Source organism: Sander vitreus, chromosome 22 (assembly GCF_031162955.1).
Source record: "Sander vitreus isolate 19-12246 chromosome 22, sanVit1, whole genome shotgun sequence".
Lineage (NCBI taxonomy): Eukaryota > Metazoa > Chordata > Actinopteri > Perciformes > Percidae > Sander > Sander vitreus.
The window spans coordinates 1,160,732-1,232,820 of NC_135876.1; the positions used below are offsets into that span (position 1 = coordinate 1,160,732).

Consider the following 72,089-nt stretch of genomic DNA (forward strand, 5'->3'; position numbering starts at 1 on the left):
CCGATATCAATTCTAAGCAAAAAAAATTATTCATATTCGGTTCGGTCGTTTTGGTCTTAGTCGACTAAGATTTTTATAGTTTATTTGTAATTTGTTATGCTTTTTCATGCTGAATGACTTATTACCAAGAAACGTATGGCCTCATTTAAAGATTTAAAGTGGTGCTTTTGCATGAATCTTTGTGGAGAAACTCAGTTTTACGGATACGTTGATCAACTAGTTGAGTTGTCGACAAAATCGTACGCGTTAGGGCAGCTACACACCGGGCCGATAATCGGCCGTTGAACAGTCTGGCGAGGTCAGTGACTCGAGTCTGGTCGGTGTGCTCCGTGCCGTCGTCCGTCCGAGGGGCCGTCAGACTTCATTTGGCCGACCTGACATGCTCAGTCGGAGACAGGGCAGTCGGGACTCACCTGGAAATGGCGAGCAGGATGAGTCTCTCAAAATCTGACAAAAATCTGTTAAACTGACCTTTGTTGATCTGAAATGAAGACAGATTCAGCAACTGCACGGCCTATTTCTCTCTTAAAATGTTTTCAGAAACACGTTTTGGTGAACTATTTTAGTAAATTATGAGATCGTATTCTGATCGTATTAATGGCCGGTTGAAAAATCCAAAATCCGGAAGCAGCAGCCAGACACACATGATGCGTTCGTCCAATCAGCTGCCGGTTTTCATTTTTTGGGCGACAATACAGATTAGCGCCGCCTGCTGTTACGGAGACGTATTACGTCTTGTGTCTTTGGTGTGTTCTGAGGAACTTTTTGACCAACTCGGGGAGACTGATCAGTCACACTGCCTTTTCTGCTAAAGGTCGGCCCGGTGTGTAGCTGCCTTTAGTCGACTAAAGTGCAAAACACACCGACGGCCTACGGCGCGTGTCAAAACTGCACCACGGCGTTTCCTATTGGTGCTTGAATCGACGACAGCCCTAGAACTAGGTTTTTTTATTTACAGCAACTGTTTTACTGCAATATTTGACATTTTGTTAATTTTTTCAACTGTAAAATTTTACAATTCCTTAATAACTTAATTTAAGGGATCTTAATCATTACAATTTTTATCTGTTATGAAGACAACCAAAAAGTCAGATTTTCTTAACTCAAACATCAGCATCCGCCTCACCAAATCTAGTATTGGTCAGGCTCTCGTGAGCCCTAACAACTCTCCAAAATCAATACAATACTGCATTGTCACAGAACGATCCCCTCTTTTCTCTCTCCCAAAGGCACAGCTTGCCTGCCCCGGAGCAATGACAGGAAGCAGTGGAAGTAGGGGAGTTAGAAGAACTGGGGTTTTTTGCAGGGTCATTCGCTTGCCTGGCAACGGGCCAAACAGGACAAACTAACACAACATCACAAAAGGCACAAAGAGCGAGGGAGTGGGTTCCACCTGCCCCGGCGACTACAGAGCTTCACAGGGAGTTTTGGCTGAAACCTGTCTGCTGTCTGTTTCTTAACCGCCCCTCCAGCACTACTGTAGCCTGACAAAAAAAAACTCCAAAAAAAGCTGCCCATTCAAATGTAAATGGCCAACATATAATATGTGTTTATTTTTGCCCCGTGTGATTGTACAAGCGTGAAATTAATTCAAAAAGGGTGGGTGAAGGCAGGCAGCAACACAGAAAACAACCCCTTTTCTCACCTTGATAGGGGCTTTTGAGGTGTGTCAATTCTGACCCACAAACCATTTAGCCATCCTAAATGTGGGGCTCTGAAGTTGTAAAACGTGTAAGTGTGCTTCCATTCTCACTTTCATTTCCTACACATGGCCCATCACACATGGCATTCACACTCACACAGTAGTCCCCACGGCGGGGCGACTGGGGGGTACAGACTGATCCTCCGCTGATATGACCTAGTTTCTATTCAAGCCCGTCTCTCTTTGTTCACTCCATGGTGGAGGAGGCTGCAGCAGCCTGTGGAACAAAGAACACAAGCAGCACTTGGAGCCTTCAAACAGGCTGACCCTGCCTAGAAACAGCCAGCCCAAAAATGGCTCACCCAGAGCAGTGCCGCTTGTGCTCCCACTGTCTGGAAATCTCCTCCGTTTTCTACTTTGATCTACCTCCGCTGTAGACGAGGGAGGATAGGCCCCAGTTCCTGTAGCCTTCCACCCATTCTCCCGGCTCAGGGTGAAGCGACATGTATTCTGGAGGTGGGAGGAGTTATCAACCTAGGGACTGCAGGAACAGGGGGAGGGAGAGAATATATTTTATGTTTGTGGAGGGGGGCATCAGGAAGTTTGGATCCTTGCATCTGGAATGGAACCCTACATAGGGCTACCCCGCTACCAGAATCCTTGCATAGATTATCTGCCTCAAAGTATTAGTTTTGGGTGCGATAATAATACCTTTGCACACATTCCTGTAGTACAAGGACAATCAGCAGGTTTAAGAAGCACAAATGACAGCAGCGCTACAAAACTACACATCCAAGTAGTTTGCTTGTATTAAATGTACCTGAAGACTCTCGATTACATGACCCTCCATTGAACAGTGAAGCTGTGAACAGATCGTTTAGTCTAATGAGCCAAATGCAACAGCCCGCCCCCAAAAAAACAGCTGTACAAGCCAGACAAATTATGCTTCAAGGGCAAACAGGAAAGGAAACAGAAGGCACAACTGAGAGTACAAAGAAGAATAAAAGCAATGGTGCTCAAGAGAGTCAGCACTCCAAATGTCCTGTCTGGAAGCCAGCAGAGACAGAACTAAGGAAGCTACCATGCATCGTGTTCAGTGCCCCTACAAACTCTGACATGGTGACTGATTTTTTTGAGTATATTATTCTACACTACCAATAAACTACTAAAGACCATCTAGCAAAGAATGCACAAAGGAAAACTCCCAAATGCTTTAAATGAATCAGATCCCCGGAAGGACCCCATTTCTAAAAAAAAACAGTAAAGTAGCAACTTACCTGCATGTGTTCTGTTGAGCTGCTGCTCAGCTCATCCCCAGACTCCGAGTCGTTGTGGAGCTTGTTCAGTCGATCTCCCGGCAGGTCGCTTGGTGGGGACGTCTTGTCACTGTCTGGACTTTTGTTGTGATTGTTCCCCACTTTGAGCGGAGGCGAGTCTGCCCGTGTCCTTGGCAACGTGGAATTGTTGGCGTGGTGATGGTTGTTGTTGTTGTGAAGAAGTACTAGCTCAGCTACCACCTTGCAGTGATGGGGACTCCCCAGGTTCTGGTTGGCATCCTTGGACAGAACCGGCGGTGTGACGCGATCAGAGGACGGCGACGGGGTGGAGGAAGGCGACGGCCGCCCAAAGCTGGACATTTCCGGCTGGGGTCTGTTGAGGTTTTCATTGGACGCCCGGCAGATATCCAAAACGGTGGGCTTGGCCCTCAAGGTGGGCTTCTGGGGGGGCATGAGCGCCCGGCGCACCTCCCTGACGTACTGCGCCGGCACGTAAAAGGCCTTCGTGCCCTCCTCCTTCCTGACCTGCCACCAGTCCTCATTGGTCTTCTTCACCAGCACGTAGCATTCTCCCTGGCGGATGATCACCGTCTTGTCCTTTGCCTTGTACTCGTAGTCGTACTCCACCTCGATGTACATCTGGCCTGGGGCGATGGGCAGCCCCTCCCTGTCAGCCATGACTGCTGGAACACTTGAAGTCTGACCTCAGCTGCTCAGCGACCCAGGCCTGGGGGGCTCCTCATGTCCGACTGGGGGGGGAACTTTTGGCTGCAGGAGATAAGAAAGACAGGGGACAGACTTTCTTTCAGTTAAATGTCACAAGCTACATTTACAAGGCACAAGACCTTTAGCAAGCTCAGAGACATGAACATACACCCATCAAATCACACACAAACATGCTCCTACCTAATCGTATAAACCTCCCAGCCCGTCACGCCCCGCATTATTACTCACCTGATTACCACAACCACAAAGTGTTACTGCTGTAACACACTCACATTATATTACAATTTGATTTATTACCATCAGGCAGACATACTCAGTTAGCGAGTCGAGAAAAGAACACCACATGACAACTCCTCCCTCTGATCATCGAAAACCACAGTCACACTGATTGCTCTGCTAACCGATACCACTGCTAAGGATATCCAGCCTGGTAACCTGATCACCCTCTGCGGCGCTAAAGGTGATGACAACATGACCCCCACACGCTCATGCGGGCCAATGACTACAATGACTCCCTGGAGCTTACATTTCCTCAGAGTCCGCATCCAGAAATAAAGTGTGTGTCGTTTCATAGAGATTGGCTCTGCAGTTTGGCATCATTACTCATTAATGCAGCTACAAGACACGGTCAGAAACCTTTAAAAAGCTTGGGGGTGATCTTCTCGATATACACAGTGTGTGAGTCAGAGGACAGCTGGGCTCTCACCATTCCTGTAGGGTTTGTTTTGGGATGAGGCCTGTCATTGATCCGTCTGTCAGAGAGTCTCCCTTCGTCGGTTAACCTAAATAACTAACAGGGTGCTCCCATAGCAGAGGAGCAGCTACCGAGCCGCGGCACCCCTCATATCAAATTCTCCCTCTTCCTCCCTGAAATAGAAGCCAATGTGGACCGACATCCTGGAAGTGAAGGCGGTAAAAGCAGGGGCTTTTAGTGAGGCGTGAGAACACGCCAGTGAATCTATAAGGGGCCCATCCGTATGTAAAGCAATATGTACACACACACACTCTGAGGCTCAGAATGACAGCTACGCACCCAGAATAGATTTACAGTGGTGAGAGAGCCGTCTGGGCCGGAGTGGGAGCCCATGAGGGATGTGTTCATAATGGGCTTAAATAGTTTCTGTTTCAACACCACGAAACAAACACACACACACACACACACACACACACGCATCATGCCAGGGCGTTTAGTGTGTGCCTGACAGCAGCCCAGTCTGGGTCTGACCCAATACAAGCTTCAGCCATGATGTCAACACGCACATGTCCAAGCCTTTATGAATGACTGTCTCTGAAGGAACAGTCAATGTCTGTTTTAATTGGTGTGTGTATTAGAAGTCCCAAATCCCAATGTAACCCCACCTCTAACACCGCACAGACACAATCTACAATTGACACCATCACCAGAGGTGCCAGAAATGTAGACAGGCATCTGTCAGAGCTTCGAGTCACGCACAAGATAACAGCGCTATCACTGATGTTGCATGACAGCCACTGTCCCGACCTCCTCACACTGGCTCACACTGGCTCCACTGTGCTGCTGCACTGACGCAAATACGGATTGTGTTACTGGTGTGTACTGTGTCCTAAGATAAAAGATAAAAACCTGCAATAAGTGACATGACGGTGCCGGAGAGTGAGAATGTTGTGCTGTTGGTTTGTCCAAAGATAACTTTATCTGTTGGATTAGCAGCAACCTCTTCATACCATTAGCATCTGAAGTTGGAGACACTTATCCAAAGGATTAAGGCTCCCAAATATACACCAACAGAACCAAGCCACTTCGCCACACAGGGTCAAAGAGCCAGAAGAAGCAAACATATGAAATAAGTTGTGGAGTAACTTCAATTGTCTTTCTGGAGGCTGGTCCAGACCCAGAGAAACCTTAAAAAGCAGACAGAAGCTGGCTACAGATCAAGCATGACATCACTCACCTTTGCAGTGCCCCCCAATTGAGTCACTATGACAAAAACTTATCGTTAACAATAAATGAAAACTGGCTTCATGGGCACGATACAGCAGAAATGTCCCGTCTCTCTCTCTCTCTCTCTCTCTCTCTTGCTCAACTGCTGCGGTGTCTCAGAGTTTTGGCAGAGGACCCGAGAGAGTCAATTTTGCTGCAATAGAATCCCCGTCCCCCGCATGGTGTCAGAGTAAAGTGAAGTCTCAGAGGAGTGCACTAGCAAACGTGTTGCTCTGTGGAGACTTAATGGAAATTGTCCCTGTTTAGAAACAGGTTGGCACAGCTCAGCACAGCAATGACTGAAAGATTATTGTCCATCTGTCTATATGGAACAAAGCCCCACTGTCGGTTTTGTTGTACCGTTTAGGAATCGATCGGTAGTTTTCAAAGTGGGGCCCAATAACAATAACAGTATGTCTTATGACTTATAACTATTATTTCACCCTCCAACATAGCCTAACTATTAGATCACCTTAAATGAATTAACCAACTTTTTAAAACTTAAAAACTTTACCTGATGTTTCCTGACATATTTCTTGTAAATTCTATTGTACTGTTACACTGTATACTTAACAGTATTTTTTTTTATATTTCTTACTGTCCTTTCTGTTTTTATTCTTTATATGTTAAGTGAGTGTTGTACTTTGAGAGCAAAGATTAACCAGAGTCAAATTCCTTGTTTGTTTACGCAAACCTGGCCAATAAAGCTGATTCTGATTTTGATTATGTAGATTTTGTTGCTGACCAGACGTCCCAGGATCTGATTCTATTTTATCTGTAGACAGATATGCAATGCTATAGAAAATCTTAACCAATAGCAGAAATCTGATGGCAGATTTGAAGTGGTTGATGTGGTTTACTTGGGAATAATCGTAATGTTGACTACTCTGGTAGAAAAAAAATTAATAATCTACAATAATGTTGAGCCCCTACTGAAATGGGTTTTTTTTGTAACAAATTTATATTGGTTTTCAACAGAAACACAGGTTATACATGTTGCCATCATGTCAGTAACAGAGATAGATAAAATAAAAAAAAATATATATATATATATATATATATATATATATATATATATATATATATATATATATATATATCCATCCATCTATTCTTAGCAGGAAAATGTCCCAATCTACTACCCCCCGTCATCTTCACAGTACATATTAGAGCCTACTACTACTCTCCATATTGCTCTGCATACACACACATTGTCCATTCGAGTAGCCATAATCACAACGGCGCCCATATTCTACAAAAGTAAGCAGACATACATCAAGCGGAGTTAAAACATAAAAACAGTACAAGAGAAGGCACTTATGGATTTATCCCAGGTGGGCGTGGCCATTTTAGGGAAAACTGGCCCCTCATCACTAGCTGAGTCAAATCCTCAGGTACTGAAATGTTTTTTTGTTGTATGACAGGAACAGCTAGAAATCAGTGTCATTTAGATAACACTTGAATGAATGGCATTATGGCAAAGCACTGGAACACAGCACTCAACACTAGCATTCAATCAGGAGTGTAGCTGGCAGAAAATGAAGGTTTGCATATCAACACAGAGATCACGACCTGTGCTTTTGTCTGCATACATCTGCAGACCAGCCACTGTAGCAGCAAAACACCCTGAGACTCGGACTGCCTTTGTCCCTGGGCTTCATTCAAAACAGATGCGGCCGAGCAGCATCCACTCCAACATGTGCTGCTGCATTTTACTCCATCTATGCGGGTCATTTGCTGAATATGTATGCATTGCACGAAAACGCTGTTCTTTTGTAATTATGCACTGTAAAAGCCCTGACAACAAGCACTGTGGGTCTATAAATCGTTGGGGGCTGAGCGGCCAGAGCATGCCTGGGCGGGTGGCGGTGGTTAGGGGGGGGGGGACCATAGGTGGGGGGCAGGGTCCCTTCCAGCCCCATAGACTGCAGAAATACCACACAAAGGAGTTTAATCCATGTGCATTCGTAACAAAGGAATCTGACTCGACATCACCAGTGATTCCCATGACCATGGGAAGGGCAGGGACGTGGCTGCCGGAGAAAGCTCCCCCTTAAACGGGGACAAACAGCCAAACACACTGCGAGAAAATAAGCTCACCAAATCGGTAGGTGCGTGCCACACAGACTGATGCTATCACGTGGAATGTATAATTACCCAGCCGTTTAAATATCTAAAACAAAGCCGAACAAAAACAATGTTCGTATTTTAGGTTATTTTACCGGTGGGAGACATTTTACTGACAATTTCCAGAGGCTTCGTGCTTGGACTAAAGCACTGCAGGTTCACTCGGATACTGATCTGCAACAGCGTGCATAGCAACAAAGTAACTCCGACAGAAGCCAATAGCCTCTCGCTGACCAGGCGACAGAAAAGCCCCACACTAAAATGAAACATAGCCTACTAACCTTTAAAAACTCCAGTGGCGTCTCTCTGTGTTCTGCGTAGACCGAAAAAGGTAGTTAGGAGCAACTTTTCCCACCTATTTCAGCGTCGGCTGCTCAGACCTATTCCGCTGCAGACCTCCAGTCAGTCGGAGTGTGTTCGCAATCCCCCGCCTCACTGCACGCTGTCAAGCGCGCTGCGGCAACAAACGGCATATCCGGTCATAACCATCAAAGTAAAGGCTTTATTTGACAAACCTGGCTTGCATGTTTCATTATTCAATGCATAATTAAAGCAGAGCAGCTGAAAATAATGAATGAAATACAAAAATAAATGCTGTGTAATACATTAAAATGTACTTATTTTCAATGATGTTGTTTTGGAAGGCCTTTTTTAGTTAACCATTTTCCCTATGTCTTTTTAAAGTGTGGCTAAGGGGAAACGGGAAACTTTTGTTGGTGTGGTGAGGTCTGTTGCTAGTAATGGTGATACTTTTTCAATTCAATGTAAACATTAATAAGTCTTAAAATGTCACAGAATCTACATCCAAACAATCACAACTGATTATGTTTATACTTTTCTGTTATTTTATACACTGTAATGTCCCGAAATCATAAGTAAGCTTTTCGAAAATGTTCAGATTCACTACAAGAATTATAGTTTTATTTACAAGTCAAAACCTATTTTGTACAGTCTAGTGCCAAAACACACATGCATGTTGATTTAAAAGGTGTCTACAACTTCATAATACATATAAAATAAAGCTTCATTCAGTAGCCTATTATAAATTTTGCTATAATACATTTTTTAAAGTTATTGTCTCCATATCTGATCATCACTATTGAATACACGGTGTCCATGCATCCATAGGTCTTTATTGTGTTTTTGTCAGACTACACCTTATTTTGACAAAAGTTTATTTTGAAGGCAAACTGCGCTAAACCCCGGTTCTTATCTGTGTGGTTCCGTTCATCTTGATGCAATTGGGGTCTTTAACCCCAGAGACGCTGGTTTGTTGCTCCCACCCCACCCGAGTGTCAGCGCTGATCCCCGCGGCAGGCCGGCCCCCTCCAGGTCCAACACCTCCCTGGCCTGTCCGGTTCTTAGGCTCCGCGGACACTTACTTTAAGTCCATAAATAAAAAACACTGGAAGTATAATGAATATTTCAAAAAGCTCGCAGGCTTTACCCTCTACCCTTTACCTAATAATAATAATAATAATAATATAAATAATAATAATAGGCCTATTTTCATTGTCCTATTCTTTTTTTAAGATAATTTTTTGGGCATTTCAAGCCTTTGTTATATAGGACAGCTGAAGACATGAAAGGGGGAGAGGGGGGGGAATGACACGCAGCAAAGGGCCGCAGGTCAGAGTTGAACCTGCGGCCGCTGCGACAAGGACTAGCCTTTGTACATGGGGCGCACGCTCCACCAGGTGAGCTGCCCAGGCGCCCCTTTGTCCTATTCTTAAAACCATATACTATAATTACAATGTGTAGGATCTTTTTCAAACTGCCAAGATGGACAAGTGCGAGTCATGTGTGTGACTAGTCACGTTCCCACCTTTCATGCTGTGTTGAGAAATTGTACGTACAAATTCATGTCCTTCAAAAAAATGTAATTATAATGGCTTTAACTGACCCCACACAGAGTGACACAAGGTACACGTCTTGCTTTTGGAAACATTGGAAAAAAATGTCTGCATGTGTTTTAATCACTTTGATCTTATGAACTTCAATTTCTGTAACTTTTCGGTCTTGTCTGTGTTGTGTTTTACATATTTTATACCAGTATGGACCTTTGTGTCTGAAATAAAGTTGAAAAGAATAGTCATAGGCAATTAAACTCAAAGTTGACATTATTTCAGAATAATATATATATATATATGAACGCCTGCACTGTAATTTAACCACATCACTTCTCATTGTGTATTAGCATATTTGTGTAAAAGCACACCCTGTTGGTGTAAGGAGGGAAATGACAGACACCAGCATTGTGGATTTCAGTATTGTTTTGGGATGTAAGGACTGATAATGTGAATGTTTTGGGGTATGTAAATGATCATAATTAAACACCACACTGAGCTCAACCCAATATTAACTTTTTTTAGCTTTCCATGTATTTTCAAAAACATTATTTCATTTCCACAAGTTAGCAATCTTAAAACAAACAGTGCTTACTGTACAAACTCAAACTTGTGTTTAGCATGCAGTGTTTCTTTGGACAATAGCGTACTTTAGACCCAAAATCTCATAGTGATGTGGACAAACTCTATTAAAGCTCTATTAAATTAATAACACTGTTAATAGCTGTTTTCTGGATTGGCATATATATTAAATAATATTAATATATATATAAAAACAAATAGGAAAAAGTATGTAACACCTTCACTATGAGCTCTAAAAAGACTATAAGTCAGATTTTCCCATCCATGAGTTGAAATTGTAGTTAGTGGTTAGGTGAACCCTGTTCTGTACAAAACATATGAACAATATTGGTAAGTGACACTCATCTCATTCACACCGCTCGCTTTCAGAGTACTTCAGATGACGCAAGGAGGCAAAGAAAGGTTTAAAAAGGTGGCAATGAACCCTTACAGCTCAACTCAAACCCAGCCCCTCCCACATATCAATTTAGGTTCACAATAAATGTTTGGCCTGCCAAACCAAAAAGACAAGAAACAGTTTTCAAGCTGTACATTATGCGACACAAAATTTGCCGACTTTGAGACCCAGAGATGTTCACACAACCAGAGAGTTTGCATATTCAGGCTGTAAAACAGGTTGTTGTGAATCAGCTGTGTTGTAGCCTGCTTAAAAATTTTTTAATGAAAATTCATTGTTTTGCTATTTGCTATAGTCGTTGATGGCTAAGGAACTTTTTTGCTGACTTTTTAAGGGCTTCATGTGGACCAAACTATAAGGAAGGAAGCTATATGAGACATGCAATAATACAGTCAAAAATATGTCACTTTTTCCAGTAAATAAAAGCATGTCAATAAACTAAACATGTCTGGCCCTTTATGATTTTCATTTTCCATGTGTGGCCTTTAGTGAAATTGAGTTTGACACCCCTGCCTTACAGGGTTACAGTTATGGATCTGTCAAAATATCTCAACAACACTGCGGTCAGAAAAATAAAGGGTGACTTTTTGTGCCCATGGAAGGGCACCATGGAGGCTCTCCCTTAGAATACATTGATGACACTGTACCTCTCTAATTGGCAATGTGAATGTTCTAATATGTTGCTGGGACAATGTTCTGTGAAAACTTGAAACAAGAGATTTTATTTTGTTATACTTTGTTTGGAACGCAAAACCAACTAATAACACAACATCATCCTTAAAGTGAAGCATGGAGTAGGGATCAGCAGGAGGCCCCTGGGCCTGAACAAACATTACTCATTGAGAAAACAGTGCACTCAAATGTATGCAAATCCTTTTTACATGTTGAAGTTTCAGGGTAGCTCTCTGTAGATCTAACACAAAAACGCCCATAAACACAGTGAAACATGAACTATAAAGTGAGACAGAAAAGAAATGTTTCAGAATGGTTTCGGTCACTGCTGAAATCCTCAAATGAACTGAATTCGTGAAAGACATTCCTGAAATATCATTATAATAAAACCATTTTGTAAAATGAGGTTTACCTAAAACATATGGTTCACATTCTTTTTCCAACCTGACTTTGAATGTTCAAGCAAATAATTCAATACATCCACCAAAACCTTTAACAGTTTTTATGTTACTAGTTCAGGCAGACGTTGCTTGCCAATATTGTGACTTTGAAGAATATCAGACCACATTTTATGACCAAATTATGCAAAAATGCTGAGAAATCCACCTACGTTTTCTAGGAACTGTACATGTAGTGCTGTTATAACCCTGACACATATATTATATTTAGTAGTATGCCATATTTGTTCTTCTATTCTGTATTGAGCTATTTTAATTTAGAATATTTTTGTGTGTGTTTATTTTCTGTTGATAAATATTTTCCCGTGCAATGCCTGGATAATCTGCTGCTGTAACATGACAATTTCCCAATTTGGGAATAAAGTACATCCCTCCCTCCCTCCCTTCCTCCAACCATCCTTCCCTCCCTCCCTCCATCAATCCCTACCTCCATCTCTCCCTCCACCCATCCCTCCCCCCCTTCCTTCCTCCACCCATCCTTCCCTCCCTCCCTCCCCCCATCAATCCCTACCTCCATCCCTCCCTCCACCCATCCCTCCCCCCCTTCCTTCCTCCACCCATCCTTCCCTCCCTCCCTCCCTTCCTCCCCCCATCAATCCCTACCTCCATCTCTCCCTCCACCCATCCCTCCCCCCCTTCCTTCCTCCACCCATCCTTCCCTCCCTCCCTCCCTTCCTCCCCCATCAATCCCTACCTCCATCTCTCCCTCCACCATCCCTCCCCCCCCTTCCTTCCTCCACCCATCCTTCCCTCCCTCCCTCCCTCCCTTCCTCCCCCCATCAATCCCTACCTCCATCTCTCCCTCCACCCATCCCTCCCCCCCTTCCTTCCTCCACCCATCCATCCCTACCTCCCTCCATATAGCATAATAAGCATTTAAAAAGGTTAATTTCATCATAACATGCACTGGTGCATGGATCACTTTATTCTTTCTTGAGTTTCTTGAGTTAAGTCAAATGTTTTTCTATGGAAGCTTTAACTTTATATTCTGAACAAGGTAATGTAAGGTAAGGTGATGTCATTGCACTTGTTAAGTCTCATAAGGCTACAGAGCTGACAGAGCGTTGCAGGGTAAGTACCAATCAGCCACTGTGTTTCCTACTGCACATTCAGTCTGGATACATTAGCTACATTAAAAAAAAACATAATTCATGTTTTACCAAACAAGGTAAACATAAGTGAAATCCTGCCTGTAGCTATCAGGCATAAATTACATTTGTGTCTTCCCACTCCCAGTGCGCTTCCTGCCCTGAGCTGAGAGACGAGAGTCATATCATCTGTGGGAAGCTGAGGAGGTAATGGCTTTTAGAGAGAGTTAATAAGAAGAGTGATGGAGAGCCAGTCAGACAGAAAATAAGGCATTGCATGCATACACTTGATCTACAGGTGTACGGAAGTGAACTGTTCAGATAAATATTGTGTCTCTCAGGCTCCATTTACATCGCTACATTTTGGTTTTTAAGCAGAGTTTTGAGTGTTTTTAGCTCCAGTAGAAGAACTAATCTCTGTTTAAACTAACACATATCTCATCAACAGTCTGGTATACTGGGCATAAACAGGAGGCAGCGTGGAGACTCTGCCCGTTGCTGGTAGTTGCCATGGTAACGTTAGTAGCTTTGGTCTCAGAGAACAAGAAGTCGTGACCGATAAGACCCAATCAGGAAGAGAAACATTGGCGTCAGTGTCGGTGTTACCAAAGGTCTCCGTTTGGAGCCGTTGAGACTGAAACACAACCCCTGCAGATTCCAAACCAAAACGGGTCAGAAGTGTTTCCAAATGTCTCCGGTTCAGGGGCTTGGAAACGCCAGAGCAGGGGGAATGAGATGGGGAAACATCAGAGCAGGGGGAATGAGAGGGGGGGACACCAGAGCAGGGGGAATGAGAGGGGGAAACATCAGAGCAGGGGGAATGAGAGGGGGGGACACCAGAGCAGGGGGAATGAGAGGGGGAAACGCCAGAGCAGGGGGGAATGAGAGGGGGGAACACCAGAGCAGGGGGAATGAGAGGGGGAAACGCCAGAGCAGGGGGAATGAGAGGGGGGAAACATCAGAGCAGGGGGGAATGAGAGGGGGGGAACACCAGAGCAGGGGGGAATGAGAGGGGGAAACACCAGAGCAGGGGGAATGAGAGGGGGAAACATCAGAGCAGGGCTAATGAGAGGGGGGGACACCAGAGCAGGGGGAATGAGAGGAGGAAACACCAGAGCAGGGGGAATGAGAGGGAGAAACACCAGAGCAGGGGGAATGAGAGGGGGAAACACCAGAGCAGGGGGAATGAGAGGGGGAAACGCCAGAGCAGGGTTGAATGAGAGGGGGAAACGCCAGAGCAGGGTTGAATGAGAGGGGGAAACGCCAGAGCAGGGGGAACGAGAAGGGGGGGAACGCCAGAGCAGGGGGAATGAGAGGGGAAACATCAAAGCAGGGGGAATGAGAGGGGGGGACACCAGAGCAGGGGGAATGAGCAGGGGGAATGAGAGGGGGGAACGCCAGAGCAGGGGGAATGAGCAGGGGGAATGAGAGGGGGAAACGCCAGAGCAGGGGGAATGAGAGGGGGGAACGCCAGAGCAGGAGGAATGAGAGGGGGAAACACCAGAGCAGGGGGAATGAGAGGGGGAACACCAGAGCAGGAGGAATGAGAGGGGGAAACACCAGAGCAGGGGGAATGAGAGGGAGGAACACCAGAGCAGGGGGAATGAGAGGGGGGAAACACCAGAGCAAGAGGAATGAGAGGGGGAAACACCAGAGCAGGGGGAATGAGCAGGGGGAATGAGAGGGGGAAACTCCAGAGCAGGAGGAATGAGAGGGGGGAAACACCAGAGCAGGGGGAATGAGAGGGAGGAACACCAGAGCAGGGGGAATGAGAGGGAGAAACGCCAGAGCAGGGGGAATGAGAGGGAGAAACACCAGAGCAGGGGGAATGAGAGGGGGAAACGCCAGAGCAGGGGGAATGAGAGGGAGAAACGCCAGAGCAGGGGGAATGAGAGGGGAGAACGCCAGAGCAGGGGGAATGAGAGGGTCTGTTTTATTTTTATTTCACGAACTGTCAACTGGTGGAAATGGCAGCGTTTTAGAGAGAGGCTTACGAGCGGCCACTTACACGGTAACGGTATGTGGACGAGCGAGGTAGAGAGTTACTGAAGAGAGAGAGCGCCAGGCAGCATTAAAACAAAGCAGTAAATCAGAGAAATAAAATGTTTTCACCGATTTATGACTCAAAATGCAACTGTAGCAAGTATCTCACTATCATTAACATTAACCAAATTCATAATTAGAAACAACAAATAATATATCCAGCTACAAAAAAGCCGGAAAGTCGAACGTTAGACAGAAGTACAAAGAGTCAATGGCTATGAAGATGATCCACCGTCTTGTCTCTTCTCATTGGTTTAAACTGGCAGCTTTCAGAACGCAGCAGACCGCTGTGTTGCAAGTAGCTGCAGGATTTATCTCGTCTCGTCGCTAATCTTTGGTCTGGACTTGCTACCCCACACACAGTGAGTGATACAGAGTCAAATTGTAAGTAGTTGTTAATGACTTTTACTTGCTTCACTTCAGCTACATTTACTTGAGGTAAAGATAAAGGAATATTTTAGTTGGCTATAGAAACCAATAGTCTAGCTAGTGTAAACGAGTGAAATACAAGAAATAGCTCGCCAGGTAAGGTATCCGAAGCGCTCTATTCTTTACCATTAATATAGTCTGCTTTCTCTATAGTATTAAAACAATATCAGTCCCTAAATATCATAGTGTCACTGTTAATGCTATTGTACCAGTATATCCTTCAATTCATTGAACAAATGGATACTGAAAGATATTTTAGGAGAGGGAGAGAGAGAGGCACCAAGGTATAGCCTAAACTAAATTATTTCATGATATTTATACAGTGGGGCAAAAAAGTATTTAGTCAGCCACCAATTGTGCAAGTTCTCCCACTTAAAAAGATGAGAGAGGCCTGTAATTTTCATCATATGTACACTCCAACTATCAGAGACAAAATGAGAAAAGAAAATCCAGAAAATCACATTGTAGGATTTTTAATGAATTTATTTGCAAATTCCTCGGGAAAATAAGTATTTGGTCACCTACAAACAAGCAAGATTTCTGGCTCTTACAGACCTGTAACTTCTTCTTTAAGAGGCTCCTCTGTCCTCCACTCGTTACCTGTATTAATGGCACCTGTTTGAACTTGTTATCAGTATAAAAGACACCTGTGCACAACCTCAAACAGTCACACTCCAAACTCCACTATGGCCAAGACCAAAGAGCTGTCAAAGGACACCAGAAACAAAATTGTAGACCTGCACCAGGCTGGGAAGACTGAATCTGCAATAGTTAAGCAGCTTGGTGTGAAGAAATCAACTGTGGGAGCAATTATAAGAAAATGGAAGACATACAAGACCACTAATAATCTCCCTCGATCCGGGGCTCCACGCAAGATCTCACCCCGTGGGGTCAAAATGATCACAAAAACGGTGAGCAAAAATCCCAGAACCACACGGGGGGGCCTAGTGAATGACCTGCAGAGAGCTGGGACCAAAGTAACAAAGGCTACCATCAGTAACACACTACGCTGCCAGCGACTCAAATCCTGCAGTGCCAGACGTGTCCCCCTGCTTAAGCCAGTACATGTCCAGGCCCGTCTGGAGTTTGCTAGAGAGCATTTGGATGATCCAGAAGAGGATTGGGAGAATGTCATATGGTCAGATGAAACCAAAATTGAACTTTTTGGTAAGAACTCAACTCGTCGTGTTTGGAGGGGAAAGAATGCTGAGTTGCATCCAAAGAACACCATACCTACTGTGAAGCATGGGGGTGGAAACATCATGCTTTGGGGCTGTTTTTCTGCAAATGGACCAGGACGACTGATCCGTGTAAAGGAAAGAATGAATGGGGCCATGTATCGTGAGATTTTGAGTGAAAACCTCCTTCCATCATCAAGGGCATTGAAGATGAAACGTGGCTGGGTCTTTCAGCATGACAATGATCCCAAACACACCGCCCGGGCAACGAAGGAGTGGCTTCGTAAGAAGCATTTCAAGGTCCTGGAGTGGCCTAGCCAGTCTCCAGATCTCAACCCCATAGAAAATCTTTGGAGGGAGTTGAAAGTCCGTGTTGCCCAGCGACAGCCCCAAAACATCACTGCTCTAGAGGAGATCTGCATGGAGGAATGGGCCAAAATACCAGCAACAGTGTGTGAAAACCTTGTGAAGCCTTACAGAAAACGTTTGACCTCTGTCATTGCCAACAAAGGGTATATAACAAAGTATTGAGATTAACTTTTGTTATTGACCAAATACTTATGGTTTTCCACCATAATTTGCAAATAAATTTATTAAAAATCCTACAATGTGATTTTCTGGATTTTCTTTTCTCATTTTGTCTCTCATAGTTGAAGTGTACCTATGATGAAAATTACAGGCGTCTCTCATCTTTTTAAGTGGGAGAACTTGCACAATTGGTGGCTGACTAAATACTTTTTTGCCCCACTGTAGTTCAGCGTATCACGCCTGACTGGAGTAGTGTGTTTTTCTTTAGGAGTGGGAGGGGCAGACAGCATGTTGCCTGTTTCGTCATTTGGGCTGCCTTGTTGAGTGCAACGGCACTGAGAACATTATATTTCACATAATTGAAGCTCTTTTTAAAAAAATGAAATAGGATTAGTCCAACGAATCGTTCCGTTTGTAATGCGCATCTAAACGAAAGCCTCGTACTGAACGGTTCAATACGAATACGTGTATCGTTACACCCCTAGTAATGAAATAGTCTTATTTTGACCTGCAACTTATCTAATAGAGAGAGGAATTAGGTATGGTATTACTTTACCACACATTTACACGGGCAGATAGCGGTTAAGTCTTAGCCTAAAGAAGACCTCAGCAGGAGCACAGTCTGGCCTAGGTAAATCCCCCCCATGCAGCTTTGATGTATCTACAAGCTAACTTTAGAGTTTGTAAGTAAGATTTTGCAAGGGAAAGTTTTGCATAGCCTCGGGGCTAAGTCACCTCTGTCTTTCAATCCTAGTGACGTCCCTGCGCCAGAGCAGGGGGAATGCGATGGGGAAACACCAGAGCAGGGGGAATGAGAGGGGGAAACGCCAGAGCAGGGGGAATGAGAGGGGGGAAACATCAGAGCAGGGGGGAATGAGAGGGGGGAAACACCAGAGCAGGGGGGAATGCGATGGGGAAACACCAGAGCAGGGGGAATGAAGGAGGAAACATCAGAGCAGGGGGAATGAGAGGGGGAAACACCAGAGCAGGGGGAATGAGAGGGGGAAACATCAGAGCAGGGGGAATGAGAGGGGGAAACACCAGAGCAGGGGGAATAGAGGGGGAAACACCAGAGCAGGGGGAATGAGAGGGGGAAACGCCAGAGCAGGGGGAATGAGAGGGGGAAACACCAGAGCAGGGGGAATGAGAGGGGGAAACATCAGAGCAGGGGGGAATGAGAGGGGGGAAACACCAGAGCAGGGGGGAATGAGAGGGGGGAAACATCAGAGCAGGGGGAATGAGAGGGGGAAACACCAGAGCAGGGGGGAATGAGAGGGGGAAACATCAGAGCAGGGGGGAATGAGAGGGGGAAACGCCAGAGCAGGGGGGAATGAGAGGGGGGAAACGCCAGAGCAGGGGGAATGAGAGGGGGAAACACCAGAGCAGGGGGAATGAGAGGGGGAAACATCAGAGCAGGGGGAATGAGAGGGGGAAACACCAGAGCAGGGGGAATGAGAGGGGGAAACGCCAGAGCAGGGGGAATGAGAGGGGGAAACGCCAGAGCAGGGGGAATGAGAGGGGGAAACATCAGAGCAGGGGGAATGCGTAATGTGTCAACGGAGCAAAAGATATTCGTTTTTAAACTGAAACGTAGCAAAGTAAATGTAGCCTCTGTTCTCAATCACCCAGCGAAAAAACTGGAGGATAATTCTAAACCACTAATGTGTAGTTAAAGACACTTTTGGATGTTTAAAACAGATTATTACAATAATCTGCACATAATGATGTACAGGCAGAGAAGTATCTGGTGCACCCCTGAGAAATATTAAAAGCAAAGCCAAGAGAAACCAGTGTCATGTACAGTACAGACAGTAGCATCTTCTTATTCATGTTGGCACAGTTTAGACTAATATCTTAGTAAGTTGCTGTCAACAGAACTTTTGACATTATGTGTCACATTTGCAAGGCACTAATGTGGTCCGGTTGTCTTGTAGAGCCAGAGGCTTGAAGGACTGCACAGTACATGCCATACTTATACATACACACATATACACACTTGATGTTGGAAGAATGGTGCAGTGGTTCCAGGTGAAAGTTCAGTATTTGGGAATGGAAAAGTCTCTGGGTTTTGGAGCATCCTCAGGGGCTGTAGGGGAAACCAGAAGAGAAAAGGAATGGAAAGGAATTTACATATTATCTTACTTGGATGTCTTACCTGGATAAGGAATACATACTGTACATAAGAATAAAAATTAAAAATCTCAGAAGGTCTTCTTTAGCCAATCATAAGGGAGTAAATCTGTATACGTAGGCTACATTTACATTGCTACAGTACGTTTTGGTTTTTAAGCAGAGTTTTGAGCCAAAAGTGTTTTTAGCTCCAGTAGAATAACTAATCTTTAAACTAACACGCCCAAACCAAACTATCTCATCAACATTCTGGTATACTGGGCATGCGCATGCCAGGTTAAACAGAAGGCAGCAATATTTACTCAGCCTGTTGCTGGTAGTTGCCATGGTAACGTTAGTTGCTTTAGTCTCAGAGAACGAGACGTCGTGAGCGATAAGACCCAATCAGGAGGAGAAACGTTGGTGTCAGTGTCGGTGTTACCAAAGGTCTCCGTTTGGAGCCGTTGAGACTGCAACACAACGCGCAGATTCCAAACCAAAACACCAGAGCAGGGGGAATGAGAGGGAGAAACACCAGAGCAGGGAGAATGAGAGGGAGGAACACCAGAGCAGGGGGAATGAGAGGGGGAAACACCAGAGCAGGGGGAATGAGAGGGAGGAACACCAGAGCAGGGGGAATGAGAGGAGGAAACACCAGAGCAGGGGGAATGAGAGGGAGGAACACCAGAGCAGGGGGAATGAGAGGGAGGAACACCAGAGCAGGGGGAATGAGAGGGAGGAACACCAGAGCAGGGAGAATGAGAGGGGGGAACACCAGAGCAGGGGGAATGAGAGGGGGGAACACCAGAGCAGGGGGAATGAGAGGGGGGAACACCAGAGCAGGGGGAATGAGAGGGAGGAAACACCAGAGCAGGGGGAATGAGAGGGGGGGAACACCAGAGCAGGGGGAATGAGAGGAGGGAACACCAGAGCAGGGGGAATGAGAGGGGGGGAACACCAGAGCAGGGGGAATGCGTAATGCGTCAATGGAGCAAACCGAAATGTAGCAATGTAAATGTAGCCTTATCCAGCTACTATGGAGCAGCCGCTCTGAAGAGCGTGTATTCTTTTTTTTCAAGATTATTTTTTGGGCTTTTCCGCCTTTAATTTTTGACAGGACAGCTAGGTGAGAAAGGGGAGAGAGAGGGGGAAGACATGCAGGAAATCGTCACAGGTCAGATTTGAACCCTGGACCTCTGCGGCGAGGCATAAACCTCTCAGTATGTAGTATGTGCGCCTGCTCTACCCACTGAACCAACCCGGCCACAGAAGAGGGTGTATTCTTCTCTCACCTGTTGTTGCCTCCTCCCTTGATGCCTCCTGGCTGGGTGTTCTGGATGAGGTTGGACCTGTTGACGCTGGGGTTCAAGGGAGAGGCTCCCGGCAGCTGGCCTGGCCTGATGGGCTTGGCTGGGTCGGACACAGAGAGATAACATGAGTCACATACAGAGAGCAGGTTGAGGCATCACATTTTAGCCAGAGTGCACATACAGTTATATTTCTTCGTTTGAATTTAGAGGGAACAAAAGAACTTTAAAGGTAGGTGTATATTTGAAATTTAGTCAGAGCAAGGCTAGCTGTTTCCTAGTCTATATCGATGACGTTTCACTTCCGGGATTGTTCCGGTGCCACCGGAATTTTCACCGGATGTCCCTCTTTTTAGGCCAGATGTCCGTCCCCTTCCTCTGTCTCTGTGTTGGCGTTCTAACCTCTGGTGGATTTGTGAGGACTATGGTTAACTGCTCCTCAGATCTCTGCAGGGTAAATCCAGACAGCTAGCTAGACTATCTGTCCAATCGGAGTTTTCTGTTGCACGACTAAAACAACCTTAGAACGTACACATGTTCCTTCCAGAGGCTATTTAGCAGAGGCGCCTTAGCTCCACCCGGTGCTTAGCACCGCCCAAGACGAATGCGATTGGTTTAAAGAAATGGCAATAAACCAGAGCACGTTTTTTTCCTATCCCACAATGCTGTGTGGAAAGCGAGACTACCACATATATTATTCTACACATTGTCAGGATTTTTTATCCTAGTTCTATATGTGTGTGTATGTGTGTTCACCTACCTATGGAGGCTCTCCTGCCCATGTTTTTGGGCTTGACAGCGTCCTTAATGCGCCCCATCTCCTCCTCGTAGCGCTTTCGGTCGTGTGCTGCGTTCTCTTTGGCCTCCCGCAGAGCCGCCTCCAGGGCTTTGACCCGCTCAGCGGTGGCCCGCAGGCGCTTCTCAAGTTTAGGCAGTTCGCCGCGGAGGTCGGCATTGTCCCGTAACAGCTACAGAGATAACAGATAACACCAGGCTGCAATGTAACCCTATGGGGCAAATGTGCATTGTCAATTCTGTAAACTAAAATTGCTGTTTTTTGCCACTGACAGACTCAGATTATTATTCTAAATGTCTGACAACATTATGGAAAGGATCCCTACAGAGTAAAATCCTCTTAGTTTAACCAGAAACAGCTCCAACATCGCTATTGCTAACCCCACCAGACTCCATTTTAAAAAACAATACATATTTTCACATGTAAATCAGTAAACTATGTGTCTATTTCAACCAAAACTAAAGTTGTGATGGTTGAAAAAGTGGAAAGATGAACCAAAACAGCTTTTTATAGTTTTATTTTGTATGTCGACTTTACGACGATAAAATGGCTGTTTATTTACATGGAGTCTGGTGGATTTAGAGATAATGATCTCAGGGATGTTTTTATGTTTAAAAGAAGGCTCTTACTCTTTAGGAGAAAGATCGACCTCCTTGAGAGTGAGAGGAAAGGGAGGAGAACGTTTAGACACAGAATCTGGTGAAAGCCACCTATAGATGTATTTCAGGTACAGTAGGAAGCACTGTGGTAATTGGGTGTTTTTTTTTACCTGCTTGTGAACTTTGGTGAGCTGCGCGAGGTTGCTCTCCAGGAAGCAGATCTTCTGTTTCTGGGCAGCGCTGCCTTCTGTGTCATCTGAGTCCATCTGAGCCTTCTAATGAAGAACAACACACACAGCAGGGGTCTTCAACATTTTTTAAGCCAAAGACCTCTTAACTGAAAGAGACATGGAGCTGGGACCCCCTACTACATATATTGTATGAAATTGAGTTGCATTTTAAACTGGGCCTACAATAACGTGTGGGCAGCCTAAGTCTTTATACATACAGTTTTAGTGCAAAGAATACTAAGCTATTCAAATAATAATTGTTGCTATGATTTTATAAAATCATGTTTTAATGTAAAACATACATGTGTCAGAGTGAATCCTTGGGATGAACTGTATCTGTGGATCTTAGTGACTACCGTACTTATGGGCCAGTAAGCCTAGTTTTTTTTTTTTTTACAAATTGTAAAGCTGATTTATATATTTTCAGCAGTTCAGCACGCGCATGCGACATGACAAGCCGAGGCAACAGTCACAGACTGTATCAGTTACAGGTTTGTAGAAGTACAGAGAGAGTGCAGCAGGACAGTTTAGCAGGACATTTGGTCTGTGTGCTCCGCTTCCCGTCACCGAGGGCGCGTGCCGGCTGCTAAGTGACGAGCGAGCGCGCTCCAAATCACTTTCAACTACTTTCATCTAATCTTCTACACCACCTAGCATATGCAATAAGAAGCTACTCTTTTATGTCTGTGTCTTATTCGGTTGCATGTTTTCATACAAAAAGGAGCTTTACACACATTATCAGAGCTGAATATTTGATGACTGCATTGTTATATTGTATGTAGTCTTGATTTCGGTGTTTCCAGTGCTCATTTCCATTTAAGTGTTGTTAATATGGTTCTTCTAGTTAATTGTAGCACACTATAATCAATTTTATTCAAATAAAACCGAATAAAACGTAATTCTCCACAAAATAGCAGCTTGTGAAAATGCTGAGTGGCTAGTAGCCACAGTGGTCGGTGAGCAAAAAAGTTAATGTCAAGCCCTGGTTGCGACGTATCCCAAAAGACGCTTAGAGATTTTGTGAGTTAGTTGAAAGAGAGTAATAGTAGAACACTTTAAAATGTAACTGTCCTTTTTTTAGAGGTGCATTTTATGTTCAATTCAATGTTCAATTTGTTCAATAAAAGAATGCTGGAAAATTATTTCTTTTCCGTTTAAAAATTCAACAAGCAATTTGCTGTATTTTAGCAGAATAAAGGCAGAACTGAGTACACTTTAATATCTGTTTATCGCAAGTAATATCGTTCTTATCGTTAGTATCACGATATTTAACATTATCGCATATCGCATATTTTCCTCATATCTTGCAGCCCTATATCTGTACACGGATTTCAATCCATGTTTTCCCTCTGCATCCATCCATCCAGCTATTTACCTGTGTACAACTGATTTGTTGCATTCAGTTCTTCCAACCCAGTGTCTAAAAAGAAAGGCTGTAACCAAAACGCCTGAATCCAAAGCATCCTATTTGTGGATTAATGAGATGATAATCAGCAGATTTGGGATGTGTACAACACCGTTGCATATTCTCTGTCCTCCTGCTTTGCCTTTGTTTATCTCATCAAGCCTCAGCCTGAGGGCTGGAGATGAGCGCCACGCTGAGAGCCCGGGTCCCTAATTTACAGCTGCTACCTTTGAAGAATCAGATGGCCTACTTATTACACACACTTTTGGTTGTGTTCCCCGGATTCATTAAAATTTCATCATGGTGCAGCCGGTGCTATGGCTCGGTTTGTCTCATTCCTGGTAAATGTTGTGGTCGGGGCAAACAAAAGCTCATGTGATATTACACTAGATAGGAGATTAAATTATACATTAAACCAGATCACAGAAAGATAATTACAGCGATAGTGTACTGTGAGCAGCTTCCAGAGAACAGGGGGATATGTACATACTGTCGGGGCTTTTACCTTTTTGACTCGAGTGGCCAAGTCTTGGACAAAAAGCCTCCTGAGGTTGTGGAGTGTCTGCAGCTCTCGGGCCTGTGTGACGGCATGGAAAGCCAGTTCAGAGAAAGAAGACAAAAAATGTGGTTGGTACAATTACACCCAGATTTTGTCAAGGTTTTTGTCCCCTCAGGCATTGCTGCCGCGAACCAGGATGCAATGTAATCCTATAGGGCAAATGCGCACTGTCAACTAAAAGGGCCGTTTTTGGCACTAACTGATTGTTTTACTGTTTTTACAGTCCCTCCAGAAAAACGTGATTATGCATTGAATTTTCAAATACACTGCACTTTCGCCGCATAATTTGCCGCATAATTTGCCGCATAATTTGCCGCATAATTTGCCGATTTCTGCGCAAAATGTGCGCGGGCTTGCATGATTGCAAAAAAGTCACATATATCTTAGCAGAAAGTTGAAAAATGTTTACTTACTTACTTCACATAAGAGCAGCTGGTTTCCCCTGTTGCCATGGGAACGTTATGACGTGACGTAAATACGCAACGTGAACATCATCGAAAAGCTGCAAACCCCGCGATGAAGACACGATGACACCGCAGTTTTTGCAAGTTCCCGCAATTTCATTGCATAAAATTGCATAAATATCCCGCATATAAAAATAAATATTAATAAATTAATAAAATCCTTCTTTCTTTTTTCTATATAAAGGGTAACTTTTTCAACCTAGACTCCATTTTCCTATGTTTTGTGTGTAAATGACTGATGGGAACAACAATCTTTGAAATTGGTCCAGTATTAAGGAAGAACTCTGTGATCAGCAGCAGTGAACCGGGCCGCAATGTAACCCTATGGGGCAAATACGCATCGTCAGTTTTGTCCACTAAAAGTGATGTTTTTGCCACTGACAGACTCAGTAAAAGTAAAATCCTCTTTGTTTAAACAGAAACAGCTCCAAGATCGCTAACGCTAAACGCTCAATGGTGTTTTTTTGCCTCCAACGGCGCCTTCCAGGCAGCTAACCCTAAACTTAACCTTAACATAACCATTGCCGCACTGCCTGGGAGGAGACGTTGGGGGCAAAAAACACCAAAGACCGCGGTAAACCCACCAGACTCCATTTAAAAAAAAAATAAATCAATACTTTTAGCGTGTAAATATTTTCACATGGAAATTGATAAACTATGTGTTTATTTCAACCAAAACTAGAGTTGTGATTGTTGAAAAAGTGGAAAGATGAACCAAAACAGCTTTTCATAGTTTTATTTTGTATCTGTCGTCTTTGAATGAAGTGTATTTTACAAAGAAAAAATGGCTGTTTATTTACATGGAGTCTGGTGGCTTTAGCGATAGTGATCTCAGGGATGTTGAAAAGAAGGATCTTACTCTTTAACAGAAAGGTCGACCTCCTTAAAAATCCTTTCCAAAAGATTATCAGCAGCGGTCTTGCTTAATACTAAACCAATGTCAAAGATTGTTGTTCCCATCAGTCACTTAGACACAAAAACATAAGATGAAAAAAACTAAGTTACCCTTTAACTGAATAGAGATGTAAATGGACATGCCAATAACTGACCACAGTCTCTTCCAGTCCCTTCAGGTCCTGTTTGGCCTGCTCCCGCCTGTCCTGCAACACCCTGCACAATGTAAAATAGATGTTACTTAATGTAGGTAGAATAATGGGAAACCATTCCCCCTAACTCTACATAGAGGCATTACGTGAGCTCCTGCAGCTGGCGGCTCTTCTCCTGGTCGGCAGCTTTGAGCTTCTCGTGCTCCACCCTCAGCCTCTCCTGCTCCAGCATTATCTTCTGGTTCAGACTGCACACATGTTGGTAACGGTAACAGTATCAATATCAGTATCAGTATCAGTACGTAACTCTTTACATTCAACATTCAGAGAGAGAGGTGTTTGGTGATGTCCTGTCTCACTCCTGTAGCTCTGTCATGAGTTTATCCTTGTTGTCCAGCTCGTCTCTCAGGCTGCTGATCTGTTTCTGATGGGCCTCCCTGTGAGACTGGATCTGCATCTCCACAGCTTCCTGAAGACAGACACACACACACACACTTGGTGTCTTATGACAAGAACAAGTTGACTAGGGCGCTTTTGTAGTTAAAAAATGAGCTGGAAGCGTTTTTGTTCCAAAAAGCAGCCGGAGCATCTTCTGTTGCAATAACAACAGCTACTATTTATAGTATCAAATCATAACACAACTTATCTCAAGACACTTTACAGAGAGAGTAGGTCTAGACCACACTCTATAATTTACAAAGACCCAACAAATCCAATAATTCCCCCAAGAGCAAGCATTTAGTGCAACAGTGGTGAGGAAAAACTCCCTTTTAGGGAGAAACCTGGGAAAGACCCAGGCTATTGGTGGGCGGACATCTGCTGGTGCCGGTTGCGGGTGTGATGAACAGTAGCAATTATAGTAACAATAAAGATAATGGAACTATGACTAGAAATAATAGTTCAGGGCATAGCAGGGCGTAGTAGGGCATAGCAGGGCACAGCAGGGCGTAGCAGGGTATAGCAGGGTGCAGTAGGGCGTAGCAGGGCATAGCAGGGCACAGTAGGGTGTAGCAAGGCGTAGCAGGGCGTAGTAGGGCATAGCAGGGCGTAGCAGGGCATAGCAAGGCGTAGTAGGGCGTAGTAGGGCATAGCAAGGCGTAGCAGGGCGTAGCAGGGCATAGCAGAGTGTAGCAGGGCGCAGTAGGGCGTAGCAGGGCATAGCAAGGCGTAGCAGGGTGTAGTAGGGCATAACAAGGCATAGCAGGGCATAGCAGAGTGTAGCAGGGCATAGCAGGGCGTAGCAGGGCATAGCAAGGCGTAGTAGGGCGTAGTAGGGCATAGCAGGGCATAGCAAGGCATAGTAGGGCGTAGTGGGGCATAGCAAGGCGTAGCAGGGCGTAGTAGGGCATAGCAAGGTGTAGTAGGGCATAGCAGGGCGTAGTAGGGCATAGCAGGGCATAGCAGAGCGTAGCAGGGCACAGCAGGGCGCCGAGCAGGACCACAGCGGCAACCATGATGTAGGTGCCACCCTAATCCAAGGAAAACTGTGAGTCGTGAAAACATAAGGACTCTGGGGAATAAGCTCCCCAGAGCTAAGGTAGTAACAAGCATTTCTGGGACATGGATGCACACAGATGGAAAGAGAGAGGAGAGAGGAGCTCAGTGTGTCAAAAGAAGTCCCTTGGCAGTCTAAAACTATAACAGCATAACAAAGAGCTGTTCCAAGGCAAACCTGAGCCAGCTCTATAAGGGTTGGTAGATGAATCTGACGACTATGAAGAGAAGCAGAGAAGAGAAGGGGTGCCATGTCTGCAGCCATACACCCTCCCCACGCCGGTCTAGGTGGACGCTGCAACTCCTCACTCCCTAACTATAATCTTTATCAAAAAGGAGGGTTTTAAGTTTACTCTTAAATGTGGTGACGGTGTCTGCCTCCCGAACCCAGACTGGGAGCTGGTTCCACAGGAGAGGAGCCTGATAGCTGAAGGCTCTGGCTCCCATCCTACTTTTAGAGACTCTAGAAACCACAAGTAACTCTGCATTCTGGGAGTGCAGTGCTCTAGTGGGGCAATAAGGTACTATATGCTACAGTATCCAAGAGTGCTATGTTAATAAAACAAAGGGGTGGAGCGATCTAGAGAATGAACAGAGAGAGGGAGCAGTGCTACATATGTTAGATAAAACAAAGAGAGTTTCCTGAACAGGGAGCACCCGCTAATATCATATAACTCGCTGTTCTCCGACACAAGCACAAGTCTATCGGCACCTACTCCATTTTTTCTTGTTGTTATGGAAACGACAAGTCTCGCTACTCCAGTTGTCATTGGTCAGCTGTCAAAAAAGCTCTTGGCGTAGGGAGTTTATTTTCCAAAAATTTTTACTTTTTTCAACTTCCAAAAGACGCTCTGAGCTGCAGAAAAAAACTTTGGCGGTGGCGATTAAAAAAGCGCTCAGGACTTTTTGGAAAACACGGTTTACTCCATAGGTTTATAATGTAAAGTCAAAAAAAGACTTCAAGTGTGAACACTGCCTTACAGTACCTTGACTTCATAGGCAGACTGGATCTCATTCTCCTTCTCCATGGTGTTGACTTTCTCTGGAAGGAGACAAACTGATAAGGTATCACTATCATTCTGTGAATACTGCTACAGCTGCTGCAACATTTACTGTAATAGTCCCAACCATTTTTTCTTTTTCTTTCCTATTTTTATTTTGAGTCTCTATCATACAGTAGAGTCAATTTACAGGGAAAGAACACATCTGCTGACGTTAGAAATAACACCTTTACCAACAATGGATTTTTTTTTTTAATTGCTGGATGTGCATGTTTCAAAAAAATAAAAAACATTACAAAAATCTAAAATATTACAAAGCAAAAATATAAATCTACACCATAAACATGCCAAGAGTGACAGACATCTGACAGGTCTAGTACTGAAAATTGATTGGAAGATGGATTGTGTGGGCTCAGTCCAACACATTTCCCTCAAGATAGCACAACTTAAAAATGCGCTCTGGAGAAGAGCATTGAAGGGTTAATGCTGGATTTGTTATATGACAGCACAGTGAGTTATGCTCACCTTGGGCTTTGATCCTGACTATTTCCTCATTGAGAGAGTCCACGGTTTCCTCCAGCTGTCTTTTCTTCTGCTCCACATTCTGGAGGGTGTCTGTCAGGGACTTGATTTTAGCTTCATGCTGGACGCCAACAGGAAAACGATTATATACTGTGATTAAAACTCAAACAAACGCAGAACAAAGATGTGCATACATATGCCAAAAAATTATTTTGGACCGGGATACATGATAACCTATGTCTGATTGCATTCAGCCCAAGATTATTTGTTCTGGGGGATGGGATAGATAAGCACATAAGAAGCTGGGTCCAGACTAGTGTAATGATAGCCAGACAGATTCTTTTAAGAGGATGGAAGAATGAAGGCCTGCCGTCTATCCAGGAGTGGGCTTGTCATATAAACGGTTTGCCAGATTGGATGTCTACACTAGAAAATGGGGAAAGAACTTTCTGGAGGGCTCCTAAGAAGCTGTGTACTGGGGAGAGACGTGTATGATGGGCTTATGGTGTTGTCATAAACACATATGTTTATTTGGTTTATTGTCTATCTTGTTATTATTTTGTTGTATGGTCTTGAATATTGTAGTTACTGTCTGTCATCTTTTCTTGATTTGTGTTTGGGTGGGTGGTGACGACGGGGGGGATTTGTTGCGAGTTGTATGTTGTTTAAAAAAAACAAAAAAACATTTGTTAATCACATCAAAACAAAAAAATATATATGCAAAAACCCGTCAACTAGTTGAGCTGCTTGATTGATTGACCACGTGCCACTTTAATTAACCGCCACTATTTGTCACTATGGTGACAGTCTCCATGGCGGCAGAGGCAGCAGTGGTAAGCAGCGGTTACCTGGGAGACACGGAGCTGGCAGGCAATCAGCTCCATCTCCGTCTCATCCATCTTCTGGCTGCTCTCGGCCTTGGAGCTCTCCAGCTGTTTGCTGCGCTTCACCATCGTCTTCACCTCCGACTTCATCTTGCTGATGTAGAGACGCGCCATCGTGAACTCTTCGTCAATCAGACCACTGCTCTCTTGTTGCTGGGAGGGCAGAAGGCAAAGTAACTTGAAATGTACTGTATGTGTCTTTTGTAGAGCTGTAACAATTTAAACAATTTTATTTTATTTAAGATTTTTTTGGGGCATTTTAGGCCTTTATTTATACAGGACAGCTGAAGACATGAAAGTGGAGAGAGAGGGGGGAATGACATGCACAAAGGGCCGCAGGTCGGAGTCGAACCTGATATACCAGGTGAGCTACCCAGACGCCCACAATTCCAAATTCTAACGTACAATTAATTGTCTCAGAAATAATTGCGATTAACAATATAATTGTCTCTTTCAGTCCAATATTCCAAACTATTCTTGGATTTATTTTTCAGACAAATTAAACTTTTGAATGAATCCCAGGTTACATCTTTGGGTTATATCACCGTTATGTGACCCAGATAATGTAATAACACAAGTAAACCACGCCTCTTTATTATCATAAAACGTATTTTCTCAGTCATACCCATAGGACCTTAGCTAATGTTCACAAATAATAATTGCGGTTAAACAAAGAAACGGCGATACTTAAAGGAACACGCTGACTTATTAAGACTTTAGGTTATTCACCGTATCCCCCAGAGTTAGATAAGTCCATAGATACTTGCTCGCAGCACCTGATTGGCCCCGTGGTGAGGAGCAGAGAGTAACAACGGTGCTTTTCAGGTGTTGTGCTAATCACTCCGCCCAAGTAGCAGTGCTATATAAGTTATTATTACGTTGGTTGGTACAACAATCTGTTAATGCTTTGGCTGGTGACCCAGTGACAGTGACACCTGGTTTATCTCACGATTCATCCAAAGTAGACTAAGTTACCGTAGCAACACTGGAAATACAACGATGCTTCTGTTACGTATTCTCTTATTGTAAATGAAGGATTTTCTGTCTGACCAAAATATTCATCGTGACTATATGACCTCCCGGTAACACTAACTCAGTAACATACAGAGGCTAATACAGCACCGTAAAGAAAAGATCTTTATGACAGTAGGTGTGGTAAACACTACCGCTTTAGTCCAAAGTGGCTGCTAGAAACAACACAAAGTGAAAGTTACATATAGCCACTTTAAACAGTCGTAGGCACATATTAGTTTCTGTATTTATTGTTTGTTTATTTGATATGAATGTTCAATATGTTTATGTAATGAATGCACCAACAACCAAGACAAATTCCTTGTAAGTGTTACTTACTTGGCAATAAATCCTTTTCTGATTCTGAATGACAAACACTTAATCTATCATCAAAACTGTTGTCAATTAGTTTGACAACAGTGATGGACTTTGATGACTTTTAGTGCTCCTGGCAACACAGTTTGGCTGACAGGTGATCTCTCAGATGTGCAGTGCACAAAATAGAAATACAAAATATTAGAGACATTACAGGACTAGCATTCTAATGGGTGGAGTGTAGCTCTAGCATAGGGTAAGGTTAAATTTGCACTTGGAACTTCAGTTTTGTAGGCTAGTGGGCTTTTTTAGGCTAAAAAAGACTCCTAGCTAAAAAAGAGACGGAGCAGGGACCCCCTAGTACATATATTGTATAAAATAAACTGGGCCTACAATAACGTGTAGGGCGGCCTAAAGCCTATACAATACTAAGCTTTTAAAATAAAATTGTTGGCATGTTCATATATTTATACATCATGTTTTAATGTTGAAATGTGGCACAGTGACCTAACTGTATCTGTGGATGGCTACCTAATGGCTACCTTATATATAGGCCAGTCATCAATCAATGCTGTGTACATTAAAAAAAAGATTTATCTTTACTAATAATATGTTGGATTCACGTTAATGTATATTTTCTGATTTATTTATTTATTTATTTTTTTTAACCATCAATCAGTAATTTGGTGGCCCCCCTGCAGCAACTCTGAGTGGTCCCAGACCCCCTGTTGAAGATCTCTGCTGTTGGCAATTGCCATTTTTAAACTAGCGGTACTGTATGTTTCCACGAGAGATACTTGGCCTATCCCTTCTGCTGAGGCACGGAGTTTAAAATAGATTCTAACTCTCTTAAAAACCCTACAGCTGGGAATACACTGAAACCTGTGCAAAATGAAACTGTCGGAAAAACTGTTGCTGAACACAGAACTCTAAACTAGTGTCATTATACTCACTTGTTCATAATAACACTATACAGCAGACGGGCTTACTGTTGAGAGGAGACTCACTCTACAGTTGTATGATCATACAACATAAACATCAATCTGTTAGTAAGTTTGTGGACAACAATTTCAATAATCGCCTGTCTGTCATTTATCGAGCAGAAATGCTGAATGCAGCTTTCCTGTGACTTTTCTGTTTCTTGTGACAATTTGCTGCTTTTCTCTGTTTCATATCTTTGTCAGCTCAATAGCTTGGGGGAATTCACAATTTACTGATATCTTATAGAAAACTACAATAACCATCAGTAATCATGGGGCTGAAATCAACTAGTTCATTAGTTCATCAACAGAAAATGTATTGGCAACTATTTTGTCATTTCTGGCAAAAATGCAAGACATCACCAGGATTTGCTGCTTTTTCTTGTTTATTTTGATAATAAACTGAATATTTTTGGAGTCTGACAAAAAGATTAACAAAGGCACCGTAAGAAAATTGTAAAGGGAAATTTTCCACAACTTCTGTCATTTTGTAAACTAAATGAATGTACTAAACATAAAAAAACTGCACTCAGTAGGGAGTAGATCTCTGCCAGGTACGTCTCCCTCTCCCCTCCCAAAACAAAGAAGAGTTGAATCTCACTCAATGGTCGCACCTGGCTCCCTGAAGTGTGATTTAGTCCTGCAGAGGCTCCACGCAGAGCTTTCTCCTTAGCCTACGTAAATGGTAAGTAAGTTTATACTTGTGCGTTGGTGTGTGCGTTGATCTCTTTAAGAGAATAGCAGGGTTGGCATACGTGTGTGTGTGTGTGTGTGTGTGTGTGAGTGAGTGAGAGAGTGACGGCGATTAGCTCCTGAGCGAGTACCGACTCTAGAGTCGTAGTGAGAGAAAAAAAGTGTCTCCCCTGTTCTTTCTGACCACGGTGGGAAATCTGTCATGCACGCACACACACACACACGACCGAATGCATGATCCCCTCCAGGCGATAATGACCTAAATGACAGATTAACTGACAACAGACATAAATGTTTGCTGCAGCCCTACACAATTCCTGTTCCTATTATTATTATTATTATTATTATTATTATTGCCTGGATAATTGGTGATGAGGAATGGATTGAAAATGATCCATCCACTGTCTGCCTTACATGTGGACCAAGGCAGACAGTGGATGTTTCAGCTGCTATGGTAATGTCACAAAAATCATTCTTTCCGGCCAGGGTTGCTATGCCAACGTGTGAAATGACTCTTAGTTTCCAGTATATTTCTGAATTTGAAAGTGCAGCTGGTAACCTTAATGTCGTTGCTCCCCACGGCGATGCCGATCTCGGCCAGGTCTTTGAGTAGTGATGACATCATCTCAGTGAACCTCTTCCTCTGATGGTTGGTCATCTCCTTGAGCTTCTGGAGCTCAGAGTCAATGGAGGCCAAGGAGCTCTGGTGGGTATGGTAACATCAATTAATACACACCTGACATGCTGATCCTGTGTAATCGGTGCTATGCTTTCCAATGGATTCCAGGGCTCCAGACTTACGTTTTCTACTAGGAGCACTGAAGCCCATAACTGAACATTTTAGGGGCACAGGCAGAGAATTAAAGGGCGCACACCTTAAAACGACGTGCACCGCAATTTCTCACATTTACCCCATTGTAACTGTATTCCTGATAAATGCTTTGGTAATAAATACAGAAACTGCAACTGCCGGAAACAGTGCGTTCTTGCCTTTTTCGCCACAAGCTTTTCTGACTCAAACTCTGCTTATAGAGCGTGGTCTAGACCTACTCTATCTGTAAAGTGTCTCGAGATAACTCTTGTTATGATTTGATACTATAAATAAATAAAATTGAATTGAATTGCTGCTGTGAAGGGCCTGGCTCTGGTACAGGAGCAGCCGTGGATGGAAAAAACGCTCAGCGGTTCGTTTCGCCACGGTTGACTTTTACGGACGATGAGTGCGACGCCGAGGAAGCGGGTGTAGATTAGGGCTGCACAATATATCGGTTTCCTTTAATCATCATCGCAATATCAACTTGCACAATGGACATATCTCGAAAGGCTGCAAAAAGACACTGCGATTTTTTGTGTTGGTTGAAAGAAAATATCAGCAGAAAACTGCCCTTTAAAATGTAATGTCATTTATTTTTTTAGTGGTGCCTTTTTATGTTCAGTTTCAATTTGTTAAATTAAATGTTGGAAATTATTTCCTTTTGTTTGTTTTAAATGTAACGAGCAATTTGTTGTATTTTAGCAGAATACTGAAAGCAGCAGAAAGACACAACTGAGTACATTTTAATATCTGTTTATTTATCGCAAGTATTGTCACTATCGCAATATTCAACAACGTTATCGCATATTTTCAACATATTGTGCAGCCCCAGTGTAGATCATTTTACCCACACATTTGACTTATCACTCACGGACCCCATCCCATGGGCCCACCACCTGTGGGAGGAACCGCTGGGGTCGGGTGCGCTGCCACATGGGTGGCAGTGAAGGTCAGGGGCCTCGACGGACCAGACCCGGGCAGCAGAGGCTGGCTCTGGGGACGTGGAATGTCACCTCTCTGTGGGGGAAGGAGCCGGAACTTGTGCGGGAGGTGGAGCGCTACCGGCTAGATCTGGTGGGGCTTACCTCTACGCACAGTCTTGGTTCTGGAACCATACTCCTGGATAGGGGTTGGACTCTTTTCTTCTCCGGAGTTGCCCAGGGTGTGAGATGCCGGGCGGGTGTGGGGATACTCACAAGCCCCCGGCTGAGCGCCGCTACGTTGGAGTTTAACCCGGTGGACGAGAGGGTTGCCTCCCTACGCCTGCGGGTTGTGGGGGGGAAAACTCTGACTGTTGTTTGTGCATATGCACCAAACAAGAGTTCGGAGTATTCGGCCTTCTTGGAGGCCTTGAGTGGAGTCCTGCATGGGGCTCCAGTCGGGGACTCCATAGTTCTGCTGGGGGACTTCAACGCGCACGTGGGTAATGATGGAGACACATGGAGAGGCGTGATTGGGAGGAACGGCCTCCCTGATCTAAACCAGAGTGGTTGTTTGTTGTTGGACTTCTGTGCTAGTCATGGATTGTCTATAACGAACACCATGTTTGAACATAGGGATGCTCATAAGTGTACTTGGTACCAGAGCACCCTAGGCCAAAGGTCAATGATCGATTTTATAATCGTTTCATCTGATCTGAGGCAGTATGTTTTGGACACTCGGGTGAAGAGAGGGGCAGAGCTGTCAACCGATCACCATCTGGTGGTGAGTTGGGTCAGGGGGTGGGGGAAGACTCTGGACAGACCTGGTAAGCCCAAACGGGTAGTGCGGGGAAATTGGGAACGTCTGGAGGAGGCCCCTGTCCGACAGACTTTCAACTCACACCTCCGGCGGAGCTTTTCGTGCATCCCTGTGGAGGCTGAGGGCATTGAACCCGAGTGGACAATGTTCAAAGTTTCCATTGCTGAAGCTGTGGTGAGGAGCTGTGGTCTTAGGGTCTTAGGTGCCTCAAGGGGTGGACACCGGTGGTCAGGGAAGCCGTCCGACTGAAGAAGGAGTCTTTCCGGGACATGTTATCCCAGACGACTCCGGAGGCAGTTGCAAGGTACCGAAGGGCCCGAAGGGCTGCAGCCTCTGCCGTGAAAGAGGCAAAGCAGCGTGTGTGGGAGAAGTTCGGAGAAGACATGGAGAAGGACTTTCGGTCGGCACCAAGGTACTTCTGGAAAACCGTTCGCCACCTCAGGAGGGGGAAGAGGGGAACCATCCAAGCTGTGTACAGTAAGGATGGGACGCTGTTGACCTCAACTGAGGAGGTAATAGGGCGGTGGAAGGAGCACTTTGAGGAACTCCTAAATCCGACTTATACGCCCTCTATGGTAGAGGCAGAGCTGGAGGATGAGGGGGGATTGGCATCAATTTCCCTGGTGGAGGTTGCTGAGGTAGTTAAACAACTCCACAGTGGCAAAGCCCCAGGAATTGATGAGATCCGTCCAGAAATGCTTAAAGCTCTGGGTGTGGAGGGGTTGTCTTGGTTGACACGCCTCTTCAACATTGCGTGGAAGTCTGGGACGGTGCCTAAGGAGTGGCAGACCGGGGTGGTGGTTCCCCTTTTTAAAAAGGGGGACCAGAGGGTGTGTGCCAATTACAGGGGTATCACACTTCTCAGCCTCCCCGGTAAAGTCTACTCCAAGGTGCTGGAAAGGAGGGTTCGGTCGATAGTCGAATCTCAGGTTGAAGAGGAACAATGCAGATTCCGTCCTGGTCGTGGAACAACGGACCAGCTCTTTACTCTCGCAAGGATCCTGGAGGGAGCCTGGGAGTATGCCCAACCAGTCTACATGTGTTTTGTGGATCTGGAGAAGGCGTATGACCGGGTGCCCCGGGAGATACTGTGGGAGGTGCTGCGGGAGTACGGGGTGAGGGGGTCCCTTCTCAGGGCCATCCAATGTCTGTACGACCAAAGCGAGAGCAAGTCGGACTCGTTTCAGGGGAGAGTTGGCCTCCGCCAGGGCTGCGCTTTGTCACCAATCCTGTTTGTAGTATTTATGGACAGGATATCGAGGCGTAGTCGGGGTGGAGAGGGGTTGCAGTTCGGTGGGCTGGGGATCTCATCGCTGCTTTTTGCAGATGATGTGGTCCTGATGGCATCATCGGCCTGTGACCTTCAGCACTCACTGGATCGGTTCGCAGCCGAGCGCGAGTGAGGGGACAATGGAGCAGGAGATTGGTCAGAGAATCGGCACAGCAGGTGCGGTATTACATTCAATTTATCGCACCGTTGTGACGAAAAGAGAGCTGAGCCAGAAGGCAAAGCTCTCAATCTACCGGTCAGTTTTTGTTCCTACCCTCACCTATGGTCATGAAGGCTGGGTCATGACCGAAAGAACAAGATCCAGGGTACAAGCGGCCGAAATGGGTTTCCTCAGGAGGGTAGCTGGCGTCTCCCTTAGAGATAGGGTGAGAAGCTCAGTTATCCGTGAGGAGCTCGGAGTAGAGCCGCTGCTCCTTTGCGTCGAAAGGAGCCAGTTGAGGTGGTTCGGGCATCTGGTAAGGATGCCCCCTGGGCGCCTCCCTAGTGAGGTGTTCCAGGCACGTCCAGCTGGGAGGAGGCCTCGGGGAGACCCAGGACTAGGTGGAGGGATTATATCTCTAACCTGGCCTGGGAACGCCTCGGGATCCCCCAGTCGGAGCTGGTTAATGTGGCCCGGGAAAGGGAAGTTTGGGGTCCCCTGCTGGAGCTGCTACCCCCGCGACCCGACCCCAGATAAGCGGATGAAGATGGATGGATGGATGGACTCACGGACCCCCCCCACACACATATTGGTCAACTCTGGCAGACTCACTCCCTCCTTGTTTTTCAACATGAAATAAAAAAATTAAATAAAAAATGTCAAATTTGCAGGTTGCACGTGTGATTAGTTGTAAAAAGTACTCGCACTGTCTCAAAAATTGGTCACAAAATGCGACCAATTGGTGGCAGTGTGGAGCCCTGGATTCAGATGTAAAAAATGAAAAAGTACCGATTTCTCGTTCAGCTCCTCACTGAGAGCCTCAAACTCTTGCGCCTTGTCCTCGACTTCCTGACTCTTGAGGTCGTAGTTGAGCGCCAGCTCCTCCAGGGCCTGCAGCACCTCCTTCACCTCCTCCTTGGAGGCCTCGTTCTCCGACAGCAGCCGGTTGAGTTCCGTCTGCAGGGTGTCGTGGTCCCGTCGGGAGGATGCTAAGAGCTACGGGTGAGGATAGGGAGGGAAGAATGATGCTCAGTTGACAGTTGATGCTCAGCCTAGGAAGGGAAGGGGGGTAGGTGAAATGGGAGTCACGTTCATAACAGGATCTACAAAATACATTTCTTTACCAAGATTTATGTTGATAAGGCGGCTTACCCTTACTGCACAAATTCTGACGACTATTATGATGTGTTGTACAACGGGCAGAGTGCAATTATGTTGGCTAGTGGCAGTCTGCATGCAACATGAGCATGTCCACTCAGAGTGATGCAACAGTCTGTGTCTGTGTACTATGTGTGTATGTATGTATATACTATGGTGTTTTTCTGTAATTCTTTAAACCAGGGGTCTTCATTTTAAGCCAAGGACCCCTTAACAGAAAGAGCGTTTGTAAGCACCTTTATACATACCTTTTTAGTGCATAGAATACCAAGCTATTAAAATAATAATTGTTGGCATGATTTTATAAATCATGTTTTAATGTTAAACATACATGTGGCACAGTGAATCCTTAGGATGAACTGGATCTGTATGGCGACCTTAGAGACTACCTTACCTATAGGCCAGTAAGACTATCATTAATGTTTTTCCCCCATATAGGCAGTAGGAGTTTTATTTGCTAATAATATGTTGGATTCATGCTACGGGCCAGGTAGCCTATCATCAATGGGTTTTTTTCACAAATAGTCTGATTAATATTTCACGTTAAGACATTTTTATTATTACATATTATTTTTTAAATAATAATTATTTGGTGCCCCCCACAGTAACTCTGAGGACCCCGTCAAAGATCAGATATTGTTTGTTTGTCAAAAACAAATTTCCCTCGGGACAATAAAATCTTATCTTATCTTAATTCTGTACTACTTTTCTGTAGCTAAAAAACCCGTATGTGTTCAGTCTGTAAGTATCCACTGTTGCTTTCCTGTGGTGAGTTACAGTCTGACCTCTCCTGCTGGGCTACTAATGGCCTGCTATCAGCTGTCAGACTGGGTTTGTGCTAACAGGAACGGCTGGAGGGCTGAGACGCAGTGGGGAAGGGAAGGGAGAGGGAGGGGGGAGTAGTGTCACCTCCTCCTGGTCCAACATCTGTTGCTTCAGCGACTCCATCATTTGAGACTGCTGGTTGATCTCATCGTCCTGGCGGAAGGGGAGGATGGTGGTGGTGGTGGGGGGGGAGAAATATAATATAACATAGCATTCATTTATTTCCACGAAAGCCACAGGCAATACTGAACAGCAGCCAATCACGCCATCTGCTGGCCAATAGAAATACTTCATGTAAGAAGGACCAAAGGAAGTTAATGCTAGCAATAATGGCAACATTTAAATAACAAATTAGAAAATGGTATGCATAATATGACATCTTAACATTACATTGTTTATAGTAATAAACTATTTTCATTATTTATATTGTGACTTTACTCTCAATTAATTATGACTATTTATTCTCCAAATGTAAGAGAAAACAGATGAATCAATATTTGAAAGCAGTACAGAATGCCTGAGAGCCTGCATTATTTTGTGTTTTCCTTTACATAAATAAAGTGTTACATTTCAACCATAAATTGGTGCAGAAAGGTTTATCAGAATATTTCCTGGTGGAGGACCCCCGGACAACCCGCTTTATGTGTGTCCCCACAAATGCTGTAACAAAACCTACGACATTGCATTAATACCACTGACATCCCACTGAGAACCATTTATTTGAATTCATTTTTATCTGCCTGTACTGGTCCCTACAATATAGCCTATAGTCATACTGAGAAACCAGGACATACACTGGATAGACGTATGTCATGTGCAGCCTAATACCACAATATATTGATGTTCATACTTAACTTTATGTTATTATATGTGGTATTGTGGTGACAGATTCATTACAGTAAAGTCACATCTTATACTTCAGGAGCTCTGTTATTAACCCATAATGCATTATTGTACTTGACGTTGTTGTATTGTCCAATTCAGAAAGACTCACTGTCACGTTTCCAGGTGGTCACAGTGTGATTAGTTGTTACCACCTGAGATCAATAACATTTCTCTGAATTGATCAATGACACCACACGACAGGCAGGAACACTTCAGTGTGTCACTACAATGATACAAGTATGCAACAAGCATGTGCAAAAGAGAGACCATATTTCTTTTTTAGAGTTCATAGGAACACTTCCTACAACACTTTCCTCACCTTGTCATCCATCTCTTTGTAAAGCTTGGCCATTTCTGCAACACACTTCTCTTTTTCTGCATCTGTGAGTTTGACTCCAGGGAGGGTGCTGAGGGCAGGTGTGGGAGCTGTCTTATCGTTGCTGAGCGCACTGTCCAGGGCCTGGACCTCTGCTTTGGCCTTTTCTTTATCAAACTGATCCTCCACTGGCACACTCTCTCCTGCAGAGGACAGAAGCAAAAGGGACATCAGCTCCGGTCTCCGTCACCCCTTTTTGACCAACGTAAACCTAGTCTATATGGACGACGTTCCACTTCTGGGATTGGTATCAAGTGTACAGTCCCTTCAAGCTCACCTGCCCTTGTCTGAATGTCATAATGCAGCATATAATGTTACATATCACAGGTTGTTAATAGAAATGTCCTATCTTCAGTGGATTTTTCATTTATTTTGTATTCCTTTATTGAACATGATGGTAGAAGGTGTAGTATGTAGATGCTGCTGTTGAACTGAGGCAGATCAGACATTTCACTTTACAGAAAGTACTGATATTTTTCGTTAGAATTGTTTTCTATTATTATAACTTTAGCTTTTGTGATAAATGTTCTGTTTGACTGTTCAATGTTCCATGCTTATTAAAAGAAAAACAGTTATTGCTGACAATTCATATCTATGTTCTCATCCTTGCATTAGAATGTAGAGTAGTTTTGATGGTGTCTCATGTTATAATGCTCCATGACATGTTTTATCTGATACACAGTGAGTATTGAACTTTAGCTAAACTTTAAGATTTAAGATTTTAAGATTAAGACAAATTGAATCGTAATCGCAATATCTGGCAGAAAATTCGCAATTAGATTTAAATCGTTCAGCCCTACTATGGCGATATATAAAAAGATGAGATGTTATTGGACGATAGTCCTCACCACTCCTCCAGCGGTTGAGCTCGGCCTCCAGCCAGGTGACGGTGTTTTTCAGCGTCTTGTTCTTCTCCTTCTCTTTCTCCCACTTTTTCTTCCACTGCTCTGCAGTCAGCTCCACATTCAGACTCACCGTGTTCTTGATGGTCTTTGCCCTGGTGAGACAGGAAGCTAACATCACCAGCCCAGCCACCTAGAGACTGCTTTCACCGCAGAACACACTGAAAAGGCTGCCGTTTTGCAGTCTCTTTTCCCTCATTTCCAGGCTCATTCACACCCCTGAGTGATGTTACAGATAGGATCCCCTAACCCCTGTGGCTCTCAAATGGAAATTGTTTTTTATTTAAAAGCGTGTGTTTTCTCTGATACATTTGGAGTTGCCAGCAAGATTTTCCAGTAGGGTGTTAAAGGAATGGCTTTCTTTTTTTTAACAACTTTATGTGTAAGCATTCCATCACAAGAATGCAGTGGTTTCTGCATATATTTTTCTCCTATGTGTATTTAATGTGTATTTGTGTTATTCTGATGATGTGTGTACATTTGTTTTCTTTTGAGCTGCTGTAGCACAGGAGTTTCCCCAGTGTGGGATTAATAAAGTCTATCTTATCTAAACTAGCCAACAATATAACGGCCTACAGTCCAGCTGACATGATTAGACCATTAAACACACAACTGGTTGGATCCTTTACACTTTCTACAGAGAGAGTTCTGCTTTGAGTACTTTTACTTTTAATACTTTAAGTACATTTTCTTGATGATACTTACATACTTTTATTTAAAGCTACATTGTGTAAGAATTTCTCCCATCTAGCGGTGAAATTGTACATGACAACCAAGTGAATATTACTTTCTAGCCCCTCCCATTCAGAGCACATTCTAACTCCTACGGTGGCCGTATTATTCCAAGAAGTACGACTTCGTCCGTGAGTGTTCCCTCCAGTGTAATAATAGTTTTACGTTTTCATTATTTTGGTACCATGTCAGTGCTAACATCAGCTATCAGGTTCCCAAACATATGCAAGCTAATGTTAAGTATCAGTACTATCGTTATTCTGTATATTGTACGAGATTAATAGTGTAAGGCAATGTTTACAGCGTAGGAGAGAAGCAACGAAGGTTTGTGTTTTTCATTTATTTCTGTTATTTCTATTTATGTCAATGAAACTGAAATGAGCTCTTAGTATCTCCGTCGTTTACACGCAGCTGTTCTAGCTGTAGCTAGTCTGTGTTACAACTGCACATGACGTGAGTTGTCTGCCACGGAAATCACGACACATATGATTACGTTTAGCTATGTTACAAGGTAAACAATCCTTTTTCATCATTGACGCGAGAAAAAGTATCCTAGACGTCGTTCTAGCGTTATGCACAACCATGCTATAGTTAGCCAAGCAAGTAGCAACTATAAAACTTTGAATTTACACGGTGCCACTGAGTATAAAAGCGCGAAATGCGGAGGTATGTCCCTCTTTGGCTAATGTATTTTAAAGATGGAGGCACAACATGGCGGGCGTCATTCGAGCGACTCGCTTGTATGTATTCTGAATGAGTCTGAATGTCAGATTCTAGAGAATACTTTGATTAGTTGGTGGAAGTAATTACACATGAATGAGCACATATTTGTGAAAGAACAAAAGGGGTTTTTGCTAAGAATCAACTCAAAACATTACACAATGGAGCTTTAAGTAATATTTTCAATGCATGACTTTTACTTGCAACAGAGTATTTTTACAGTGTGGTATGAGTACTTTTACATGTTTCTGAAACTGTGTAATGTTCCATCTGATGATCATAAATGACCTGTAACAGCAAACGAGACTAACAGTGAAAAGAACACTAGTTTTATATCGTTTTTATTAATGTCTCTGCCCAGGTCTGATTTCTCCTGTGAAGTCAGAGAATGATTTACGGCAGGTAGACGGAGCTACAGCAACACATTCTGAAGGGTAACACCAGAAAAGCCTGTGTTAGTGTATCCAGCCAGGTAAAAGGTAGCAGGAGATTTCTTTACATAGGCCTAATTATATTTTTATATCTTAGAAGTGATCTGCTGTAGTTATGGCTGATACTGGGCAGGACCATCACAGGAAAGAAGGAAATTAAACAAAGAACAACTAAAAGCTAAAAGGGAAAGTGAAAGACGACGGGCGAGTCAATCTCGGTCGGCCTTTCAACAGATGGAGACAATTACGGGATTGTAAATGATTCAAAACCCACCCCGAATTGGCCCTCAGATATGTAATATGTGACCGTACTGTTAATAGTGTTATAAGTCAGCAGTAGACTTAATTAACCCGACCCAGGGCGACTCTGATGAAAACTGATGCGTCTGCCCGGTTCAACTCTGAGATTTTCTCGCATTGCACAGCGCTCTGAAGGAATAATCTCCGAGATTACGTTATGTTCTGCCGTTTGTTTAGAAGTGGTGAATGTACAGCTCACAGCAACTTAATACGATATAGCGTCTGGCTTTTGTTTGATATTTAGTGTCGGCAAAATGGCTTTTTATTGAGTTTCCTCTTAGTGAAAAAATAGACACGGAAAAGCGTAGGGCCTTTTTTTCGCCAACCTTATTCCACACAACAGTTGCGATGTTCCTTTCAGCTATCCGCTCGTGCTCCAGGAAAGTGAAGAAAAGTTAGTTTTGTATATCTAGCAATCATGTAACGTTGGAAGAAGGAAAAGAGTCAAACGCTGTTGTAAAGCGTTCTGCATGTGGCGTCTGTGTGTGACGTGCTGGTTACCTTCTGCCCAAACACGCCCCCAAACACGGACACACATACATACAGACACATCTCGCTTTATTAGATAGATAACTTTAGTCTGCATGATGTGGATGTACGTCAGTAGCCAACATTAAATGACGTCCCCCCTCTATTTAGAGTGGACGTGTTATTCCTTTTAATCCGTGTTTGTGTTCCCCTACTATTTTCTTTTCCCTTGTCCCCCTGTACTTGTGTAAAGCGTCCGTGGGTTTCATGAAAAGCGCTATATTAGTATATAGTTATTATTACGTTGGTTGGTACAACAATCTGTTAATGCTTTGGCTGGTGACCCAGTGACAGTGATACCTGGTTTATCTCACGATTCATCCAAAGTAGACTAAGTTACCGTAGCAACACTGGAAATACAACGATGCTTCTGTTACGTATTCTCTTATTGTAAATGAAGGATTTTCTGTCTGACCAAAATATTCATCGTGACTATATGACCTCCCGGTAACACTAACTCAGTAATATACAGAGGCTAATACAGCACCGTAAAGAAAAGATCTTTATGACAGTAGGTGTGGTAAACAGAAACAACACAAAGTGAAAGATCTGAATACTTTCACCACTGCAAGAATGTGAATGTTTGACATAAGAACAACTGTGGTCCTGGCACACAGATGGGAATGAGACGTTTTCATCATTAAGGTTTAAAGAATAGTTTGACATTTTGGGAATATTTGCTTTCTTGCCTAGAAGATCGATACCACTCTTATGACTGGATGCTACATAGAAAGCTACAGTCAGCCGTGCATTAGCTTAGCTTAGCACAACAAGACAGGAAGCTGGGAGAAACAGAATGCCTGGCTAGTCTTTAAAAGCAGAGCTGGTCATCCTCCTCTGTGAAGGTGCTATCACTAATCCCTGGTACTCACTTGTGTAGCAACAAGAACATGATCACTCACTGGCTTCACACGTGAACAGGCCAATTGTGGAAACCTCTGCAGCGGTGGGCAAGGTCTTTATCTATGTTCCTGGTAATTGTTGTGAAAATGTTTAATTTTACCTTCAAAACTTTTTGTCCTCAACCTAATTTTTTATTGTCAACATTGCAATGGAAAAGTAATGTCGGATATGCATTATAGGTAGCAACAGTGCGTGAAATCATTACATTTTTACATTACATTACATGTCATTTCAGCTGATGCTTTTATCCAAAGTGACTTCACATTAAGTGCTTTCAACCTTAAAGGTACAAACAGCAAGAACAGCAAGAAGTAAGTGCAAGTACATGAGCTTCAAATAAGCCAAACTACAAAGAGCCACATGAAAGCGCAACTGTAATTGCTTTTTAATGGGTGATAAGTGGCTGGTTATAACACAAATGGGCTGTTGGGTACAACAGAATCTTCTTTTTTTTAAAGATCATTTTTTTTGGCTTTTCCGCCTTTAATTTTTGACAGGACAGCTAGGTGATAAAGGGGAGAGAGAGGGCGAAGACATGCAGGAAATCGTCACAGGTCGGATTCAAACCCTGGACCTCTGCATCAAGGCATAAACCTCTCAGTATATGTGCGCCTGCTCTACCACTGAACCAACCCGGCCACAGGTACAACAGAATCTTTACCACTTTTGCCAAAAAAGTAGCGATGCATCGACTCGATCTGCTGGATTGTCTGCATGTTACCTTCCGTGAAAGTGATTCCCATGATTGCCATGCAGTGTGGTTCACAGATTTTATCGGCTCCCAGTATGTGCATTTGTGTGTGTGTGTGTGTGTGTGTGTGTGTGTGTGTGTGTGTACCTCTGTCCGAACATCAGTGTGGACCTGGTCTCAGCGTCGTTAAAAGCGGAGGGGGAGCAGCAGATGACCATGGTGGTCCGACAGTTCCCTCCCAGGGAGTCCTGCAGGATCCTGGTCATCTTACTGTCTCTGTACGGCACATAGCTCTGACAGAGGACACACATTAGAATCCTCAGCACACACATGGGGTTCCTACTGACATCATTAACATTTCTAGGTAGACTGTGTTTGTAAGAGTCATTTTCAAAGCCATCATTTTTAGATTGCACATTATTATTACTCATTGTTTAAAATATATCATGGTTTGTCCTGTCTCACAATGGACCTTTGGGGACACACATATAAAGGGGGGGGGAAATTTGAGCATCAAATACTTCATTTCCTGCATTTTGATACATTTTCAGGCACAAATCTATGGTGAAAACTTATTTATTAATGTCAAAGAAAACACAAAATTCTGGTGGCAGGTAACAATTCAAAATATAAAATACAATGGAATAAATGCAGTGGGGGGGGGTTTCCCATCCGACTACACTTGACCACAAAGTCCAGTTCACTAGATTAGTATCTATAGCATAACAGTAACTTTTTTCCCAATGTTAGGGACATTTTGATTTACATACTTTCTCTCTTGTTATTATTAAACTGTTTGCATAGAATAATATTATACTGAATACTCTAAACAAGATAACTGGAGCTATTGCGTGTTGTTGTCTAAAGCACGGTGTGTTCCTGAAGGCATACATGCCCTCCCAGACCAGATAGGGGAGACGTCATCGACTCTGACAAGATAACAATTGACGACATCTACTGTGTATCATGATTTATTACATTTATTATAAAAAGCAGCTGTAGACAGCTTTTCGTTCGGTCATTGTCTGTACTATTCTGTAGGGCAGAGAAGGCCTCCTTGTTGGGTTAAGTAAAATGAACTTCAGTGGTCTCTGTCTATTCTTGATAATGAAATGATTCTAACACCCAAAGAGAACGTTTTGCCACGGTTTTCCTCTGACGCTGGCTAAAAACTCTTTGGGGGGGCGGCAAAACTTCCCCTATGCAGGAAAACCCTGTGTATATACAAGAACCTCAGCTGATGGCCATTGGAACATTTCAAAATAAATGTAGACAATGTTTACATCATTCTTGTTTAGAGGGATCCTGATCAAATGGAACATTTCAAAATAAATTATCATTCTTCATTCTAGGGATCCTTATCATAAACTTTGAATCACATTTTAACACACACATTGTTCATTTATTAGCACCAATAGGACCAAATCCCCTTGAAAACCAAACTGTGCTGCCTTCCTCACCGAGCCCTCTGCCAGAGCTGAAATGACATTTCCCAGTGAAGACAGGGACTTGTTGATCATCTTGGCTTCATCAAGCACTGTGCCCTCCGCTCCCGTTTTACCCACCTGGGAAACACACAATGAAGAGTAGCATTAGAAACACCAACATTATTTGACAGGATTACTCTGCACAACTAAAAGCATAACCCCTATTCTCCACTGCGCGGAGGCGGTGTGGACCCCGCGAGCAATCGCAGCGATTCAAGTCAGGCCGGCTTACACACTGCCTGTGTGATGTGAGCGTGTCAGCTGCGTGGCGTGTCCATTTTTATTTCGGCTCCCATGTTAACAGGTTAGAGCTTGCACACTGCCTGCGTGACACGCACGTCTCAGGCGCGGCTCGAGCCGTGCCAAAAACAGGTGCATGCTAGAAATAGAACCAAGGCTTATTTTTCACGCAACACGCAAGCGTGTTGGAAGCTTTTCCATTCAAAATAGAATAGGAACAGATGTGTATATGTCATTTTGACACAAATACATTTAATAAATGACATTTTGAATGCAGTCCATTTACAAACCTCACTTTTTACAATATGGGACCTATACGGTTTAGAAACAAAATGAATAGAGATAAATGCAGATGCAGAAACTGGAAAGCCACAGAGGCAAAGAGGAGACGGAGGGAGGTGGAGAACAAGGGCAGGATGGAGAACAAGGGCAGGATGGAGGACAAGGGAAGGATGGAGGACAAGGGCAGGATGGAGGACAAGGGCAGGATGGAAACGTACTTTCTCACTACCAGCCAGATCGACGAGGTAGAGCTTGCCGGTGAATTTCTGTCCAGTCTGAGAGTTTTCCTGCTTGATGTTGATGAGGAAGATGCTGTGACTCCTGGAACTGTGCTCGTTCATGTCTGACACGACACACACACACACACACACACACACACACACACACACACACACACACACACACTGCATTATTAGTATTATCTATGAATAATAACAATAATTTATAATTATTTATAATAGTATTAGTAAGAATATTATTAATAATAATATTTAGTATGCTATGAGTAAAATAAAACAAATGATTTGTAAGGGTTCTAACAGATGTTTCAGTCTACCTAATTAAACTCTCCAAGCCACATTAACATGCAATCTGATTGCTGCGCTTCAAAAAGAAATACCAGCTAATCAAATCATTTCTGTGTATAACTGAGTCCTACAACCTTTTCTTTTTACTATGTGGAAAATCTGGCCATCTTGCCAATTAGTGTTTCTATAAAGAAAAAAAAAGAATAAGGTGGGTCACCGCACTAGAATCAAGAAATTGATTTACAAAAAATAGTTTGCGCGGGAAACAGGTTGAAAGGTGTGGAATTTGGAAGACATGGGGGTGGGAAGGTCTAGTGATAATGCTATCCAGGTGAACTGGGGGAAAGGTAGGATTTAGGGACTAAAAGTAGGATATCTGGACCTGTACTGCCTCAATGCTTTTCTTTTTTTTAAATCCGTCTCTCACAAGACAAACTTTACGGAGGTGAAATACTAAATCAGGGGAGTACCCCATAGGGTTCACTCCTTCAATATTTAGGTTATAGGCTACTGTAGACAACTCAGCTAAAGCTAACAGAATTATGGGTAAATAGCGGAAATAACATTTCATAGCGTCTTCATTTTACAGTTTTTTTACGATCGCTATGGCACTTTTTTCAATACTTTTAACAACTTTCTTAAACTCTTAACACAGTTAGCACAACATCCGTCTGTGTACACATACAATGAACACATTTCTTGTTGCTTTGACACTAAATGCATACAGTTAACACACATTTTAAATGCTTGAACTTCTTTTACACACAAGCTCCACCAAGACCAGAACAATGGATCTTTACTGACCAATTTACAAATGCTTTCACTCTGTAAGTCAGAACAGATAACATGTTCTTAACCTCACTTATAGGCTAAAGTCAAAGTGAACAGCTGTTCATATTGTAAATTGAAACACAAACATATCCCCTGCATTTTATACATGCATTTATTAAGAAACAGCTGATTGAAGTTATGCAAACAGATCAATCACAGCTGATTCCTTCACGAGGGAGAGGAAGAGGAGTACCAGGACAATTCTGTCTCTGTCTCCTTTTTTTCATAAACCGTACATTCTATAAAGCTACTCTGAGATGGGTCATTCATTTTTTGTACTGAATCTCTGCAGCAAAAGAAACAAAAGGTGGCTGGGTTGGCTCAGTGGGTAGAGCAGGCGCACATATACTGGGAGGTTTATGCCTCGACGCAAATCCGACTTGTGACTATTTCCTGCATGTCTTCCCCCCCCCTCCCCTTTCTCACCTAGCTGTCCTGTCAAATAAAGGCAGAAAAGCCCAAAAAATAATCTTTAAAAAAAAAAGAAGAAAAAAAATATGCATGCATTTACTAAACCCAACAAAACAAAAATGTAGAGAGGCTTCAAGAGAAACTGCAGTCCAAAACACAATCTATGATCAATACAATATACTATTGTCTGTTGTATAAGAGCAGACCTGACACATATAAAATAATGCTGTTTCTGTAATTCCATCTGATGTTAGTGTTCTGTATGATATTGTTCTATGATTGACTAAATGTTCCTGTTGGGAGAGAACATGTGTCAGTGTTTTGGAAGAATTATTTGACTTAGACACATGATTGCATTGTTTTGGTAGACACAGTGTATTGTGTTAGTGTATTATTGTATTTTGAAAATCAGTGTTGGAGTTTAGTTTACAATGTGTGATTTTGAGCATGAAATGAACTGTTTTGCCAATCGTGTGTTGGTGCGTTAAGAGTTTAGGAAAGTTGTTAAAAGTATTGAAAAAACTGTCATAGCGATCGTGAAGAACTGTAATTACTGATTTCCTGGTTTCCTCTTATTCCATTGATGTTGCAACTTGCGAGGGGCCAATTATACCCGCGATCTGGACTTAAACTGAAGATTAGCAGAGCAAGGACACTCAGTACCTTTACATGCACACCAATATTCCACTATTATTCCGAATATAACAATATTCTGAATTTGATACAGGTCATGTAAACAGCATATTCCGGTAGGATATTCCGAATAAGGCCTTTTTCTGAACATAGCATTTTCTGATTAAGACATGGGTGATATGTCTTTGGACATGTATACAGAGTATTCAGAATATGCGTCTCAATCAGGGTTTTCACTGCAGTTTACGACCTCCTGCCCGTTTATGACTTATGGTCAGCTCTGTGCGTTGCTATGGTTTCTGTACACAAACCAACCAGCCAACAGTTTGCCAGGCTGCTGACCCGATAAGAAGGAGAAACACAGCTACTTTTAAACATCATCAAAGACTTGGATATCAACAGGTTTTTGGATATGAGCACACATCGCTACGTTGACCTTTTCTAGAAGCTGGTTGAAGGAATGAAAGAGGGACGCTGTGTTCACACGGTCCAACAAGTCCTCCACCGCTGGAACACTTTGAAAAAATCATAGTTTGCACGGCTACATGTAAACGGGAATATTAATGGAGTACTCACTTTCATTACCCATGTAAACAGCTTAGTCAGAATATCGTCTTTTTCAGAATGAGGGTAAAAACCGGAATATTATGTGCATGTCATTGTCTACTGTCTCCACAGAGTATTTACTGGTGTGGGAACACATAGTTCATGAAAAATAAATAGGGCTTATAATGAGTAGCTGTTTCAAAAACAACACTTCACTTATTTTATTGGCCAAAGGTACCTAACACTTTTTACTATTGTATCCATGCAGTGACAGTCTGATGTTTAGATAACTAAACTTTTCATTTTAGAAAATATTAGATGCAAAAAAGAGTCATGTGAAATCAAAGATTATCAGAAGATGCACCAAAGAGTAAAATTAAAATCAGTATAACTACAGTTTAGGCCAAAACATATGATCTCACATTGTGTCATTAGGCCTGTAACAATTATTACATAATTGTCTAATTGTCAATATTTCTACATAATCGCGATTTCTTTGTCTAACCGCAATGAATTGCTAACATTAGCTAAGGTGCTAAGATATGACTGGTAATTGTTGATTGTGTTTAGATATGCCAAATTGTAGTTAGATAAGTGAGTATTGGTCAGACTATATATATATATATATATTTTAGATCATTTTTTGGGGCTTTTCCGCTTTTAATTTGACAGGACAGCTAGGTGAGTAAGGGGAGAGAGAGGTGGGGAAGACTCGAACCGTGGACCTCTGCGTCAAGGCATAAACCTCTCAGTATATGCTATGTGCGCCTGCTCTACCCACTGAGCTGAACTGGCCACGGACAATATAATGTTATTATTTTAATTATTAGTTGTTGGCACTTGACCCTATACAAGTTCATAGCAACAAAAATGACAGGGGGGGGGTGATGCAGTAAGAAAAAAAATGGTATAGCAATAAAGGGGCGTTGTTTACTTCATGGGCTGTGTATTTGTGTTATTACATTATCTGGGTCATAAGACGTGTGTGATATATAACCAAATGACATATGCTGGGATTCATTCAGAACTTAAACAAAAATAATAAATAAATAAATGTTTTTAAATTTGACTGAGACAATTATATTATTAATCACAATTATTTCTGAGACAATTAAGTGTACAGCAAAATTTGGAATTGTTACAGCTCTAACTGTGTGTTTTACAAACCACGCCTATTTGAACTTTTCTGTCTCATTATGTGTGAGGCACAGGCAGCGTCTTGGCGGATGAGAGTCTCGCTGCAGTCAGGAGACTCGGCGAGGTTGAACCCATGAGAGGCCGCAGCCCCTAAAGGCTCTCAGTGTACCAACTCACTTGTGACAGCCACATGCCTGTTGTTTTTGCCCTCGTCTATGGCATCCATGACCTCCTCAGGAGTGCTCACAAAACGCTCGGTACACCCCTGGAGACACATGCAGTCACAAAGAAAAGCTGTGTTCAACAGCCCTGCAGCAGGCCTGCTTCACAGTCGGACAATTATTAGCTGAGGAGACGGTGACATACTGTATCAGGCTGATGCTTTCAGAGTGAAAGTTATGACGAGAAAGGGATCTTATTACCTTGTTTTCTCAGTATATTTTATACTCTAGCTTCATTCCCACATCTAATTAAATAAAACTCACACTTTAAAGCAATATAAAAGATAAAAAACTCATTCCACTAAAAACAATTATTGTAAAAGTCTGTATTGCGCAGGTTATGTAACATATACCAGCCTCTCTCAAACCCAGTAATGTGTGGCCCTTATCCTCTGGGGCCCACTTACTCTAATAAAGCGGTCCCACAGCAGCCCATGCCCGGTTATGTAGCCTATGTTATTTTTTTGGTTAGGGTCCCACGGCCCAGTAGGCATTGCTCCGCGGCCCGGTGTCCATAGTTTGAGAAAGGCTAGTCTCGCTTTGCCAGACAGGGTCTGGTTAGTCCACACAGCACTCCGGGATAGGACAACAACATGCTCTGGTTTATTGGCATTTCTTTAAACCAATCACAATCGCCTTGGGCCGCGCTAAGAGCCAGACGGAGTCACTGCAAAATAGTCGCAGATCACAGATGTGCCATTGTTTTCTACATCATATCCTCTTATGTCATTCGTAGCTAATGCATTACAACTGGTTGGGACAAACTTGTGACTGCATCCAAAACAATCAATGTTGCAACCTCAAATAACGTCTGTCAACACAGAAATAAACGGCCATGTGGCTCACCTTGACATAGGGCACCCTGTTTTTATCTTCGTGTACAGACAGGTTGATCTTTGACACTGTGGAGGAGAAGGAAAGGACACATCAGGTCGATCAAGTTGTTTGCATCAGGGCCGGAATGAGAATGATAAGAAGCCACGAGAGACTTGAAACATACCATCCAAGCAGTCCTTGATTTTGTCCAAATAGATTTCAAAATATGAAACCTGCAAAGCAAAGCTTCCAGTGAGACTTAACCAACGTTATGGCGTGTACTTGTTAAATTTAAGACGTTTTAAGACCTTTTTAAGAACATTATGAATGAAATTTAAGACAACATCAACATAAGCCCTAAATTCAAAGTTTTTTCAAGCCAAGTATCTGTAAACTTGAACTTCCACATAGCTGAAGAATAAAAATCTGATTTATGTCTGTGGTACAATCTAAAAGAGACTCGCACCAATAACACTAAAGCTGATTGGCTGCAATATAAGTAGCATGTTGGTCTCATTTGTAGTCTTAATACAGCCAAATCATATTTGGACTAGCCAAAGAAAGAACTACAAGAAAAAAAATTGCATTAGAGGTAGCGTTGCATGGACGTAGAGAAATACTTGAGAATGTTGCTTGATGTTTAAAAGCCCCCGAGCACCTGATGGAGAGGAACATACTTTGATGTGAAACTCCAGGTTCTCATCCATGGAATAAATGTAGTTGAAGATGTCTTGAACAATTCTGGGAATGATTCCCATCATCTCTGGGTTGTGGAGATCTCCCTTTAGTACACGATTATAAAAAAAAAAGTGTGAACGACAGCACAGCACTGATCTTTAGGCTTTTCAGTCACTATTTTTAGTATTTTTGCTCAGTGGTAAAAGCAACAGTTAAAATGTTACCTCCATTGTGTGTGTTTTACCAGAGGATGTCTGCCCATAGGCAAATATTGTCCCATTGTAGCCCCCTAGCACATCTGTACACATCCAGACAAGGAAATAACACGTTCAGAATTGAGGTTCGGGCTTGTATTGCCAGGGTTTTAGTGTGTCACTGCCTCTGAGACTACATCTGCATGCTGCTGTACATCTTACCTCTGACAATCTGCTGAGCCACAGCGTTGTAGAACTGCACCTGAGTTGTATTGGACTGGAACACACGGTCAAAGTGGTACGGTTTACCCTGTGAAGAGGAGGAGGGGTGAGGGGGGGTGCAGTGATGAGCACCAGTATCACACATGCCAACATGAATTTCCATACTGCTACGCGGCGATAGGCTGACATCGCTCCACATAAGTCCACTGCATGTTAGCAATGTACCTAGTCAGGTGTGATTATCAAAAACACTGTAAAGGGAGTGTTTGTCAGCATCAGGCCTATAACAATTAATACATAATTGTCTAATCACAATATTTTCACGTAGCTAACACTAGCTAAGGTGCTAAGGGGTATGGCTTTTGATGATAATTGTTGATTTTGTTTAGATGTGCCAAATTGTAATTTATATAAATGATTATTGGTCAGACTGTTGAGCTAAAGCTATGCTTTTTTTGTTGTTGTTGTTGGCACTTCTTTATTTACTAAGAACGGAGGCAGTGATTTTTATGAATGAAGATTAATGTTCTATTGTCAACTTTGTTCATTTAAGAAAAAAAAATACAATGTTTTTATGATAATAAAGAGGCGAGGTTTACTTCATAGGCTGTGCATTTGTGTTATTACATTATCTGGGTCACATGACAGTGATATAGGAAAAGATGTTACCCGGAATTCATTCAAAACTTTGATTTGTTTGCAAAAGTAATAAATCCATGAATATTTTTAAATTTGACTGAAAGAGACAATTATATTGTTAATCGTAATTATTTCTGGGACAATTGTGCAGAAAAATTGTTACAGCTCTAGTCAGCATGCGTTCATACAAGAAACAATAAGACTTCCAATATGGACCGCTGAGCTTCAGAATAAAAGAGATGGGTGGTAGATAGTGTTAAGGTAATATTAGTCTTGCTTTGCCAGACCTTCCTCCACAGGGCTGCAGGGGAAGGTCTGGCTAGTCCACACAGCATTCTGGGTTGGGAGACAAACGTGCTCTGGTTTATTGGCATTTCTTTAAACCAATCACAATCGTCTTGGGCGGTGCTAAGAGCCAGACGGAGCCCCGGTGCCTCTGCTAAATAGCCTTGGGAAGGAACTTGTTTTGGTGGAACATGTGGACGTTCAAAAGTAGTTTTAGTCGTGCAACAGAAAACTCAGATTGGACAGATAGTCCAGCTAGCTGTCTGGATTTACCCTGCAGAGATCTGAGGAGCAGTTAACCATAGTCCTCACAAATCCACCAGAGGTTAGAACGCCAACACAGAGACAGAGGAAGGGGACGGACATCCGGGCGAAAAGAGCATGATCCAGCAGAATTTACACCGGCACCGTAGCAATCTTGGAAGTGGAACGTCGTGGATATAGACTAATGACGCAGAAATAGAATCTGTGATTGTCAGGCCCATCTTTAATAAATGAGTCATCATTGCGGTAGCCTAATGCTCTAATGACTGCCGAGTACAGCTCAGCAGTTGAATTTAAAAACTGTAATTACTACTTTCACATAGATTTCACCAAACACAGCTTGATGTAGCAGCAGGTATTTTACGTGCACTTTTCTCAAATGGAGGAAGTGACTTAATCGGGCTTCAGTTTCCTGTAGAATCTGCTTCTAGGCTCTGCTACAACCTGCAGTCCCTGCTGCCAGCCACACAGGCAAACTGTTGAGATGAACTCGTCAGTCTGTCCCTGTACAGCCAAGTCATCAAGCGTTTTAATGGCACTGAGTTGAAAAACCAGGAATGTATTTATCAATACACACCACTGCACCCTGTATTCATCTGTCAACAGGCCCTCCCTTCACACTCACCGTAAGATTCACTGGTTCACTTTCATTTACGAGACCCTTCTTGGCCAATCACTTCCTTACTTAGGTCACCTGCTGCAGCCAAAGTCTGTCACATTCAATACCTGGTCCTCACTTCATCTTCAATTAAGCATTAATTGGTCCAAAATCAACTCTTTTCTTTTCAATCTGCTGCCGCTCGCGACTGGAACGCTCTGCAAAAGATTCTCAAACTTCATCATATTGGGTACCCGGATAGCTCAGTTGGTAGAGCGGGCGCCCATATATAGAGGTTTACTCCTCGATGCAGTGGGCCAGGGTTTGACTCCGACCTGCAGCCCTTTGCTGCATGTCATTCCCCCTCTCTCTCTCCTTTCATGTCTTCAGCTGTCCTGTCAATAAAGGCCTAAAAATGCCCCAAAAGAATCTTTAAAAAAAACCTCATATCATCCTTGTTCACGGACATATGCAGTTACTTCTCTACAATCATTTTTCCAGCTAAATATGTTGTATTGTACCTGGGCACTCGTTACAAGTGTTTACTGTTGTCTGTGGAGTATTTCAAATTGTATTTTATGTCATTTCTAAACTGTATGTATTTCTAATGTATTTATTTCCTAGCCCTCCTTCCCTTTCCCTAAGTGGCTTTGCCACTTGTCAGGCCACCTCCGTTGTAAATAAGGACCTGTTCTTAATGACTTGCCTGTAAAAATAAAGGTGAAATAAAAATAAAATAAAAATATTACAGCATATCACATTATGGGGAACCACTACATATCACACACATTTTCCTTCATCTCCAAAATTTGTCCATCAGGGTCAGTATTTGATCATGTGCAATACACAATAAATCCTAATAATCGGTGTAAAAAAATATTAATTTTATAGGCTGACTGAGATTTTTAACAGATAACAGACAGATAATCGTGGTCAATGTTGTTATATTAATCATTTTTATTTTGTCTGACTGAGTCAATACCTGATTCCTTTGGCATGCCACATCATCAAGGCACACATATTTCATAAACTAAGGTTTTTTTTAAGATTGTAGTTAATAATATAAAATAATGAATCTCTTGAATGTGAAATGTATTTCTTGACCTTGGAAAAAGGCGTGTGATGACAACTGAGTAAAATCCTTCTGCTGAGCTCTGGACGAAGCTAGTAAGTGGACGTTGAGTTACATTTCTTTGTCAAGATAAAAAGATTTCTGGCTAATCAGCAACAAGCATACAGTTTTCTCATTGGCAGTTAGGAATGCTACACTGTCAAAAATCTGGATCATACTCTGAATCTTTTGGCAAAGATGTTCATGTGTTACATTAACTAAATAGTAGGGTTGCACGATATTGACAAAATGTGATATTGCGATATCGATTATGAATATTGCGATATTAATTTTGATATTTTTAAACATATGTAAAATTACAAAAGTTACAGGAAAACGCATCAACATAGATTCATAACAAATTAAACAAGTTTTCTTACAACACAAGGTTTATTTCAACTGACTGTCATATTGGACTGGTCCAACATGAATATATAAATAAGGACCATGTCTACAGAACAGGACATGTTCTACTGGTTGGACAGTATAAATATATAAATAAGGACCATGTCTACAGAACAGGACATGTTCTACTGGTTGGACAGTATAATATATATAAATAAGGACCATGTCTACAGAACAGGACATGTTCTACTGGTTGGACAGTATAAATATATAAATAAGGACCATGACTACAGAACAGGACATGTTCTACTGGTTGGACAGTATAAATATATAAATCAGGACCATGTCTACAGAACAGGACATGTTCTACTGGTTGGACAGTATAAATATATAAATAAGGACCATGTCTACAGAACAGGACGTGTTCTACTGGTTGGACAGTATAATATATATAAATAAGGACCATGTCTACAGAACAGGACATGTTCTACTGGTTGGACAGTATAAATATATAAATAAGGACCATGTCTACAGAACAGGACATGTTCTACTGGTTGGACAGTATAAATATATAAATAAGGACCATGTCTACAGAACAGGACATGTTCTACTGGTTGGACAGTATAATATATATAAATAAAGAGAACAGGACACAACTTTTCTTTCTCTTCTGCTGAGTGCTGACGTGCACTAACATGTGCAAGTGGCACGGTAACTGGCCAATGAAACATGATCATTATAGAGTTTCAAGCTAACACAGCCAACTGACGGGACGCAGCGCTCCACAAAATAAACTAAATATTGCATACTTATTGCGACAATTTCGATATAATATTGCACAACGTGATATTGAGATAACTAGAGATGCATCGATAGACCGGCCGGTGACCGGAATTGGCCGGTTTTCATGTGCTCGGCCATGACCGGCGACCGGCAGGTCAGTCTGACATATGCCGATTTCATGCCAGTGAACGCTACAATTAACGGACAACAGAAGTTATACGAGTTACAGTTCAAGGACGCACGCACACACGGACGCCACAGCACAGTCTCTTTCTCCTTTCTCTCAACTTTTCCGCTGTGTTGCGCGTAGCCGCTCGCGGTGTGAAGCGCTTGTCCGCGCTATTCTCGCACATGTAGGAACCTCGTGAATTAACCTGCAACATGTCAGCTGTTTGGGAATTCTTCAGCAGATAACAAGTTTGCAATATGCAACACGTGCAAGGAAAGAGTAGGGCGTGGAGGGACGACACCAAAAACCAAAATCACATTTTCTTTAGTTGGATATTGGATGTGAAAAGAAGGAAATGGTTCCAACGTTGCACTTTAGATGTGTGTGAGTTTCCCACACCAGGAGTCATTTATATAGTTCTATTTTATAGTGATCCATTATCTTTTCAAAAAATGTTCTATGTTCTGTGCAAAATGTTCCATTAAAGAAAAGATAGAAAATAAATATTTGTGTGTGCTGTAAAGAGGTTAGAAAAAATGAAATCGGAATCGGCTAAAATCGGTATCAGCTGGCCTAACAAAAAGAAAATCGGAAATTGGAATCGGCCTAGAAAATTGTAATCGGTGCATCTCTAGAGATAACGATATTGAGTCGATATATCTTGCACCCCTACTAAATAGTGGAGGGGAAAAAAACAACACATATCTGAGGCCTGGCCTAATGCTGCCTTAGGTAAGATCTGCACTGAAAATAGCAGTAAAACAGTACAACACTTTTCCACATGACATAACAGTTGGCCTATGACTGGGAGTCAATTACCTCTGAACAAAGCAACCATTCATCTTTTAAAAAAAATGTGCAATGGTTATGAACATCAGGCTGAAACAAAAGGCTAATGCAACCCCTGCCATATGTCGTATAAAAGCTGAGCCTAAATTCATACAGAGATTAAACTTCAGGGTGACAAATGAAAGAAGAAAAAAACCCAACATAAAGTATGTTATTAAGGTGTTGTTCCATCACGAGCCTTCAGAGCAGATACAGTGTCGTATCAGTGTCATAGATTGTGCTGTGCAAGTGTAGTGGAGGTATTAGCACCATTCTTCTAAAAAATATATTCACTCATTAGATGTTTTGATGACAGTAACAGAGAGTGCAAAACAGGGCTGGGCTATATATTAATATAACTCGTTATCGTGATATGAGACTAGATTGTCTTCCTGGTTTTTAAAGGCTGCTTTACAGTATAGTGAGGTCATTTACGGAACTTTCCAGACTGTTCTCGCAGTTATATAATTTGCCTTTACCTACTTAGTCATTATATATATATATTAGTGATATATAGTGCAAAGATCTCCCATACTGTAGGTGTTCACTGTGAAAGCCATAGCATATGATTGTCATTATTCATACTCATTGAACCATTCACATTGTGCCCTGTATGGAAAACTGCATTTGTTATGTTTCTCTACACATTTATTCAAGTTTTGCCTTTGTTTTGTTACCAGTGTCTGGCCTCACTAGCAAGCTTTTTCACACATTCATTTCTTTTATTCACAGGGCTGTACAGTGGCCATTTTGGAACTTTTTACATTCATCTTTTCAGAATCACCTCCAAAGGACCACTTTAATCAGACTATAAGCTTTACTTTTTAATGTTCCAAACATCCAACCTAAGCTGTGTCTAGTCAGAGTTTATAGCTAACATATCACGCTAGCATTATCATGACTCTGCCAAGACATTAGCATGCTAGGGTTAGCATTAACCTCAAAGTATTGTCCTGGCCTGCTGAGGCCGATTAGGCGCAGGTGGAGCTGATGAAGTACAGGTGAAACTGATTACATTCAGACACATTTTAGCTTCACTGATTACAGTCAAGACTGGTTCAAGTTGAGAAAAGTCTGACGTTGACAAATTGACTGAGACGTCTTTAAATCGACACCATACTGCTGCCAACTTTCGGGAAAAATGAATCCCCTTGAACAGAGCTAACGTTACACTCACTAAAGGCACACTACTAAAGCAGTGGATGTATTTCATGCAAACATTGTAACAAGCAAGGCAAAGACGCTAAAATTATTCTAAATAATTCAGAAAGTGTTAATGTATTTGGAGTGGAGTGTTATGTATTTGGAGTATTGTTGATTACCAAAGTCAGACTAAATTGCTAGAATTTTGAATTAAGTTTGGTCCATGTTTGCAACGAGGGCTTAGAGGTTTAACGTCATTTTAAAGCCGTGTTTTCCAGGCGATTTATGACACCAAGAGTCATTTTAAAACCAGAACTAAAGACATCTTCAACAACATGCAACAACATCTGCATTACAATTAGAAGCCTATGGTTATAGGACACTTAAACATGAAAATGTTCTGACTTTCAATAGCCGAAATGAAAAATGGAAAAAGTGGAGGGCTGAGTTAAGTTTATCTTCTGATCCCAGAGCTGCGAAATAGAGAAAAACACTCACCGCAATCTGCACGCAGTCATCCCCTTGAAATACCGGGATGTACTTGTCCCCCCGAGCCACCTCCGATTTGTTCAGCGGCCTGAAACGGCACACAACCTTGATGGTGGTCTGTGCTGCGGGGTCCGCCATCTCCGCCGCTGTGGATCGGGCAGTGCTCCGTGACCCAAACCCTGCGTCCTCCCGGTACACGCTCTCTGACAGATAGAGAAACAAACACAGGGAGCCAGAGAGGATGCCGCGCCCCCACAGAGAAGGTAGCCTACTCAGCTGCTATTCCAGCTGACTAGGTAGGGAACTGTGTTCTGGCAGTAGGGATGACCAGGTACAGGGGTACAGTTGAAACACCTTGTGCGCAACAAGCTTGAGCTGCATGTGAACAGGGACGATTTTAGGATCAGACCGCTAGGGGGGGCTCAGCCCCTAATGACAATGTGACACGGATACAGTGCCATGCAAACAAAACCCTGCTAAATCAGTAATTTCATTATCTGATAATCTCTGAACAACAACGTCAGCTAACGTTTTTTGACACTATTAACACTATGATGGCACTGAACCTGACACTTTATAAGTCACAGTAATATGACACAATGTTCTAACATTCAGCAATTTTAGTTGCTTACGTTTCAATTTGGGTTCTAATCTGCACCATGAAATGACCATCTTCTTCTCTGGGGACTACCAACGTTAAACTCCTGCTCTCCTGCTTTTTAAGGGGGCTTGAGCCCCCCTACAAATGGTCTAAAATCGCAAATGGCTGTGATGTTTGTTTCGAGCGTATTAGCATCCTGTTTGATCGTTATTTTTTTTTTTATATTATTTTTTGGACATTTTAGGCCTTTATTTTCACAGGACAGCTGAAAACATGAAAGGGGAGAGAGAGGGGGAATGACATGCAGCAAAGGGCTGCTGCGTCGAGGAGTAAACCTCTATCTGTGGGCGCGCGCTCTACCAGGTCTGCAATGTCTGGAATATATCGGCGAAAGTTGTTTTTCTAAGGTAATGTTTTTCACTTGACCATGTCCCTCCCAGCGCATCTACCCATCTAACCCACCCTACAGCATCAACACTTCTTAAGCTGCGTAAAGTAGCCTAAGACAGTTGTGCAGAGTTTTGCATCCCTGCCGAAAATCGCGTCACCACGTGGGCAGCAAGGAGATGCTACTGAGTCCAAACGTTTAAAACAATTATAGACTTCAGATCATTTATCATCATTGATGAACCTGACAAAGATTAGGCTATGTCGTTTTGAAACAGTAGCCTACTGTGCATTAAAAATCATATATTTTCCTTGTGGATGCAATTGTCGACAGGGATGTACACTCGACACTCTCGGTGGAGGAAGGTCTGGCAAAGCGAGACTAACTCGACACTGACCTGTCGTGAGGCTCTTGGCATTAAAAGTGTGTCTGTGTTTCCACTGTGCTGCTTCGCTTCAGCCTTTAACGTTGCTGCATCATTTGGAGTTGTTGAAGCATGTTATCTTTTTCTTTTTCTATTGTGAAGGACGGAAGTACGGTATGGTTGTTTTTTTCTCTGTGAAGCACTTTGGGTTCTACAGTCAGGTCCATAAATATTGGGACATCGACACAATTCTAATCTTTTTGGCTCTATACACCACCACAATGGAGTTGAAATGAAACGAACAACATGTGCTTTAACTGCAGACTTTCAGCTTTAATTTGAGGGTATTTACATCCAAATCAGGTGAACGGTGTAGGAATTACAACAGTTTGTATATGTGCCTCCCACTTTTTAAGGGACCAAAAGTAATGGGACAATTGGCTGCTCAGCTGTTCCATGGCCAGGTGTGTGTTATTCCCTCATTATCCCATTTACAAGGAGCAGATAAAAGGTCCAGAGTTCATTTCAAGTGTGCTATTTGCATTTGGAATCTGTTGCTGTCAACTTTCAATATGAGATCCAAAGAGCTGTCACTATCAGTGAAGCAAGCCATCATTAGGCTGAAAAATCTAAACAAACCCATCAGAGAGATAGCAAAAACATTAGGTGTGGCCAAATCAACTGTTTGGAACATTCTTAAAAAGAAAGAACGCACCGGTGAGCTCAGCAACACCAAAAGACCCGGAAGACCACGGAAAACAACTGTGGTGGATGACCGAAGAATACTTTCCTGGTGAAGAAAACACCCTTCACAACAGTTGGCCAGATCAAGAACACTCTCCAGGAGGTAGGTGTAGTGTGTCAAAGTCAACAATCAAGAGAAGACTTCACCAGAGTGAATACAGAGGGTTCACTACAAGATGTAAACCATTGGTGAGCCTCAAAAACAGGAAGGCCAGATTAGAGTTTGCCAAACAACATCTAAAAAAGCCTTCACATTTCTGGAACAACATCCTATGGACAGATGAGACAAAGATCAACTTGTACCAGAGTGATGGGAAGAGAAGAGTATGGAGAAGGAAAGGAACTGCTCATGATCCAAAGCATACCACCTCATCAGTGAAGTATGGTGGTGGTAGTGTCATGGCGTGGGCATGTATGGCTGCCAATGGAACTGTTTCTCTTGTATTTATTGATGATGTGACTGCTGACAAAAGCAGCAGGATGAATTCTGAAGTGTTTCGGGCAATATTATCTGCTCATATTCAGCCAAATGCTTCAGAACTCATTGGACGGCGCTCACAGTGCAGATGGACAATGACCCGAAGCATACTGCGAAAGCAACCAAAGAGTTTTTTAAGGGAAAGAAGTGGAATGTTATGCAATGGCCAAGTCAATCACCTGACCTGAATCTGATTGAGCATGCATTTCACTTGCTGAAGACAAAACTGAAGGGGAAATGCCCCAAGAACAAGCAGGAACTGAAGACAGTTGCAGTAGAGGCCTGGCAGAGCATCACCAGGGATGAAACCCAGCGTCTGGTGATGTCTATGCCTTCCAGACTTCAGGCTGGAATTGAATGCAAAGGATTTGCAACCAAGTATTAAAAAGTGAAAGTTTGATTTATGATTGTTAATCTGTCCCATTACTTTTGGTCCCTTAAAAAGTGGGAGGCACATATACAAACTGTTGTAATTCCTACACCGTTCACCTGATTTGGATGTAAATACCCTCAAATTAAAGCTGAAAGTCTGCAGTTAAAGCACATCTTGTTCGTTTCATTTCAACTCCATTGTGGTGGTGTATAGAGCCAAAAAGATTAGAATTGTGTCGATGTCCCAATATTTATGGACCTGACTGTATATTGTTGTTTCTGTTCTTTACCTACGGAAACCTCACTACACAGGACCGCAAGGCCCTGCAAAGAGCCATTCATTCGGCTGTTTGAATACATTTTTTGTGAGGTTCAATTTCCGGTTTGTTTTTCTTTTGTATTTATGGTTGTATAACTATTTATACATTCATGTGACATCACTTCAGCATGTAGATTCTGATAGCCCAGTTTGTCCTGAAAAGAAATGTATGTATGACATGATTGTGCATTACACAGTGTTGAGGTTACACATGCATTATACAACAGGAGGCAAAAAATCGGAAAAACACTGTGCAAAAAATGTAATATTTGTAAATGGGATGGTGTGTGACTTTGTTTCCTCAGGGCAACACTATGCAGCAGAATGATATCATGTGCAGCGTGTACAGCAGCCAGCAGGGGTCAGCAGAAGCTTTCCAAATGCTGTGTGCATCCAAGGAGAAGCTGAAGGACTCCTGGATATCCTCCCATGAAATAAGTATTCCTTTAGTAGCATGAAACAAAAACATCTAAAAAAGTAATAGGAGTAATGTGTGTGGGTGTGAGATGTGTGCATATATTTTATATTGTATTTATTTTAATGCTGCAAACTGGATTGCTCCAACTAAGTTCTGTAAATATATGCAATGACAATAAAGATCTATTATATCATTAATGTATCATATACATTTCTTTCATCAAAACCACATGCATGCAGCGAGGATGAGAAACTTGGTTTAGCTATGACATCAATCCTGTAACTAAAAGATATTAAATAACAAAATGAAATTAGAGTCATTATGGATGTACATTTTTTTTTTTTTATTCCATAGAAACTGCAGCATTAGACAAGTGCTGAAGCCGTAAACCATGTTGCGCGCGCACACACACACACACACACACAGTCAATGCAGAGCACTGGTACAGGGAGATGAAAGAGTAAAACACTAAAGTCGGAGTCACACAGTCAATTAAAAAAAAAAAAAAAGAGGGAGGGAGTCATTCAACGGAAGTGCACCGTCACACTTTACAGCACGCAGAGAACTCTGAGGGGCTTTTATTTCATGTGACACACACAGACCTCCTAAAAATGGCATATTGTCCTTAACGGATAGAAAATATAAATTATTCCTAAGTACATTCTCTAGATTAAGACCCATCAATATGCGTTTCAGAGCTCAAATTACATTATTTACAGAGGTCCATGCGTTCACAATATACATACATAACAATAAATATCAGATATAGTCACAATACAGCATCAAGATGGATATTTGTTTTTCTTTGAACAAGTTACAGGTACAGCAAGACACTGCAGGGGTCAGCATTCATAAACCAGCTGAGGAAAGACCTGTATCTGTCTGTTATTAGTTTTTGTTACAAAGGGGTTGCCTTGGTAACCCATGTGCTGGCTACTAAAGCATGAGAAGAGAAGAGATGAGATGAGATGAGATGAGGAGAGAAGCAGGGGCAGTTCTGGGTGGGGGGCAGGCAAAGGTGGCCTGTGCCCCCTTTAAGCCTCGACCCCCCTCTGGCCCCCCTAAATTTGGCAAATATTTTTTACATTTTTAACCCCACCTTCATCCTCAAAGAGGGGATAAATATAATGTAGGTTAAAACTGAATGAGTATTCTTGTGTTTATTGTTAATAATAATAATTAATTACATTTATATAGCGCTTTATCATAGACACTCAAAGCGCTTCAAGGGGGGGGGGGGAGACTACTCTCTACCGCCACCATACATGTGTGTTACGTCCCTATCGTATGTGTATCGTTAGTCTTTTTGCTATGGAGGGTTGGTGGTATGTAACACTTGTTCTTAATATATTTGGTACTCCTCAAATCGCATGTGGCCCCAGCCGGGCCCCTCCATTTAAAATGGTCTAGAACCGCCACTGAAGAGAAGAGCAGCGAAAAGGAGGGGTCTGAAGAAGCACCAGTGAGCTTGTCCTCCAGGATTCAACCTGACTCACAATAGAAAAAAAACGGGGAGAGAAAGAAGAAGAAAAAGAGTTGCACTGTGAGAAATGTGAAAGGACAGATCAACGAGCAGCAGATCAAATACCTTTCTCAGCGATTGTAAAAGCCTTCACCCTTTGACAGGTCAGTGAGAGAAATATGGGCAGAGACGGAGGAAGAATGTGTGAAAGAGGTGTGTAGACATAGAGAGAGGGAGTGAGGGTAAGTGTGTGACTGTGTGAGTGAAAGTGAACAAGAAAAGGACCTAGTTTTGGCAACGTGGCTTCCCGTTGCTAAGTAACGGTCTCCAAGGGCAGAAGAAGCGCCTCTTTGAGGTTGTTCGTCTCCAAAATGAACAATTTCAAGCCCCTCCCACCTCCCTTCACCAGGGGAAAGCCTTTCCTCAACTGTTAGTGAATGCCGGCAAAGCAAGAACAAGCAATTCATAGTCACGACTGATAACGCAGTCAAAGTGCAAAGTTGGAACTGGAGCACATCCTGTGCTATTTCTTTCTGCAATGTCTTTTTTTTCTGCAGTCGGTTCATCCTTAACAGGCCACAAGCAGAAAGCTCAATGATAAAGTCTGTGGCAAAAAATAAATAAATCACAGCACAACATTTGTATTATGGGAAACATGAGCTCCACTGTCCACAGTTCTCTTTTGCACTGGTGATACAGTATAATGTCACCTCAACATCAATTTGACGCATGAACATGAGCGATGACATGGAACACCTTTTCAGTAGACATAAATGAAATATTCAGTGATTGGACATTTCAAAGACATTTTTTATGGAATCCTGATACTGTACTGTACTGTACTGTATCATCTCATTACAATTCCACTCATTAAAGATTCAGTGCTTCAGAACCCAGATATTGCCTCATCTGTTTCAGACTGCTATGCATAGTTTGGGTTGATGTCGCTAAAAAGCCTTTGCAGGTGCTTCACTAGTATGCAGTTAAGGTTTAGTATTGAGGTTGTGATGTGAGAATATTGCATCACTATCATTGTCAGCATTGTAATAGCATCAATAAAAAGTCTAAATTAATAGGGGTGGGGGGAAAAAAATCGATGTATGTATAGATATATATTTTTTTCTGACCATTTTTAAACGGACCTTAATATTTTCTGTCTATACGGTACACACATCATATCTGTTTCCAACAAAACAGACTGAAAGCAGAAAATGCAGAACATCCATGTTATGTTCTTCTTTACATATGAAATAATAAATGTCTGACTGACATGGGATGTTGGCATTCTTTTTAGAACACAATTAGTTTTTAGAAATGCCTCATGATATATTGTCTCCAGAAGTGTATTATTCAACTTTTGGTTTTGTTACAGAAGGAAAAGAAAATCCCAATACTCAATACTAAAGTATCGCGATACCTTTAGAATCACAATGAATGAAAATCGCAATACAAATCCAATCGGCCCCCATGTGTCGCGTAAGAATCGAATCGGGACAAAAGCATATCGTCCCAGCCCTTTAAATTTAACTCCTGCCCTTATGTTTCAATGTTTTGCCAAATATCTGCTTAAAATGAAAAACCCTCTGGTCTTGTGATGTTCTTGATTTGAAGCAGATGCCAACACACATTTAGCACAGAGCATGGGCAGCTGGCTGCAGATGTGTCTGCTGTTGAGCTGTTTGCATCTCCCTGGGGGAGGATGGGTCTGTGTGGACAGCATAACTACACAAACAGAGTAAATCCATGTTTCAGACCCTTAAAAAGGACTCAGGGAGGTCTGCTTAAGCCAATGTTATGAGTCGCTGTTGGTTCTTGAACACATTTTCTCCCCTGGGAAGCTAAATATAGTTAATTGAATCTTAGCATGAGACCAAGCTGATTCAAACATAGGCATACTGGGTCTATTGTGAGAGGATCCTCACACACATGCAGGCCTGGGTAATGAAACCATGGGCCAAAAACAGATGATGGATTAGGGGACAAACGAGAAGAAATAGGGGCAAAGAAATATTTGAATTTGAGTTTAGGATCCTTAAATCTTTGCGTTTAACTCCTGGAGGGTTTCAGTGGGGGCTGGATGAATGTCTGCAGCTCCAGTAATAATAAACTCAACCCAGCTAGTTGAACCTTAATAAAATAACAGTCCCCAAACTTTTTGAATAACTATTTTAACTGTAATAAGTACCAAATTACAATACCTATAGCAAAAATAAAATAAACAATTAACTAATTAATTAATTTGCTTTGTGTAACCCTGTACATATAAATGGTGTGACCTTTCTTCTGTAGAAGGCAAGGTATTAGACCAGAGAACTAAACCATTCTAAATGGTTTTTAGGGGGATTCAGGGCAAAGACTTGATCTGCTTTCCAACTGCTGTCTCTGGCCTTAAGATTCCCTGTCCATATCTACAGTATCAGTTAGCCAGTGGGAGGTCATTTGCATTCATCACTCAGGCTATTCCAGCACAGAGCTGTACATCAGACAGTAATAAAGTGTTTACAGGCCTGATGAAGGAGAGAAAACAGTGTTGTGACAGTCAAACGTAGGTACTGTACGGAAGAGGATTAGGGCCACATGTGAAACATTTTTTACACAAAGTCAGAATTCTGACTTTAATCTCTGAATTCTGAGGAATAAAGATTCTGAGATTACTGTCAGGCTGCGTCCCAAATTCCACACTAACATGCTATTTAGTAGCTAAAACAGTATGTGGGATTTTTTTAGTGTGTCCGAAACCTTAGTATTAAAATACCTGAATTGCATACTATTTCCGGTAAAATATTACAGTATGCAATACTGTACACTACGCCGGCATAACTATCCCACAATGCAGTGCGGTAGTAACAACAACGTTCATAACAGACAAACGGACAGAAACCAAGGAGTTCTGTAACGTCAATAATGTAAATAATACACAACTGTTTAAATATGCAGAATTCTGTAGAATTCTGACTTTAATCTCAGAACTGAAATAACATTTTCACATCTGGCCCTAATCCTCTTCCGTAGCACTGTGATTTGGATCCTGGATCAATTCTTTTCCCCCATACAGTGTTGGCCTATCCAGTGTCTACTTAGTGCCCTCCTACTGAGGTTGCTGAACTTGAGTTCAGGTTTAAATCATGGCATTAATTTCTCATCAATCATCAATATACAGCTTGATCATGCTGAACAGAGAGAAAAACTATGATTAAACAAGAATAGGGAATTCCAGTGTCTATGTTTAAATCATGAATATTTTGAAAACTCTTATCAGACAAAAGGGGGAAAGTCTACATGCAGATTTGATTAGGCATTGGTACACAATAATAAAACTTGAGTTATCTTAAAGAGTGATAGCTTATCAGTGTTGAACTGGGAGCTTTTTCACACAGACTAGTTAGCAGAGGTGGTTTTTGTTTTGTAAAATCTGTAACTTCAGTAGGTGTTGCAAAGTTTTGTGTGTGCTGATCGCACCCCAGCAGTGTCCTGACCTTAGTAAACCATGGTGTGACACATTAAATACACTAAACATTAAAAGAGCTCAGACATTACTGTTAGATATGAGCTGAAACAGCTACATTGTAGCTCTGTTGGATTGTGACCGGGATGATTTATAATGCATCTTAAGAGCAAACATAAAGCTTTTTCATAACAGTGTTAAAAGAAGAGTATTATGGTCAATAATTTACAGATAGGGATAAGAAGGTGAATGCTCCAAGGCCTCAGTCTACTGTTCATCTCCCAAATATCACTGCAGGTCAGTCCACAAAACATCCAACAGCAAAAACAAAGAATAAATACCTTTAACACTCATCAAAACATGTCCAGTTTCTTGTTTTTTTTTGTTTGTTTTTTTTAACAAATAAAATACATACAGTACTTTTTCTTTAGACAAACCCATATTGTTGATTTATAATATTTTCATATTTACATTTTCAGTAGTCGTTACATAGATAGTATTTCAGCACAGTTTAAGAACTTCAAACTACACAGGGGAACAGAGATGCATCAAAAAAATCAATCTTTTGGCTTGTAGGTCGGTGCTGTTCTTTCACCTGTATTCACTGGTACCAAACATTAAGTCAGACTGTATTTGCAAATACTCTCCGACGGTTTGTTTTAGCTTTTTCATGTGACTGACAGTAAAACACAACAAGTAGATGTATTTTCTGCGACTGATTGATAACTCCCAACTCATAAAATACTGATGCTTGGTCAGTGGCTCTCAGCGTCAGATACCGATGCAAAAATCTGTACGGGACGCACCGGGCAGAGCAGCAGCTTGGCCGCAGCACTGTAAGATGACAGAGTATTAAGAGACAACGGCAGCGAGTAGTATGAAAGACCTAAAATCCGCGTAAGGAGGCAGGTTGGGGTGATGCAACACAGGACTTTCACCCAGGAGACCAGGGTTCATGTCCAGTTCTTGTCTCGCGTGTCACTGAAACGTACATTTTGTTACCCCCACCCTCCATCTTTTCCTAAACCTAACTGTCCCGTTCTCGTGCCGCATGTCAGCTAAACCTACGTCCCCACCCAGAGTGTCAAAATATGACATCAAAGGGCTAGTCAAATAGTGAGGCCAAGGGGTGCCCGGATAGCTCAGTTGGTAGAGCGGGCGCCCATATATAGAGGTTTACTCCTCGATGCAGCGGGCCCGGGTTCGACTCCGACCAGCAGCACTTTGCTGCATGTCATTTCCCCTCTCTCTCCCCTTTCATGTCTTCAGCTGCCCTGTCAAAATACAGGCTGAAAATGCCCCAAAAAATAATAAAGTAATGCCAAGAGTCCTGACCCAGAGCGTCAAATAGTGATGCTAAGAGTCCCGACCAAGCACGTCTAAATATGACATTAAAGGAGACTTTTTGCATCAATCACAAACACCAAAGGCACCTGACCAAGGGTCGCTTTTTGACGCGATGGGAGTGAGAATGTGTTGATCTGAACACTGTTGAGAGTCAGGTGTGATTTTGTATGCGTCATAAAATCACACTAAACATCCCTTTCAATTGGTATCACGATTTGATTTAAAAACTGTGATGCTTGTGTCAAATCCCTTCTTCTGTTCTCACTCTTGCTCATCTTCTTCTTAATTGGCTTACATTATATATTTGTGACCCGTCTTTAACATATTAGTAATGTGTTGTAAGTCCAACACTCATTATTTTTTAGCTCTATTTTTCCTGATAATTTTGTCTGTCTATGGTGCTGTAAAGTAGCATACCACGGGTGTATCAGACGTCTTTCATTAAAAAAAAAGCTGCCTACCATGGTGGGAAACAAGGTTATATAGAGCATTGAGAGTGAACCAAAACAGCAGTTGTGGGCCATAAAAACAATGATCTGAAATATGCTAAAACACTACATAGAGTGGGGAACTAGTCAGGTCATAATAATCTGTAGGGTGATTCCTACGAGGGACACCTTCTCACATTAAACACACATCATCACATAGGCATGCGACCCATTGCCATTAAAAACAAATATTGATTGGTGAAGCTTTAAAGATTTACATTTCCAATAAAAAAAAATCAAAAGGGCTTGTGGCCAAGTGCCACAGACAGAGTAGGAAACATGTTCATGGGAACATAGAATAACAGCAGCCTTAACATTTAACACCTCTAACGGAAATTGAAAGAAATGCTCATCTACTCCACTGTGCTGCACAGTTAATTGGCTGCAAGTTTAATGTCTTACTGTAGGCGTGGGTCCAAATTGAACTTGCATGTGATGCATACTGACAAACCTGCATTTCACTGTGCACGTTAAAGAAGCTTTATAAAGCATGCTAAACGCTAAATCGCGGTAGCTTGATGCAAGTGTGACCCATTGCATTTCAATATTCGGATTAAAAACTCCACATTGCTCGGTATTTACTCGCAACTTAGTGCAAGACTGTATTAGTATTCACAATTAAGGCTCAGTAACGATATAAGCACACCACACAGAATTCCGTATATACCATGGCCATGTTTCATGATAATGGAAAAAGCATTTAACTGTAAAGCGAGGAATCTCTGTGAGTGTGTGAGTGTGTCGTTTGAATATCTCGTGGACCGTTCATCCGGTCTAATACACACTTGGCTCGTGTAATGCTGGGGACCCAATGGAGTGCAGTGTCGAATGTGGTGCAATTTGGAAATGCTATAACAACGAACTTTAGGTTTTGGCCTGTAACATTTGAACTGAAGTCTCAGAAGCAAAATTATTCTTTCCCTGGATTCTGTAGGATTTTCCGCCATTTTGAATTGTGTCCAACTCAGTTTTTTTCCTCTACTCCTCCTACAAAGTTTTAGCAATCATCACCAAATGTTCTACAGAACATCTATGGACCAAGTCAAAAAAAGTTACTTTTTCGGGTTTCTGATATTCCATACAGTTTTGCTATAGCAGGCCCTCAACATTTAATCAAATGCAGTGGGCAGGGTTTACATAAAAAGAAAATGTCATATCTCCTGAACGCTTTGTGCTATTGTCACCACATTTGGTGGACATGTGTAGATATATCTGAATGGTGATTGACAAATCTGGTGCCATTTGGCCAATAGGTGGCGCTGTAGCAGCACCATCTAACTAACTATAAAGGAATGAATCTCTATCTGTGTATGTATGCATATATGACTGTCCATTTATCTCACAAACTCTTCATCCAATCAACTTAATACTTGGCAGGTGTATTGCTGAGGATCCAAGGAAGCGTAGTGTCGAGTGTGAAGGTGATCGGATGAGTAGTTTTTGAGATAGCTGCAAGCAGGACTTCCGGGGGCCAAGCAATCGGCCCGCTTTGAACGGATGCTGCACTCGTGAAAGAAATAAGAACATCAAAGTATCACTGCACTGGCCACTTATACAGGACTTGCAAACGGATACACAGGCTACTGTAATTGCATAAAGGCATACCAAAGTGTATTTTAACCCTTAACGCCAAGCTGGAAGATTAAAGTGTTTCTGCTGCAGACTACAGCCTGGATATATTGCATACATAAACCAGAAGGTAAACCCTTCTGAAAACCTCACCAGCCAAACTATTGATTTCTTTTCTCTCTTGTTTCTCAAACACACAGAGGAAGCATACAGAGCAGACAGAGACTGAAGCTATCAAGCATACTGATTTGTTTTAAACATTCACTTGGTAAAACTAGCAAGTACTTCGGACTACAGCAACAATACAGCGGCACAGTTTCAACTGAGAGGACTATCGTTCTTCCTTGGCTGTCCTCGTTTGGACCCACAGTGTAAGGTGTTGTCTTCCAGACCCAGTCAAATAGAAGAGAA

At 42.6% G+C, this 72,089-nt stretch overlaps 3 protein-coding genes across 8 annotated transcripts in view; all 3 read right to left on the reverse strand.

The window, feature by feature from the left end:
• The window catches only part of arhgap12b (Rho GTPase activating protein 12b), an 86,374-nt gene extending 78,227 nt beyond the window's left edge, over window positions 1-8,147 (reverse strand). For all 6 annotated transcript variants that reach the window (XM_078280681.1, XM_078280680.1, XM_078280678.1 and 3 more), the window contains exons 1-2: window positions 8,014-8,147; window positions 2,920-3,687 (exon numbers count right to left, since the gene is read on the reverse strand). In XM_078280681.1, coding sequence (XP_078136807.1) covers window positions 2,920-3,597 — 678 coding nt within the window. In that variant the 5' untranslated portion in view covers window positions 3,598-3,687; window positions 8,014-8,147. The remainder of the gene's footprint in view (window positions 1-2,919; window positions 3,688-8,013) is intronic.
• A 10,161-nt stretch (window positions 8,148-18,308) lies between these two features.
• Window positions 18,309-59,875, reverse strand: LOC144537036 (kinesin-1 heavy chain-like). The gene is made up of 26 exons (XM_078280448.1): window positions 59,693-59,875; window positions 53,030-53,117; window positions 52,838-52,911; window positions 52,613-52,717; window positions 52,120-52,168; window positions 51,966-52,021; window positions 51,076-51,163; window positions 47,032-47,156; window positions 46,265-46,369; window positions 44,952-45,097; window positions 40,446-40,594; window positions 39,541-39,740; window positions 38,421-38,489; window positions 37,143-37,349; window positions 32,929-33,072; window positions 29,335-29,523; window positions 28,490-28,607; window positions 27,950-28,005; window positions 25,829-25,938; window positions 25,616-25,717; window positions 25,473-25,533; window positions 23,906-23,977; window positions 21,936-22,040; window positions 21,131-21,338; window positions 20,356-20,473; window positions 18,309-19,040 (listed from the first exon to the last, which is right to left on the reverse strand). The coding sequence occupies exons 1-26, from the start codon at window positions 59,819-59,821 to the stop codon at window positions 19,034-19,036; spliced, it is 2,880 nt and encodes a 959-aa protein (XP_078136574.1). The 5' UTR covers window positions 59,822-59,875; the 3' UTR covers window positions 18,309-19,033.
• Window positions 59,876-63,695: 3,820 nt separating this feature from the next.
• gfod1 (glucose-fructose oxidoreductase domain containing 1) overlaps window positions 63,696-72,089 on the reverse strand; it is a 60,310-nt gene continuing 51,916 nt past the window's right edge. The window contains exon 3 of the mRNA XM_078281307.1: window positions 63,696-72,089. This exon is cut by the window's right edge and continues 1,189 nt beyond it. The gene's annotated coding sequence lies outside the window, so the exon portion shown is untranslated.

Bases quoted from the DNA above. Each gene is read 5' to 3' on its own strand.
- LOC144537036 (XM_078280448.1), bottom strand. From the start codon at position 59,821: ATGGCGGACCCCGCAGCACAGACCACCATCAAGGTTGTGTGCCGTTTC. The intron at 52,718-52,837 runs GTAACATTTTAA...CGTGTACTAAAG, and splicing joins GTAAAACACACACAATGGAG to GGAGATCTCCACAACCCAGA. The intron at 47,157-51,075 runs GTGAGTTGGTAC...GTGTCGTGTCAG, and splicing joins CAGGCATGTGGCTGTCACAA to ACATGAACGAGCACAGTTCC.